This window comes from Lathyrus oleraceus, chromosome 4 (genome assembly GCF_024323335.1).
Source record: "Lathyrus oleraceus cultivar Zhongwan6 chromosome 4, CAAS_Psat_ZW6_1.0, whole genome shotgun sequence".
Taxonomy (NCBI): Eukaryota; Viridiplantae; Streptophyta; class Magnoliopsida; order Fabales; family Fabaceae; genus Lathyrus; species Lathyrus oleraceus.
In genome coordinates, this window is record NC_066582.1 from 498,451,989 (window position 1) to 498,524,077 (window position 72,089).

At 38.5% G+C, this 72,089-nt stretch overlaps 2 protein-coding genes and 1 long non-coding RNA gene across 7 annotated transcripts; 1 reads left to right on the forward strand and 2 right to left on the reverse strand.

The window, feature by feature from the left end:
* Window positions 1–20,868: 20,868 nt before the first annotated feature.
* Window positions 20,869–23,156, reverse strand: LOC127138210 (subtilisin-like protease SBT4.8). Its single transcript, XM_051064601.1, has 2 exons — window positions 22,832–23,156; window positions 20,869–21,113 (listed from the first exon to the last, which is right to left on the reverse strand). The coding sequence occupies exons 1-2, from the start codon at window positions 23,154–23,156 to the stop codon at window positions 20,869–20,871; spliced, it is 570 nt and encodes a 189-aa protein (XP_050920558.1).
* Window positions 23,157–26,725: 3,569 nt separating this feature from the next.
* LOC127076791 (subtilisin-like protease SBT4.3) lies at window positions 26,726–29,425 on the reverse strand. The gene is made up of 2 exons (XM_051018581.1): window positions 28,950–29,425; window positions 26,726–28,596 (listed from the first exon to the last, which is right to left on the reverse strand). The coding sequence occupies exons 1-2, from the start codon at window positions 29,395–29,397 to the stop codon at window positions 26,900–26,902; spliced, it is 2,145 nt and encodes a 714-aa protein (XP_050874538.1). The 5' UTR covers window positions 29,398–29,425; the 3' UTR covers window positions 26,726–26,899.
* An 11,068-nt stretch (window positions 29,426–40,493) lies between these two features.
* LOC127076792 (uncharacterized) lies at window positions 40,494–43,695 on the forward strand. 5 transcript variants are annotated; one of them, XR_007786882.1, is made up of 5 exons: window positions 40,494–42,501; window positions 42,579–42,671; window positions 42,895–43,072; window positions 43,194–43,270; window positions 43,394–43,695. It is a non-coding gene; the product is annotated as an uncharacterized LOC127076792 (long non-coding RNA). The 5 variants fall into 5 exon arrangements; XR_007786881.1 differs by having other exon boundaries at window positions 40,495–42,501; window positions 43,194–43,236; XR_007786880.1 differs by having other exon boundaries at window positions 40,496–42,501; window positions 43,194–43,241.
* Window positions 43,696–72,089: the final 28,394 nt, after the last annotated feature.

The window sequence follows — 72,089 nt, forward strand, 5'->3', positions numbered from 1 at the left end:
GGGCTCAGAAGTAAATAAACAAAAGAAAACAAATGCCTCCTATCGAGGTCTTCCAGCTAAGAAAGCGATAAAATGCGGAAAAGAGGTAAAAGTACCACACGGATGAAGATCCGAAGTAACATCAATTAAAGGAGTAAGAAACCCAGGGATCTCCCAAGCTAATGCCATCAAAGAAAGGTGAGTCAGTACAGGTAATCGGAATGAACCTCCAGGGGGTATCCCACAAATAAAGTGGAAAAAACACGCAAACCATCTCTGCAAGAGTCTATGAGCCCTCACAAAAACTCAACAAAAGGGTTAGTGAAACACGATAAGCATTTTTTTCATGGATAACAATATGGTTTCAGAAACCACAAACCCTGTGGCATACATTTCAGAAATCATGTGATTAAACATTCAAGGCATAGGTTTCACCCATTCATGCATAATTAAACCCGTGGGCAAAAACATAATGAAATTCATCCATCATACCTCATACATTCAGATGATCCAAATTAAGAGCATAAAATTATGGGAATGAGGCAAACCTGATGGGAGAGACCGGTTGAAATCAAATGGCACGGCTGGGTTTGCAAACCAATGTCAGGGTTTGCTTGAGCTGAAAGTCTGTGAGTCAGAATGAACCTTTCAGAGTTGCCTGGAGGTTGTTGCAGATTAATTCTCACAATCTCTGTCTAGGTTTCTCTCCAGGTTTTGTCCAGGGTTTTGTTCCAAGGAAACCTCAGAGTGTTTTTGCTTCTCTTCCTTTTTCTGTCTGATCTCCCTCTTTTATAACTTGATTTTCATGGCTTTGTGGGCTCAAATTAGAGAGGTCCAAGTCCAAGTTTTTTATATTTTATTTATTTTTTATTATTATTTTCATTTATTTATTTATTTATTATTTATTTTTCATTTTTTTTTTCGTTTTTTTTTCATTTTTTTTTAAATAAAGTTTCTTGGATCTAATTCTGATTGACATGATGAAATGCAATATGAAATGCTAAATGAATGCATGAATGAGGAGGGCAAATTTGGGGGTGTTACAAGCATGTCACATTTGCATACATTTCCCAATAAGCAAACACATTCCAAATTCCAGAAATGATAAAATCATGAAATCACAACCACAAAATAATAGACATCCATATGAACATGTGAAAAAAATTGGAAGTGATTTGGATTAATTTTCAATTTTTAATGATTTTTCAAAGTTGGATAAAAAAATGAATTAATGAAGAAGTCACATGATGAAATGGAGGGAAATAGAAATGTTGTGATTAATTTGAAAAAAGTGCATGCTGCAGGGATCGAACCACATCCATGTTAAAATTGAGGCGCTGAGCAAAATAAATCCACAAATGTTATGGCTGGGGATCGAAGGGAGTATGTGCTAAAACGTTGCACTTCACTAATTGAAGTGGCAGCCTAGTCAGCGAGTCCAGGGACATGTGGAAGCGGTCAAAGGAACCTAGGCCAGTCAATTGGACAACAAGGACGCGTATGTGGCGCACACAGGGATAAGCCCTAGCGCTGAACCAGGCGACGACACAAGTGGTGGTTTCCACCGTCTTCTTCGTGAAGACGGTGGCGCTACAGTAGCTCCACTTTTTTTTTTCCAGAATTTTCAAAGGCATCTATGGTTGGACTCGTCTTGAAGCCAGGAACACAAATCTACTATTATTTATGCCTAATTCTTCATGAATCAAGAGAATTGAACCAAAACAAATTTGACATTCAAACTTTAATTTCACATAACTCAGCCAATTCTCAACCAAATTTCATGAAATTTATATCAGTGCAACCAGCATTCAAAGATCTACAACTCTATATGCATAAAAAAGAGAATTAAGAGGTTCAAAATTCACACCTCTTGAAGATCAATCAATGGCAGCAGTGGATTCAAAGGCCTAGCAGTGTCCAAATCAACTCTATCAACCTTGTTATGAAGTCTGATGTAGAAATTGAAGCTTGAAACGAACTAGATCTTGATTAATTTGCCACTTCCATCTTCATGTTCTTGAGCTTGCACACCTTGATTCTTCACCAAATTCTTCAATCAAGAGCTTGATCTGCACTCAATGATGATCAGAGAACCAGAATATCCAATAAAATCAATGGCTTATGTGAAGAAAATTGGAGTTTCAATTTGGAGAGAATTTGGAGGGAAAAGAAAATTTGGATCTAGAATGTTCAAAAAACTGAAAAATTCTGTTATGATTAGCCTTTTATATGCTTCCCTAATCACTTTGCTAATTACACTTAGGCATGGCTAATGAAAGATTAGTGAGAAATAAGGTGTTATGCACAATTGGAATTTTCACCCTATGCATGGCTATCATGAACGTGAACAGTAGCATGCATGGTGTTTTTCCACTTAAAATGAGTTTATGAACATGATGGAATGGTTAAAACACTTGTAGCATGCACCAAATTTAAATTGATGATTTTCCCTCCAAAATACACATGCATGGCCAAATGATCATGTGAATAAATTTCATGCAATGTAATGAGGGTTTTGGAAAATATAAGTCATGACATGCATTATGCAAAAAAAAGGCACTCAAATTGGAGTTTTGAATCAAAAGTTATGGCATTTTGAAGTTTCATGCACACTTGGTGATCATTTGCTCATATCTCCTCAACCATTCATCAGATGCTCATGATCTTGGACTTTTTGGAAATGGGAGAGAAAGATCTTCAAATTTCATGTTGGGAAAATTTTCATTTGAAGCTTCTTTGATGTTGGAAAGTCAAGTTGAATTTGGTCCAAAAACTTGCCATTTTTGGAAACTTGAAATTACAGGTCACTTTCCATTTTGGGAAACTTCTGATCTGACTTCAAAATCTTCAAGGTAGACGTTTGTCATGATGAATAAACCTCTTTTGGACATGAATGAAATGTCTCAAACCATTTCTCCACCTCCTAGACCTCAGTTGACTTTCAGTTGACTTTCATGGGTCCCAGATGACCTTAAACTGCACTATGGACTTTTGAGCCTTTAGCACTTGGTACAATGGCTTCAAAATGAACCTTGATTCATATAAGCTCTCTAGAATACTCATGTGGCCTTCATCTCAAGGAAATGCTTGGTCTCTTGCAGAGATGAATTCTCTTGATGCCAGGGTTGACTGATATGATGCAATGCAACATGCAATGTTAATGTATTGTTAATGTAATGTTAATGACCTAACAATGAAATGAATGCATGAATTGGGGGGTGAAAATTTGAGGTGCTACACCATGCAATGCAAACGGAAACATCTTGTGCCAATCCTCATATGTCACGACCATTTTCTGCACAATCTTCTTAATATTCTTATTAGCCGCCTCGACCGCCCCATTCATCTTTGGACGATAAGGAGAAGAATTGTGATGCTTGATCTTGAACTCCCGACACAGTTATGCCATCATCTTGTTGTTGAGATTAGAACCATTATCAGTAATGATTCTTTCGGGAACCCCATATCTGCAAATGATGTCTCTCTTCAGGAACCTGGCAACAAACTGTTTCGTCACATTTGCATAAGAGGCTGCTTCCACCCACTTGGTGAAGTAATCAATAGCCACTAATATGAACTGGTGCCCATTCGAAGCCGTAGGCTCAATCTTTCATATCATATCAATGCCCCACATAGCAAACGGCCACGGAGACGACATCAAGCTCAACGGATTCGGAGGTACGTGCACCTTGTCAGCATAAATCTGGAATTTATGACACTTCCGCACGAAGTTGAAACACTGGGCCTCCATTGTCATCCAATAATAACCGGCTTTTAACAACTTTTTCACCATTGCATTCCCACTGGCATGGGTACCGAACGACCCCTCGTGCACTTCTTTCATCAATTGGTTTGCTTCTCTGTCATCGACACATCTGAGCAAAACCCAAACAAAATTCCTCTTATACAAAACCCCATCCTTATTTAGATAGAACGCCATGGCCAACCTCCTCAGATTCTTTCGATCCTTCTTAGACGCTCCCTCGGGATACTCTTGGGTCTCCAAATAATGCTTGATGTCATAATACCAGGGCTTTTCATCATCAAGCGCTGTTTCGACAGCAAACACATAAGCCGGTCTATCCAGTCATCCCACCTCAACACTAGGGAACTGATTCCACCACTGCACCTTAATCAAGGTGGCCAGAGTAGCCAAAGCATCTGCCAAAGGATTTTCTTCTCTCGGCACATGGTGCAATTCCATCTTGGTGAAGAACGTCAACAATTTCCTCGTATAGTCCCGATATGGAATTAAATGAGATTGATGAGTATACCACTTCCTGTTAACCTGGTTCATAACCAAAGCTGAATCTCCATAGATAACAAGGTTCTTAACCCGCAAATCAATCGCCTCTTCGATACCCAAGATACAAGCTTCGTATTCAGCCACGTTGTTGGTGCATTCAAATGTCAGCCGGGCGGAAAAAGGAATGTGGGATCCCTTCGGCGTAACCAAAACAACACCGACTCCGCTACCATTCACGTTAATGGCCCCATAAAACATCAGAATCCATTCGGACTCAGGGCCAGGCCCCTCCTCCGGGATCGGTTCCTCACAATCTTTCGATTTGAGAAACATGATGTCCTCATCAGGGAACTCAAACTTCATCGGTTGATAATCCTCAATGGGTTGCTGGGCGAGGTAATCAGACAATACACTCCCCTTGATTGCTTTCTGAGAGGTATACTGTATATCATATTCAGTCAAAATCATTTGCCATCTCGCAACCCGTCCGGTCAATGCTGGCTTCTCAAAGATATACTTGATCGGATCCACCTTGGAAATCAATAAAGTGGTATAAACCAGCATATACTGTCTCAGTCGGCGAGCAGCCCATGCCAAAGCACATCAAGTTTTCTCGAGCAGTGAATATCTTGTTTCACAGTCGGTAAACTTTTTGCTAAGGTAGTAAATTGCATGCTCTTTTCGACCAGACTCGTCATGCTGCCCCAGTACACACCCCATAGACCCCTCGAGGACTGTCAAGTACAGAATTAACGGTCGTCCCTCCACAGGAGGCATCAGAATTGGAGGCTCCTGCAAATATTCTTTTATTTTTTCAAATGCTGCTTGACAATCATCATTCCACCTGACCGTTTGATCTTTTCTTAACAACTTGAATATGGGTTCACACGTGGCCGTTAGATGAGAAATGAACCATGAAATGTAGTTCAATCTACCTAAGAAACCACGAACCTTTTTTTCTGTTCTCGGTTCAGGCATTTCTTGTATTGCTTTTACTTTAGCAGGATCAACCTCGATTCCTCTTTCACTCACAATAAACCCCAGCAACTTACCGGATCGCACCCCGAAAGTGCACTTATTCGGATTCAACCTCAGCTTGAATTGTCTCAAACGGTCAAACAACTTGGCCAAGTCTACCAAATGCCCCTCTTCTGTTTGGGACTTTTCTATCATGTCATCAACATAGCATTCAATTTCATGATGAATCATATCATGAAACAAAGTCACCATAGCTCTCTGATACGTGGCACCGGCGTTCTTGAGACCGAATGACATCACCTTATAACAAAAAGTGCCCCATGGTATGATGAACGTTGTTTTCTCCATATCATCTGGTGACATTTTAATTTGATTATAGCCAGAAAATCCATCCATGAAGGAAAACACCGAGAATTGAGCTGTATTATCTACCAACACATCGATGTGAGGTAGTGGGAAATCATCTTTCGGGCTAACTCTGTTCAAATCCCGGTAGTCCACACACATCCTCACCTTTCCATCCTTCTTCGGCACCAGCATAATATTCGCGACCCAAGGCGGATAATTAGTGACAGCTAGGAAACCAGCATCCAACTGCTTCTGTACTTCCTCTTTAATTTTCATGGCCATCTCGGGTCGAGTTCTGCGCAACTTCTGTTTCACTGGAGGGCAATCTACTCTCAATGGTAACCTGTGCACAAAAATATCGGTATCCAACCCTGGCATATCTTGATACGACCAGGCAAAGCTATCAACATACTCTTTCAACAGTGCTACCATTCTGCTCTTGACATTCACCTCCAAAGCGGCCCCAACTTTTACTTCCTTCCTGACCTCCTCGATACCCAGATTAACAATCTCAATTTGCTCTTCGTGCGGTTGAATCACCTTCTCCTCTTGTTTCAACAACCTGGCTAATTCCTCCGGCAGTTCACAATCTTCTTCGCCTTCTTCTTCGGCATGATAGATCGGATTGTCGAAGTCATACGAGGGTGTAACAGGATTGTTATCAATGAGATCCGGAGAATGATCGCATCTGCATGAATGTTGATTCATCCATTGCTTTAGAGTAGGGATGAGACACATCAAAAAGGAAAAAAAATGAAAATAAACATTGCCGTTTTTATTTTTGTTTTTATTAAACTGCAAAAATAAATGAAAAACAGGAAACACCGCTTTTAATGAAAAAAACATCCTTTTATTGATGATGCAAATCATGCAAAATGAAACGCATTGGGTGGCCCTTACAATGAACCATTACGTTTCGGGCAAAACGTATGGCTTCCATGCAAACAGTATTGAAAAACAGAAATATTACTCTTCACGTAGAGTGACAGTGATGATCTTTTCGGCCTTCCAGTTCTGGATCTCCATCCCTGGTACGTACGGTTTTATCCACGAGTTGAGCTCGCAGTCACTGTCGATCTCTTCACCCACAGCCAATGGGGTCTTCAACTGATCCACATCCGTCACCCATATTTTACCTTCATCCTCAGAAATTACACCCACCATCATCTGACCATGCGCCGACATGGGATTAGCATTAACATTCAGTGACAGTGTAAAATTGATGGCTTTGAAATCCACCAAGTCTTGGACGGCATGCTTAAAAGCTTTACAAACCCTCCACATTATGCCCGGGAGCACCAGAATGGAACTCACACTTCGCATTCTCATCATAGTTTACGGGCCTCTGATCTGGTCTCAGCGGACCTAACGTCCTCAACTGTACCATCCCGAGATCCTTCAACTTCTTCAACAGAAGAGCATACGTCATGGGTGGCCTATCAAACTGACGATTTGCCATCCTTCCTCCCACTTGGTACCCAACTCTCTGTGTTCTCTATTGAGGGGGTTGATGCTGCTGTTGTACCGATTGATTACCAACAGGAATCGTTACCGCAACAGTATGCTGGTAGTAATGATCCCTACCGTGTCCTCTCTGGGCATACACAACACTCGTGTCACCCTCCTTCTTACGCTGACCATTTCCAAAGGGCTTCTTCGATCCAGACGACGAAGCATTTCCCTATATCTTCCCCATTTTCAACCAGCTTTCAATCCTCCCCACCTTCTCGGCGATTGCTTTCTGCTCCAAGGCGAACCCTTGCATGGCGTTGACCAACTCACTCATCTTCTCTTTCAGCTCGAGATGTCAGCGTTGGATGGATCCATCAGTTTGGGTCTGTTGCGTCTGGTAGGGTATCTGTGCGGACGGGCTACGTGCAAAGGAATGACTCGGTGTGTGCGAGCAATGATTCCTGAGTCAATCAAACATGTTAGATACTGATACCTGCAAAACAGAAGACAAGTTATTATGACTCACACATGAATGCAATGTCTATCCGTATGAGGAACATTCTGTCCTTCGATTCTGGCTTCATCGAGACGGATAATAATTTGACAATAACATTATGCCATCATGATGTCTCTCAACCAGAATCTCAATCGAGAGTGTACCCTGAGTATGGATAGATATGAGTTAGATGCGGATGAATGCGAAATGGGAATGATGTTGATGCATGAATGCAATGCACTGTGCCATCCTCCAAGTCATCTGAACATCAACTACACTGGATTCCGGTCTCTGAATTGATCACAACCATCTGAGGGACCGAATAACCACAAATCCAACTTGGGGTTCCGAAATAAACGGAACGAAGGATATATCACCATCATCACCAGACAATCACTGAGCGGATAACACCAAGATCCTCTGAACCAGCACCTTCCAATTCAACCCGGGGATCCGAAATAAACGGAACCCGCTGATAAATACCACAGACAGAACTCCGGCGTGTCATAAATAAATATCCATAAATCCAACTCATAAATAGGACCCTGGTCAAGAACTAAACCATTAGTCACCATCAGAAAGTCACCACCAGAACATGCATCTGTAGGAATCAAACCCTCCCGTCACAGGTGAATTCTAATAAGGTCATCCTAAGGCGGATAATGGTCTTGACAATCGGACAAGATACTCAACGGGTTTTCCCTTTCGGCTGTGCCGTTGCAGCTCTTATAAGATCATCTAAACCAAAGATCCGAGAAAGAACGGTCACCGAAGTCAACAGCTCAGAGGAGGCAACCCAACCAAAGTGGAATACTCCACCCGAAAGGGCTTTCTCCAAAGAACCTCTTCCGGCTTGTGGTATGTCACGTCGCCAAAAACATGTTGACCTAACATGAGAGGCAACATGAGACCACGCTAATCCTAGGTGTATACTCGGGCCTGGGTTTTAGCCCCACTCAGAACACCCACCCCAAATTAGAGGAACCAACCTGTACAGAATCCAACACAGTGATAATATGATGCATGCAAACACATATGCAAATAAATACAATCACAGTATAATAATCATAAATGCCATAAATAGGGCAGTAAAAGCAACCAAAACTACTCTAAAGAGCGCTAGGATTGACTCGCTTAGGGAAGATGGACCAGCAAGAGGTCAACTTTTATCCCCAGCAGAGTCGCCAGCTGTCGCAACGCGAAAAACAACCGGCGGGAAAATACAGAGCCGCCACCGACGCTATTCATCCTATGACGGAAAGGAAGCGTAGGACTAACCTAAGAAAGGGAAAGGAACGGTCTTACGACCAGAGATTGCAAGGTATGGGAGTCGGTTACGCAAGGGGAAAGTATTAGCACCCCTCACGTCCGCCGTACTCGACGGGATCCACGCTCAAAAGAATAGAATAAGGTTGCTAATAAACTGCTCAAAGAATCTGCACCAAACTGGAATGATAAACAGGTGAAAGACGGAGGAAGTGGACTCGGCAGGATGTCGCATCCTGGGCGTACGTAGTTTGTCAGAAACAAACATCAGAGTCAACGTAGGTCAGGGAAATGGGAAACATGCTCGCTAGGATATCGCATCCTATGCCTACGTATCTTCTCTATCCAGAGAAAGAATCAGAGGACTCGTAGCTCGGCTAACGCACGCCGAAACAAAACACTGAAAAGAGACGCTGAGACGTCGAAAGAAATACTCAAACGAAAATAGACTGCCAATAGCTGGTCTTACATCCGACTCCAAACACACACAAAAAGGTTATCAACTTGACAAGCTAATAGGGAGTCTGGCACTCGAGCCTAATAGATGTCACACAAACACAAAGAGACGCTGAGACGTTAAAAGAAACACAAAGGTTGAACAAATAAGCTAATAGAGAGTCTGGAACTCGAGCCTAATAGCTGTCAAGCAAACACACACAAAAAGAAAAAAGGTTGCCCGGAGAGATCTCGCTCGATCTCCTGCCTACGTATCTCATCTGGTATGAGAATCAGGGCAACGTAGTGTCGCATACGCGAAAAACAACCGGCGGGAAAAGACACAGAGCCACCATCGTGCGTTATTTATCCCAAAGGAGGGAAAGGAAACGCTCGAAGTAAACCTAAGAAAGGTAAAGGAATGGTCTTACGACCAGAGATTGCAAGGTACGAGAGTCGGTTACGCAAGGGGAAGGTATTAGCACCCCCTCACGTCCGTCGTACTCGACGGGATCCACGCTTAAAAGAATAGAATAAGGTTGCTAACAAACTGCTCCAAAACTGCACAAACTGGAATAAAACACAGGTGAAAGACGGAAGAAGGGGACTCGGCAGGATGTCGCATCCTGGGCCTACGTAGTCTGTCAGAAACAAACATCAGAGTCGACGTAGTTCGGGGAAATGGGAGACATGCTCGCTAGGATATCGCATCCTATGCATACGTATCTTCTCTATCCAGAGTAAGAGTCAGAGCACTCGTAGCTCGGCTAACACACGCCGAAACAAACGCTGAAAAGAGACGCTGAGACGTTACAAGAAAATACACAACAGGAAACGGAATGCCAATCGATGGTCTTACATCCAACTCCGAACAAACAAACGCAAACAGGAAACGGAATGCCAATAAATGGTCTTACATCCAACTCTTGACAAACAACAAACAACGGGAAACCGAATGCCAATAGATGGACTCACATCAGACTCCGAACAAACAACCAACAAACGGGAAACCGAATGCCAATGGCTGGACTTACATCAGACTCCGAACAAACAACAAACAAACGGGTGAAAAAAGAAAAGAGTGCCCGGAGAGATCTGCTCAATCTCCTGCCTACGTATCTCATCTGGTATGAGAATCAGGGCGACGTAGTTCCCCTTAACATGGGAGAAACTTTCTCCTAACCAGAGACTAGGGAGATAACAAGCTAATAGGGAGACTACGACTCGAGCCTAAAAGTTGTCATGCAAACGATCCCTAAGTTGAGGTCTCTAATCAGAACCTAACTCGCATAGGAAGCAAGCTAGCTCAAACAGCAAATAACATCAATCACAGGTGAACAAGTATCACACTCTATACGCAAACAAGCGGCTCATACAAGGTTGGGCTTTAGTCAAGGGGTCATATCAACCTCGACAAACAAGCCAACACTGTAGGGGTGTGCTGAGGAGCTCTTAACCACTGACATTGACCGTCAAGGTGAGCAGATGAAAGACAATGAGGATAAGACCTCATAGCTCTTAACCCTGGCCTGGGTAAGCTTCAATCAATGAAAACATGGGGATCCAGAATGAGGGACCCTACTCCACTTGACTGACTCTATATACAAGGATCTTGGGTTAGGGTCAAGAGCATCAGCACGTAGTGCGAGCATAATGAACGACTCAACGATTAACAGGGGACTGATTGCTAGTCCCTTCTATCTGTCAATTGCCTCTTCACTTAGGAGGACTTAACAAGTAACATGCCTCGACAAGGAGGACTTTAGCACAAACATAAACATACACAGTCATTGCCTCTTAAGGAGGACTTCAGTCAAATGCCTGCCAAAAGAAACGACAGAGCTTCCAGACTACATGGAGTTAGAGAATGATTACCTAGGTGGTATACCAACCACAACCCGAAGCAAAGCTCAAGCAAGAGCTAAAAGCGACTAATGTACCTGTACAAAAGTCAAACAAGTCAATATTATATTCAGACAAACCAAACAGACAATCAACAGTGGTGCTTATTCATCATCTACACAAGGCAAGTCAAGTGTAAGCAACTCAAGTGAGTTCATCACCAATGGACCTACAACACACCAAAGGTTAGTGGACAAAGTAATTTGCATCTCAAGAAGTGAGATCACATCAACCACTAGAGCTAGATGCTTGAACCTGAAATACAAAGCTCAAAAGGTGAGTACAAACCACTAGTACCAAGACTAGGGTCAAAGGCAAAGCAAATAGTCAAAACAGAAGCTAATATTCCACATGAAGCACATTTAATCAAACAAGAACATGTCCTAAAAAGGATCAAATCCAAATCATAAAGCAAGGGCTTCAAATGAACAAGATAAGGCAAAGGCAAGCAAAGGTGCACACAATTGGACATACAAAGGAGAAAATGCAAATTAAAACAGAAAAGCATCAAATGATCATGAATTTTTTTATGTGATATCAACATGTTAAACACAAGCCTCGTGCAAAAAATTAGGACCAGGAGATATCAAATGACATGTGAATGAAAATGAACAAAGGCAGCATCCAAATGTGTGACACAAATTGTCACACCAGGTATTCATGTGTCCCAAACAGTGATGGAATGCGCTAAAAATGTCAAACAAAATATCAAAAATCATGTAACATGTTATGATCAGGCATGTAAAATTTCAAGTTAATTGGACAAACAATGAGCATTTCACAAATCAATTGGTACAACATGTCACATTTGCATCATGTTCAATCATACAAACACATTTAAAAATCCAGCCACAATAAAATCAGACAAATGTCATCAAAAAATAATAGACATCACAACAATCATGTGGAAAAAAGTTGCATTCAATTTGGACAAGTTTTCTATTTGTTATGATTTTTCAAAGTTGGTGAAAAATATTGAAATAATATGAACATCATGTAAAAAAAATAAAATGAAATGTGAAAAAAAACTAAATGGAATGGAAAATGCTTCCACCAGGGATTGAACTCAGGTCTCTATGGTCCTAAGCGCACTTCAATGAAAATTAAAAGCAAAAATGCCAGGCGCCTGAATCGAACCAAGGACATGCTGGTCATAGGCGCGTTCAAAATGAAAAAACAATTGGAAATTGCAAGCGTGAGGTTTCGAACCCTGGACATGAAGGTCACAAGCAACGCTAATAAAATGAACTGGAATATTAAAAATGCTACAAGCTGGATTCGAACAGAGGAGGCGAAGGCTCATGCAGCGCCAAACAGTAAAACCCTAAGCACGCACCAGATGGCCGGAATAGTAATTCCGGTCATCTTCTCCGGTCACTCACGACGGAGGTGCATCAATTTTTTTTCCAGAAACGTTCATATTATATACCATTGGAACCGTCTCGCCATGAGGAACACGAATCTAACAATCATTTAGCCTAAAGCTCCATGGATTTGGAAAATCGAAGGAAAACATATTGAATGTCAAAACTTAAAGTCAGCATATCTCACTCGATTCTCATCCATTTCAAATTCTACTTATATCAGCATCATCAGTGAATCAAGATCTAGCTAATCATGGCAATAAAATGAAGAAATATGAGATTCGAATTCCAACCTTTTTGGAGAGCAGTGAGTTTAAACAGTGTCCTCAGGTGCTTAAATGATCCATATCCACTCCTTTCCTTGTGTATTGAAGCTTTGTGCACGAAATAGCAGCTGAATCCACTTGAATGAAGCTTAATTTTCAAGATCCATCTTCATGAGTTTGTGCATGATCTGCTTGATTCTTGGCCAAATTCTACAAACCAACCCTCGATTCTTCATCAATCATCCATGCTAAACACGATTATGCAATAATATTGATGAGTTATGTGAAGAAAATTCAAGTTTCAATTGAGAGAATTTTTGGAGGGAAATGAAATTTCAGATCTAGAATCTGTTATCTGAGCCAAAACAGTTGTGATTAAGCTTATATATGATTCACTAATCATGCTGTAATTGAGATTAGGCAATGGCTAATGAAAAATTAATGAGAAATGAGGTGTATGACCAAAAATGCAAATGTGAGGTGGCATGAGCAATGTGCACGTGAACAGTTCCATATTATGGTTCAATTCCACTTAAAATCAACTCATGAACATGATAGGATTGGAATTTAGCTCATGTAATGCACCAAATTTGAATTATCCAATTTCCCTCCAAAATGAACTTGTGTAAGCCAATGATCATGTATGCTTCTTTCATGCAAGGCAATGATGGATTTGAAAAATATTGGTCATGACAAGCATTTTGCAAAAAGAGTGGTTCAATTTGGAGTTTTGTAGCCAAAGTTATGTCCCTTTGAACTTCCATGTACACTTGGTGATCATTTGGCCATAACTTCTCAACCCTTCATCAGATGGACATGATCTTGGACTTTTTGAAAAGGGGAGAGAAAGATCTTCAACTTTCATGTTCACCAAAATTTCATTTGAAGCTTCTTTGATGTTAGAAAGTCAAGTTGAATATGGTCCAAAAACTTGCCATTTTTGGAAACTTGAAATTATAGGTCACTTTCCATTTTTGGAAACTTTTGATTTGACTTCAAATTCTTCAAGGTATGTGTTTGACATGATGAACAAGCCTATTTTGAACATGAATGAAGTGTCTCAAACCATTTCTCCACCTCACAGCCCTCAGTTGACTGCACAGTTGACTTGTATGGGCCTCAGATGACCTGGAAATGCACTGATGAATCTGGGCCTCTACCACCTGGTAAAGTTGCTTCAAAATGAACCTTGGCTCCTATAAGCTCTTTATAATAGTCATGTGGCCTTTATCTCAAGGGAAGACTTTCTCTTTTGCACAGAGGATTCTCTTGATGAAATGTGGTAATGCCAAGATGCAATGCAATATGAAATGATATATGACCTAAAAAAATGAAATGAATGCATGAATGAGGGGTGCAAATTTGAGGTGCTACACGTAGTTCCCCTTAACAGGGGAGAAACTCTCTCCTAACCAGAGACCAGGGAAACAACAAACTAAAAGGGAGACTGACTCGAGCCTAATAGTTGTCATGCAATCCATAATAGCCCTAGGTTGAGGTATCTAATCAGAACCTAACTCGCACCGGAAGCAAGTCAAAACAGCAAATCAACATGTATGAAAAGCAAACACACAAGCAATCATCACACTCTATATACAAACAAGAGACTCAGACAAATGGTTGGGCTTTAGTCAAGGGGTCATATCAACCTCGACAAACAAGCGAAAACTGTAGGGGTATGCTGAAGCTCTTAACCACTGATATTGACCGTCAGGGTGAGCAGATGAAAGGTAATGAGGGTTAGACCTCATGGCTCTTACCCTGGCCTGGGTGAGCTTAAATCAAAGAAAGCGTGGGGGTCCAGAAAGAGGGACCCTATTCCACTTGACTGACACTGTACAAGATCTTGGGTTAGGTTCAAGAGCATCAACACGTAGTGCAAGCATAATGAACGACTCAACGACTAACAGGGGACTGGCTACTAGTCCCTTCTATATGTCAATTGCCTCTTCACTTAGGAGGAGTTAACAAGTAACATGCCTCAACAAGGAGGTCTTCAGCACAAATACAAACAATCACAGTCATTGCCTCTTAAGGAGGACTTCAGCCAAAACGCCTGCCAAAAAAGTGGCAGGACTTCCAGACTACATGGAGTTAGAAGGCTAAGCTACCTCAGTGGTGTACCAACCACACTCCAAAGCAAAGCTCAAGCAAGAGCTAAAAGCGGCTAATGTACCTGTACAAAAGCTAACCAGTCAGTATTGTATTCAGAGAAACAAACAGACAACAACAGGACTTTCCAATATGTACACAATGCAAGTCATAAGTGCAATCACTCAAGTGAGTTCATCACACCAATGGATCTACAACACAATAAGAGTTAGTAACCAAAGCAACTTGCATCTCAAGTAATGAGATCACACCAAACATTAGTGTCAAATGCTCAAGCCTGAAACACAAAACACAATTGGTGAGTACAAACCACTAGTACAAAGACTAGGGTCAAAGGCAAGTCAAACAACCAAAACAGAAGTCAATACTTCACATGAATCACATTCAATCAAACAATAACACGTCCTAAAAAGGACCAAAGCTAATTCATAAGGCCAAACCATCAAACGATCAAAGTAAAGCAAAGGCAAGCAAAGTGCACACAATTGGACATTCAAATGAGAAAAACCATATTAAAACAGAAAAGCATCCAATGATCATGAAATTTTTTATACAGGCTCCTCAAGTTAAGAACAAACATCATACCACAAACCAAGTCCAGAAGAGATCACATGGTATGTAAATGAAAATGTACAAATGCATCATACAAATTGTGACACAAATTGTCACACCACATGTCCATATGTCCAAAACAGAGATGGAACATGGTAAAAATGCCAATCCAAAGCCAAAAAATCAGATCCTGAGAGTAGAATAAGCACACCAAATTTCAGACCAAATGGATCAAACATGAGCATTTCACGAAGCATATAGCACAACATGTCAATTTGGCATCATGTTCAATCAACAAATCACCATTAAAAATCCAGAAATACAAAAATCATGAAATAAACATCAAAAATTAATAGACATCAACACAAGCATGTGGAAAAAAGTTTGAATTAATTTGGACATGTTTTCCATTTTTTATGATTTTTGGAAGTTGCATGAAATAAAATGAAATAAAGTGAAATAATGTGGAAAATGTTATTTGAATAAAATTTGGAATGTGCATCTACTGGAATCGAACTCAGGCACTTATGGACCAAGAAGCGCTCAAGAAATAAATCACAAACATGCAAAGCCAGGATTCGAACTCGAGCCATGGAGGTTCACAAAAGCTTCACATTAAATCAACAAAAGCAACACAAGGAGGGATCGAACACAGAAGCTTACAGTCCACAACGCCTAGCCAAAACGCAACGTTCTACTAATACGCGTGGCGCATACTCAGCGTGGTCAATACACGCGTGGAACGGTCAAGGTGATGGTAACCAAACAAACTCACACATAGGCGCTCATGTGGACGCGAACTAGGACAAACCCAAAGTAAAAACCAGACGGCGGAGCAGCCGTCTTCTCCGGCGAGACAGGCGGAGCTCCGCCACGAAAATTTGCAGAATTCAATAAACCATATACCGTTGGAAAGGTCTCGCTACGAGGATCATGAATATCATGTTATCTAAGCCTAATTCCTCATGGATCAAACGGATAGAGGCAAAACAAAATCAACATCCAAGCTTTAAATCATCATATCTTCATCAATACTTAACCAAATTTAAATCTACTTATATCAGCATGTTCAGCATCAAGAGATCTAATAATCATGGCAATAAAAAGGCAAATAGTGAAGGTCGAAAATCCACCTACTTGGAATGGCAGTGATGGAATCGTGTCTTTCAAGCCTCCACAAGCTCCAGATCAGCTTCAATAACCTTCTAAATAAGCTTTGTGCAAGAATTGGCAGTGGAAACAACCTAGATCCAACTCAATTTGAAGCTTCCATGGACATGTTCACGCATTCAATTGCCACGAATAATGGATGAATCTTGCTTAAAATTCCATAAGGATCAAGGATCTATGAAGAAATCTTGTGGTTGTGTGAAGAATTTTGAGATTCAAGGAGAGAGAGTTTTGGAGGGAAAAATGAATTTGAGATCTAGAATTGTGGTTATGGCAAATTCTGTTAGGATTTAGCTTTTATATGATTCACTAATGATGCTGTTAATCAAAATTAGGCATGGCTAAACAAGATTAATAAAATATGGAGTATTTTGCAAAAATGACAAAGTGAGGTTGCATGGGGTCATGTGCACGTGAACAGTGCCATGCAAGTATCCAATTTCACTTAAAATCATCTAATAAACATAATGGAAGTGTTAATTTGTTTGTAGCATCAACCAATTTTGAATTCTCCATTTTCCCTCCAAAATGCACCTGAATGAACAAGTTATCACATTAGCTTTTTCCATGCAAGGCAATGGTTGATTTGGAAAGTATTGGTCAAGACAAGCATTTTGCAAAAAGAGTGGACCAATTTGGAGTTTTGGATCAAAAGTTATGCCATTTTGAAATTCCATGTATACTTTGTGATCATTTGGCCATAACTTCTCACCCAATCATCAGATGATCATGATCTTGGACTTTTTGAAAAGAGGGGAGGAAGATCTTCAACTTTCATGTTCACTAAAAATCCATTTGAAGCTCCTTTGATGTTGAAAAGTCAAGTTGAATATGGACCAAAAACTTGCCATTTTTGGAAACTTGAAATTACATGCCACTTTCCATTTTTGGAAATTTTTGATTTGACTTCAAATTCTTCAAGATAGGTGTTTGTAATGACAAATGAACCTCTCTTGAACATGAATGAGGTGTCTCAACTCATCTCCCCACCTCATAGTCCTCAGCTCTTGCACAATTTGACTGTATAGGTCCTCAGATGACCTTGACATGCTCTGATCAGCTTGAACCTCCACCACTTGATAAAATGGCTCAGAAATGAAACCCTAGCTCAAATAAGCTCAATATAATGATCATGTGATCTCCATCTCAATAGAATTCCTCTTCTCCTTGAAAATCCCTGGCTGGAAGACTGTCATTGATTAGGGTTGACCAGAGGTCAAAACCCTAATCTAAAGGAACTTGAGAATGCCATGAAACCCTTGATGAGGATAGAACCATGATGATGGTGATATACCCTTGCAATCAAGACAATGCTCAAGGCCTCTAAAGGATCAGGAAACCCTACTTGAAGTGCAAACCCTCAGATGGTTGACAACCAATCCATAGAAACCCTCAGGCTTGAATCATGCAGCTTCTCCATCTCTGAAAAGTCTTTGGAGGATGACTCTCTTATTTTCAGATGATATGCAAAATGCAAATGCCTGATGTCCTAAAACATGAAATGCAATATGCTAAACTAGTCCCAAGAAGAGGAGGGCAAATTTTGAGGTGTTACACCAAGCATGGAATGGATAATGGACTTAGAGATTGTTGTTAGGACCCCTTGCAAAAGGCCTCAGACAAATATTCAACCCGAACATGGAAGGAGCCTTCAAGACTCAAGAATTATAATCTTTTAGGCGCTTTCTAGTTTATGACACAATTGCACACACAAGGCTTTCTCTTGGGCTACCTGACAATGAGACCTTTTTTATTTCCTGCACTCCCTTGTACTTTACTTGTACCCCCCTCCCTTTTCCTATGTATGCTTTTACTTGCTTTCTTTTATTGCTTTATAGCTACTCCTTAGGCATTAGGAGCGATCACTCTTTCACAATCGATAAGCAAACCCTTGATCCAACGCCAAGCGGTCCTTTTCCTAAATCAAACTCAATAAGCAAGCCCTTGATCCAACGTCAAGCGGTCTTTTTTTCCAAATCAAATTCAAAAACACAATAAATGGCAATTAGGATTGTATGTCACGAGCCTTAAGTGGTAATGAAGGGATGAGACTGGAGCTTTCCTACACTCATTTTGAATGCTTCGAACACAAGACGTTTGGCTTGGTAGTTCGAGGTGATCACCTTTATCCATAATCTTTAGTACAATCCGAAATCAATAATACTTTCTCAAAACCTAAAAGCAATCCAACTCATTTAAACCATTTTTTTGAGCCTTAGGGCGACACAATCGAAAACCCTTATTCAAGGTAATAAAATCAACAAAACACACGAACATTTTAAACCCACGAACTACGGGGCTCTGATTTCTCACTTCAACATGTGGGCATACGTAGCCACGAGGATCCAATCCTTGGCGAGCACACTAATTTAAAATCTACCTCCATTCCGTAAAACCTTTGGCAAGCAAACATTTGATAAACAATATCCACATAAGCGCAAACATCCTAGATGGTTCCCATGGAGTACCATGGATGTGAGGGATGTTAATACCTTCCCCTTGCATAACCAACTTTCGAACCTGTTCGTGGTTGCGATGACCATTATTTGGGGTTTTCTCGATATTTTCCTTTTCCTTTGGAATAAATAAAAACCTCCGGCGACTTTTTATTTTTCGCGTAGCGACAATTATGCATTTTAGAAGTTGAGGAAAATCACTTGTTCAATGATAATGGTCCAAAGTGACCTATAATGTTTCCTCTTCGCACATGAATTTTCAAGTTGAATTTGAACTTCCTCCCAAGTTCAAATTTGTATTAGACATATTAAATTTGATCATGGAATTTTAATGGCTTTCATCTCATAATAATTGAGCAAGTTATGGTCTTGGGAAGTTGACCTCCAAACTAGGGTTCAGACAAAATGACCTATACTATTTTACCATAAAAAAATGACTTTCCAAGCAAAACTAGCTCTTGACTTCAACATGAAATTTGTTTGGAATGTCATTTTAAGTAACCTTTCTCTTGGAATCATTATCATATGACAAAAATCGTAGGAAATAGCGTCCAGGGAACCCCAGTTTTGACTAGTTGACTTTCTCTAGTTAACCACCATGAACCACCTTGCTAGCTTGACATTCTCCTGACTTTTGGGACTCATGGAGGATCATATATGTGTAGGATGATGTAATATGAAGTATTCGTTGAAATATTTTATCAATTATTGAAGAAACTTGTTGAAGAAGTTACACAAGATACTCAAATGAATTAGGGTTTCTAAGGTAAACAATCTCCAAACTCTTGATGAATTCTTGACCAAAAATTATATGTGAAGAACATGGGGATCCATATATGATGCTTAGAGCCAACGTGAACCATTTCTTTATTGAACTCCTTGGGTTGAGGGTCTCAAACCCTAGATATGAGCTTGATGGAACATAGGTGAGCATACACACTACCTACAAAAGCAACAAACTATACATTGACATATTTTTGGTATTTTCGTTAGTAAATAACGAAAAACAAATTATGATACAATCAAAAGTGCTTGGTGATCTCTCCCAATGCAAACTCAATGAATGAGGGGTAAGGAGGATGCTAAGGTGTGATTTCAAAGCTAATGCATATGATGAGATAACATGAGGGATCTTAGGATCAAAATTTGGGGTCAATATCGATCACGAATCCAACCTCTAAACTCCCTAATTTTTATCCTAGATCCACAAATGAAACCAATCCCTCAAGAATCCTAAAAAAACATATCTAAAATACACCTCCATGAACAAGATTCGAGGTTCCTCATGATGGAGTTTTGCAACAACGTGGTGTAAGGTTCAACATAACAACCAAAATGCAATGAAATGATGTAAGTGGACCTACCTCCGAAGCTGAGACTTGCTCTGGCAAGTGTTAATCGGAGAAGTTGAAGAAGAAAAACCAGTTGTTCAAACAGGTACAATATTGCCTTTATCTTCTTCTGATTTGCTTATTTTCCAAATCTTCTTCTTCCAAAATTATGTAGTGTGATGAGGTTAAGCTTTCTCTTATTGAAGCTTCAATGTGAATCTTCAATGGAGTTTTAGAAACTGAGCTTTGAGTGTGAGAGGGAGAGGATTCAGAGAGAATTCATGAGCTTGAGAGTGATGGTTGCCAAGGGTTCCAAAGGGATGGTGAAGATGTAGATTTATAGTGATTAGGCTTGGGATTAATGTGGCTTGGAGTTAGTTATTGTCAGGTTAGGAGTCAGCTTAGGAGTTAGTTGCGGTAAATTCAGTGAGTTTAATTGGTTAACTCACTTAGTTGGAAGTTAGTTGGTTGGATTAGTTAATTAGTTGGTTTTGAGTGATTCCAATAGTGAATGGTTATAGCAGGTTGACCTTCACTGGATTTGGCTTTGAAGTTTTGTTTATGACATGTTCTTCATTTGGCTTAGGTGCAAGGTAACTTGCAGTTGTAGGTAAATGGCAGTTCAAGTGTGATACCATGACATGTTGAACCTTTTGTGATCCAAACTCTGCTATGGGTTCTGTTATTCCCTTGTTTTGCCATGCGTTGCCAACTGATAGTTGTTTGTGAATGTTGTTGCACTTGTTTTGCTGCATATTCACTGTGTTCACAATGTGTTTGGTTGAATCTTAATTAGGTACTTAACTTGTTATTTGAAGTTTCGTCGAGTGCTTGTACCGAGACCTATTGTGACATGGATGAGGTTCTGCAGGATGCTTCAGCTAACTCATGGTTTTCTAGTGTTTATGCAGGTGTGCATTTGTTTTGGATGATTGACCTGTGATTACACCTGTGGGCACACTTTTGGATTTCAGTTTGGTTCACTTGAAAGCCTTGGCTATCTTCGATGATAGTGGTTCATGTTCAACCTATAGCAGTGTAACCAAGCCTCATGTGCAACTCACCCAAGTGTTAAGCCTGATTTATCTATTTTCAAAAAATCATGTAAAACAAGCAATGAGTCAACTCAAATAGGGGATGAGTCGACTCAAATAGAGTTTATTCCAGGGTTGAGTCGACCTACGACTTGACCTGTTCGGACCCGTGGAGAAATGATTCAAAGGAAAACGGGAAATGAGTCGATGTAAGGAGTGGATGAGTTGACTCAAATAGAGTTTCCCATAATTGGGTTGACCAGTGACTCAACCTGTTCGGACCCGTGACAACATGGTTCAAATGAAAATGGTAGATGAGTCGATGCAAGAATTGGATGAGTCGGCTCAACCAAAATTTCCAGAATTAGGTCGACCTGTGACTCGACCTGTTCGGACCCGAAGGTTTTGCTTCGAGTCATGAGTCGACTTACAGGGCAAAAACTTCCAAAAATGAGTTTTGCAATGTATTATACCACTTGTTGCACCTTTTTCGTATGTAATGAATATTTTAAGGATGAAAATGAATGGAATTGGCCGATTGAATGAAAATGAATTGACTTAATACATGAATATGTCACTTGAAATGGATTGAATTTTGGGCTTCTATGATCATGATTTGAAATTGGGTATGGCTTGCATAAACTCAAACCCAAAATCCACAACTGACTCATGAATGCGAGAAATGTGAACCTTAGTAAGACCTATGGACCAAGCAATAGTGGCATAACAATGATCAGATGAATGATGGAAGTAGATGAAAGTTATGAGACCAAGTACTTGGGTTATGTTTAATAGGCTCAAGCACCTATTATGGAACCACAACCAAGGAGACAAAATGAATGGACCAAGCACTGAAAACTGAGTGCAACACACAAAGTGAAAGATCACATGAGCTTAGGGTTAGGAGCCACCATTAGGGTTTTCTTACCCTGAGGAATGCCATAATGAGGTCTTCAAGAATGTATGTCCCATGGATCATTATTACATCCCCTCGAAGCAAGCCATATGATTCATGACCTTCAAAGATCAACGGTTAGGGCTTTGATGAATCCCAAATCCAAAAGACAATCGGGCAAGGCACTTGAACACTAATTATCCCTGATTAGAGTTTCAAACCAATCACAATGCTCTACCAACAATATCTCAAACCACGGGCCCACAACTAGGTTTTAGAAGCCCAGTTCATGCACGGAGGTCGAGCAACAAGATTCCTCAAGACTAAGAATTAGGATTGCAACCCACATGATAAGCAATACCAAAATTTCCAATCCAAATCTTCTTTATTATCCTGAAACCTCGAATCTATGATGTTTGTTAGTTAAGGTTAACCATGAATGAATGATGATGAATATGCATGAGACATGGATGATGTTAGATGGGTCTCAGGTTGTGGGTTAGATGAAAAAACAAAAATGGGGGGCAAATTTTGGGGTACTACACATACCAGACACAAAAGCCATGTCATTTAGAGACACATTTGAGACTATACCATATGCACCACTTATAATCTTCTTACCTTTAACCAATGTTTTATCTAAGTCGTCTGAGAAAATACCCTCAGCTATTGGAATTTTTGTGTCATTTGAAGGGAAAGTACTAACTGAACTACCAATGAAATTTTTTCCATTTCCAAGAAGGAGATTACTAATGAACTTGCGATCTATGGTAGTTGGTGCAACACTAAATAACCAAGGTGCTACACTCGAAGTAGTACTCACGTCAGAACCAGAGTTTCCTGCAGAATGTGACATGAGTATTCCCTTCTTCATTGCATTAAAATAAGCAATGGAAATATGATCATTCAAAGAATCTAGTGCATCTCAACCCCCCAATTGAGAGTGAAATGATGTCAACGCCATCCGCAATGGCATATTCAAATGCACATAATATACTAGCACTACTACATGCACCATCTGAACCACATACTTTAAATTGCTCATAACTTCATCTCTTGCTTCATCTAGAAACCTTCTTGCATCATCATACATGATTAGCTAAAAAATCTTATTCATCTAATTCTTGTTACAAGTGTTTGTACACAAAGTTGTGTGAGAATATTATGATATTCATTTGTCTCCATATTGATTATATGATTGATCATTAGCAATTAGATGAACGGGATTTTAGAAACAAAGAGGTTTCTAACTTCCTCATTCAAGGTAAATGATCTTAGACTAGTTGGCACACTCTTGGGTATCAAAGTAAAGCGAAATAGTGGGGGTTATAAATTTAGTCAAACACATTATATTGAGAAAATACTTGATTAGTTCAAACACTTATATTTCAAGAAAATGAGTACTCTATTTGATCCTAGTATCAAACTTCAAAAGAATGATGGAAGAATTGTGGTTCAATTTGAATATGTAAGTGCATACAATGTACTAGACCCTACATAGCATTTATAATTAGTAAAATGAGTAAATTTTACTAGAAATCCAAATGGTGAGCACTGGAAGGTCATCATTAGGATTTTTGGCAAAACTGAAAATCTCGGTCTCCATTATAGTAGATTTCCTTCCATATTATAAGGATATACTTATGTGGTTTAGATATTTAGTGTTGAATATCACAAATCTGAATTTAGGTGCATATTTACACTAGTAGGGGTGCAATTTCTTGGAAGAGCAAGAATTAAATATGGATCATTCTCTCAACCATATAATTAGACTTCGAGACTCTTGCTTCCGCTAGTGAAAAAGTTGAACGGTTGAGGGACATTTTGTTGGAAGTTCCATTGGCTAAAGGCAATGTTTCAAAGGTGTTGATACATTGCGATAGTCAAGTCACTTTACCTAGAGCATAAAAAAAGTGTATAACAAAAAGTCTAGGAAAGTATGACTTATACATTCTTTTGTGAGAAAATTGATTAAAGATGTAATCATTTCACTCACATACATACGATCGATCTATAATTTGGATGATCCAAATACTAAGCCACTGGCCAGAGACTTAGTAAAGACTATCTTAAAAGGTATGGGATTGAAACTCCTTGAATAAGTATCCTGACGATGATAGCAACCCAATCTGAAGTTAATACACCTTAACCTAAGATGCAATGGGCAACAACAAATCATTGATTTGGATGTTTGCGCAATATTCTGTGAAAATATTGGCTATTATTACATATTGATGGTTGATTTATTTCAAAATCTTAATGAAGTTCTATATCAAGGATATGTATCTCAAAAATCAAATACAAAATGAACTTCACCTATATGAATTTCGAGATGGTGTCGTCTCAAAGTGAGAGTTGAAGTTTCTCTCATGAAAAATTCACGAAAACAGGAAAAACACATGACCATAAATAATGTTAAGCGAGAGATGTAGGCGAAGAACCATTAAATAATGAGTGTAAATAACACCGGTATGATTACAAGGGATAACGGTTCAAAGCATAGATAACTAACATTCCGATTAAACTTTATGTTATCCTTACTAAGATTAAGTTCAAGTCGAAAGATACTTAATTATATTAATATTTTTTCTTTCTCTTTTTCTAGATTTGTTCATGTCATTGTTAGAACAAGTGGGGGATTATTGTAAATTATTAACAATTAATAATCTTGAGTAAGTTTCAAAATAACAAGAAATTATGCAAGTGAAGGTTAACTTTTTTAATTCAGAAATAGGAAACACTAATGAAGTGTTGCAGTATGCCGTTTGTATTTTGAATTAAGAAATAGGTAACACTTGTGTAGTGTTGCAGTATGTGGTTTATATTTTGAATTCAGAAATAGAAAACACTTCGTGAAGTGTTGCAGAATGCAAAACAGTACAACCTTTAAAAACTGTTGTTGTAAGCGAAATAATGCAACATATGGTAAAAGTGTTGCTCTATGCGAAATAATACAATGTTTGAAAAGTGTTGTTGTAGGGGAAACAATGCAATATTTAGCAAAACTATTGCTGAAAGTGTGTGTTTCATCAAGGGTCGTAACCTTATGAAATAACACTAGTTTGACCTATAAATTGAGCATTTCAGATTCAGAAAAATACATTGATAAAAGTTTATCCTTTTCACATAAAATTCTAAATTTCATCTTTTCTACATTCGAGTTTTCATCAGTCTTATGCAAACTCAAGTATAGGTTGAATTATCCTAATTATTCATGAGTACAAACTCTAAGACGATTTAAGAGTGTTTGAAATACTAAAATCGAATTGAATTGAACTGTGATTATTAACCATTAATAAGATATGATATTAGTGTCACTCAATTGGTATTACTGCACTGCATTATGCATATAAGTTGGTATGATTTAATATAACTTATCTGCTTCACTATTTTAAACATAACTTTAACATGAATTTTATTTAAACAATAAAAATTACTATCATACAAAAATCAAATTTTATTTAACAATTAACAAGTAAATTTAAATTCTAAATTTTGTATTACGTAAACTATATTTAAATAGTAGAATATAAATTACTTATTTTGATTTAAGTATAATTTGTTTCATTTTTTTTTTAATTTTTTTATATTTTATTATAATTGTGTGTAAAATACTTTAAAAATTAATTTTTATTTTAAAAATAGAATAACTGTTTTTATTAATATTAAATTATCATTTTATTATATAATTCTATATCTAGTTATATAAAAAAATGTGTATAGAAAAATATAGAAATGAAAAGTCAAAAAGGATTTTTTATTAAAAAAATTTGAAAACGAATAATGATCTAATTCACGTTTTTTTATATAAAAAAATTAGTAATAATTCGATACGGTTTAAAATTTAAAACTGGTGCATCGAACCAATAATTTAGTTCAGTTTGATTCCCTTTTGTATTGGGTTAGCACCCCTTGTGTTTTATCAATACAAGTATTTATTGAAAAAAATATCAAGTGAACTTTTGTTATAGTTCGGTTAGGTTAGATTTGTTTTTTTTTGACAAAATTGTACATGAACGTTTCTAATTTACATCGTCAATGTTTTTATTTATCAATTATCTTTCCCAAAACATGTATCTTGTGTCTCTTTGAATCGGAGAATATTGGTTAAACAATATTAATAATTCATGATTATATTGAAAAATATATTCATTTAATATTTCAAACAAGAAAAAACAAGAAATAAAGTAAACTAAAGATTAAATATCTTTATGTATATATGTTTAGAATGATAAGTAACCCCCGCCCCGATAAAAAAAACAAGAACCTTGTCAGAGTTAGAACCTTACCAACACACACATTCTATTCATGACCAATTAAGAGATTCTATCGACATTAATCTCAATTTCACATTGGTTTACATTCATCACATTCAAATACTAATATCAATTACATCAACAAAATGTGGAATTTTGAAGTGGGACTAGAATTTCTATGAAGAAATGAACAATTTCAATGCGGAACTTTTTTTATTTCTTAAAGGATTTTTTTGCAGCCATATAAGTTTTTATTTTTTTATGAAGGCACCAAACTAAAAAATAAGAAAGAGCCCTTGATGGTTATATGGTTTAATTACAAAAGAATCACATGTTTATTTTTCCATAACAATAACATGGTTTAAGATGTTAATTGTACGATGATTGGACTCTTGACATTGTGGGTGCCATCTGACCAAACAAGTGACGAAGAAAACTCAGTTTGACTTGATCCTACACTCCCAACAACTGTGACGACAAATGATTGTTTCTCATTCAATGATTTGAATGAGAGAAGACTTGGCGCTACAGTAATCTTGACATTTGGAATTGGAGTGACAATAGCCTTGTAGGTTGCAGTAGGAGAACCAACATTGGTAACAGTTCTAGGAAACTTGATATTGAATTGTTTTTGAGGCACAACATTAATCACTAGTGCAGGATAATTTAGATCTTTTACTAATGATGGGTTAGAAGTTCCACGACATCTTGAGTTTTCGCCACTAATTTGTTTAATTTTTTCATCATCGTAACCATAATTGCAAAGCATTTGCACATAATCATCCTTTGTGATGTTATAAATAAGTCCTGGGTTAACGGCTAGTGGTGGATTGGCATTCCCTGATCCATAAGAAAACTCCCCGGCCAAATCATTATAAGTACCATTCACAGGTTTTGCTGTGGTCATGATAGCAGATTTGATAGCAGCGGGTGACCAATCTGGATGAAATGATTTCACATATGCAGCGATTCCGGCAATGTGGGGACACGACATGGAGGTTCCAGATTCTATGCTATAACTAACCTTTCTGGTGTCACCAACATTAGAAGAAGGTGGGGCTAGGGGTGAATAAGCAGCCAAGATATCCACTCCTGGGGCACTTATATCCGGTTTCAATATATCTGGAACAATTAGATTTGGACCACGAGAAGAGAAAGAAGCAACTCTAGGCGCAGTTGTGTCATGTAAGATCTCACTCTTCAAAATTTCAGCTTCAGGGGATCTAGTGGAATCCGCGTAAGACTGAACAAATTTAAAGTCTTTTGAGTTCAAGTTAGTTGAAGGCATACCAGAGACAAAAGCCACGTCATTTAGAGACTCTTCAACATTTGATACTATACCATATGCACCACGTTGAGAAACTGAACCTTCAAATCCCCGTGATTCGCACAAAACAATTTTACCTTTCACCGATGTTCTACCTAAGCCATCTGAGCAAGTACCCTCAGCTATTGGAATTTTTGTGCCATTTGAGGGGAAAGTATTAACTGAACTACCAATGAAACTTTTTCCATTTCCAAGAATGAGCTTACTAATGAATTTGCGATCTATAGTAGTTGCTGCAACACTAAATAACCAAGGTGCTACACTCGAAGTAGTACTCACGCCAGGACCAGAGTTTCCTGCAGAATGTGATGTGAGTACTCCATTCTCCATGGCATGAAAAGAAGCAATGGCAATAGGATCGTTCAAAAAATCTAGTGCATCTTGACCCCCAACTGAGAGCGAAATGATGTCAACACCATCCGCAATGGCATCATCAAATGCACCTAATATACTAGCACTACTGCATTTACCGTCTGAACCACATATTTTATACATAGCAATCCTTGAAGATGGGACTCCACCTCTTGCAGTGCCTTTTGCAAGATCAAAAAAGCTCACACCTTGCACCTCTCTTCCACCTGCAGTTGATGATGTGTGAGTTCCATGACCACCCTCATCTCTTGCACTATCCGTGTTACCATAAAATCGTGCTCCGATGAGTTTATTATTGCAAGTGAAGTTAGCACCGCCTTTACAAACTCCCTTCCATTTTTTGGGAATGGGACCAAGACCTAATCAATCATAAAATTCAATGGCTTTGATAAATAAATACACTCAAATGTATAAATATTGTTAGTCATCTAATCATTTATTATTTCTTCCTACCATATAAACAATAATTTTACTCAATGTTCTAAGTTACAAACACAATTTATAAATATGGTGATGAAAAATTGGCTTAATAATTGAAACAGATCAATGTTATGGAAGAGTGATAAAGAAGTTAAAGGTTTAATCTTCGTTTTATATATATATATATATATATATATATATATATATATATATATATATATATATATATATATATATATATATATATATATATATATATACCACTAATAAAGTTAACATATAAAATATATACCTTTGTCATTGAAACTTTGAGACTCTGGCCATATTCCGCTATCTATGACTCCAACTATCAAATCACTCTCAACAATCGGATCTCTTTTGATTGTTTGAGGTAATCCAATAAAATTCCAGGATCCCGTCGTTTGTATGTGAAAGTTTTGATTTGGAAAAACGGAGACAACACCATTCATACTAACAATTTTTTCTCTTTGTTGATCATTGAGGATCGCAGCAAAACCATTGAAACTTCTCTTATAACTTCTAATTAAGAAATTTTGTATGTTACCACCATCAAAGACTTGTTGCAACATATTCAAATGATGAGAGGTCGGAGAATATGAGTCTTCTTTAGGAAGTGAGCCCATGTATACAATGTATTCATTATCACTTTGAGTGGCATCACAAACCAAAAATATTATAGACACACAGAAAAAGAATAGAAAAATATTATGCTTAGCCATTGTTTCTAGTTTTGAAATGATGAATAGTTAGCTCTAAACCAAATTATTATATACACATAGGAAAAAGACAAAATTATATCTTATAATAATAATTTATTTAAAATTTTATCTTTAATATAAAATCACCAATTAAAGAGACCAAATCTGATTTATAATAGAAATGGAATTTTGTTCAATTTGTTAAAAATAAAATTTTAATAAGTATTTTTCATTTAATGAAATAATACTAAAACAAAATATTATAAAATAGTTATAATAGCTATTTATGGTATCCTAATTTTTATTGACAGCTGTATCATAGATCTGTTAAATATGATTTAATAAATAAACAAATATTTAAAGTCTAGGAAAAAAAATAAAAACTTCCTGTGAGGTATATTTAGTAAAATCTATTTTTTGAGACATATAGTTGTTAAACTCTTTATATATTTTCGAAAAATACTAAAAAATAATTTATTACCTAGTATATAACAATTGAGTTTTAAAAAAATTGTGATTATTTATTTTTTAAAACCACGAATATAAAATTCACTCCCAAATCGTACCATTATGTAACAAGATCCAAAAATATATATTTTTTAATTTCAAATTCATTACATGCTATAACTTTATGAACATAAAATCTTTTTAGAATCTTAAATATCTAACTTTTAATCCAAAGATATTTTGTTCTAATATCACACTACATTTTGAATTCTCACGTCACAAATTATTAAAATAGATATCTTTGAAAAATTATCTTGTCAGTTAAATCAGATTTTCTTACCTGTTAAAAGAAAAAGCTTTGAATTACAGTCAAACCTTTGAATGTCATTATTTGCGTTAATTTTTTTAATGTCACAAATATTTTATTTAGTCTAAAGTAAAGAAATCTTTAATTAATTGAGGTTTATTTTAATTACTTTTGTATTTAAATGACTTTTTATTAAAAAAATCAATTTTTCTTTATCCGTAAATAAATAATGTGATTATATTAACAAATTTAAATTATTTTTCCATTTTGCTGTAACCTTTTGTCTTTTATCTATATATATAAACATAATACAATCATATAAAATAAATGTTTTTAGTGTGTATATATATGATTTGATCCATAGTATCCAGATTTTTTATCAAGACTCATAAACACCCATTATTTTTCTCTAAAAGTAATCAAACATTATATGACCATATTTTTGACGTAAATAAAGAATAAATTTATTATTTATATCACTACCATGGGTTATAAATATATTCATTTACACTATAAAAATATAAATGGAATATCTAAAATAATTCTGTCGTTACCATGTCAAAAGAGATTTTATTTTTGATATAACATTTTAAGATCTTTAATGACATGTCCTAAAAGATGTCACTTGAATATACAAGATTAAAAACTGATTATTAAATTTTTTAAAATGTAGCAATTTTTAAAGATTATTTTGTTTTATCTTTGTATTCTCTTTCTGGTTGTATGTGATTTTTTTTATTCAGATAGTTTATTTCACCTATTTTTAAATATGTTATTTTTATTTTAAAAAATATATAGACAAGATAAAATGTATATTTGGTCTTTATATTAATTTTTTTTACTGATTCTATCATAATCACAAGTTCTAGATTCGAATTCAATCCAAGAAGTGATATGATATAATCCAAGTTAGTCAATTAGTTACGTGGATTGAGATAGACATCGAGAGAGAATGAAAATTAATTATATTGATCGATTGATTCTGAATTACAATATATATATATATATATATATATATATATATATATATATATATATATATATATATATATATATATGTGTGTGTGTATATATATAAGTAGGTTATTGGTATCTCAACTTATAAGTTGAGAATATATTGTGGAAGTTGTTTCTTTCATTAAATTAAGATTTCCTACTTATACACAGTAAATATGACGGTTTCAGAGATTTGCTAAAATCTCTCCATAAAGCCACTAACATAACTTACTGGCCACGTATTCAGCACAAACTAAGGAACAACATTGACTGAGTTTATTTAAATAAATAACATTAAAAGAAAAAGGTAAATACTATTAATTTGATTCTCTAACACGCCCCCGCAAGCCGGACGGCCGTTGGGAAAGTCCGAGCTTGTTGATGATGGACTCAAACTGTGGACGGTGGAGAGGCTTCGTCAAAATATCGGCGAGCTGGTCGCCTGTGGACACATGGGTTACCCGGAAAACACCGTGTTGCACATTCTCTCGAACAAAGTGATAGGCGATGGCGATGTGTTTCATTCGGGAGTGGAATACAGGATTGGAGGAGAGAAAGGTGGCACCCATATTATCACAATATATGGCAGGTTGGTGGATCCGGTGGCGGAGTAACCTACAAAAACACAAACAACAGATCTGGATTCCAATTTATGAGCAGTGTATGGTTTTAACCACGGAAAACACAAACAACCAAAACTTTTTAACTTAGCATAATCTGCATTTTGTTTAAAAATAATAGAAAAAGGTGATTGGTTTTGAAGGGTTGGGGTAGGAAGACGGTTGATGAGATATACCGCGGTGAGAAGTGCGTGAGGCCAAAACTCAAGTGGCATACCAGAGTGTGTTAGTAGGGCCAAACCAGTTTCGACTATGTGACGATGTTTACGTTCAGATATACCGTTGTGTTCGGGAGTATGGGGTGGTGAAGTAAAGTGACTTATTCCGTTTTGACTTAGGAAATTTTGGAGAGCAATAAACTCACCGCCATTATCAGAATAGAAGATTTTGATTTTTGTTTTGAAGTAATTTTCGACAAGTGATCGAAATTTAATAAATGTGTGTTGGACATCGGATTTGCGTTTGAGGGGATAAATCCAAGAATACCGTGTAAAGTGATCAACAAAAACTACATAATATTTGAATCCATCATACGACAATATTGGAGAGGTCCATACATCAGAGAAAATAACTTCTAGAAAATAGTTTGAACAAAGACTGGAATTGTAAAATGGGAGCTTATGACTCTTATTTAATTGACAAGAGGTGCAATAAGATTGCTCGAACGTGGGAGAGCGAATTCGAAGTTGTTGTTGAATTAATTTAAATGTAGCAGTAGATGGATGACCTAAGGCATGGTGCCATAATGGGCTGGAGATGCGGGACGAAGACAGAACTGTAGGAGAGGAGGGCCACACGTACAAGCCGTCTCTGCAAGGCCCATTAAGAAGAATCCTGCCTGTTTTGAGACACTTAACATGAAAAGAATGGGGTAAGAAAACAATAGCACAGTTATGTTGATTTGAAAGTTGAGAAACAGAAATGATATTTTTGGTCATTTGTGGAACACAAAGAGTATCGGGTAAATTAAACAAAGATGCAGAAGTGCTAAGTGAAAGAGTTCCAGAGTTAGTGATTCGCAAAATAGTTCGTCCGGGCCATTGTAGGGATAATGGAGGGAGAGTTGGTCGAGGTCAGTGACAACGTGGTGCGTTGCTCCGCTGTCGACGATGTAGTTTTGAGATGTGGATGCAGCGTTGACAGTGTGAGCCTGGGGTGGGGGTGGAGGTGCAGGAGTTCTGGGAAGTGTTGGAGGACGAGCATTTGGATGCTGTTGGCGGAAGAGAGGACAGTAGGCAACGACGTGGCCCGTTTCACGGCACCATTGGCATTTACCAAGAAATGGCCGAGCTTGTGGCGGGGGAACCATGGGAGGAGGGCGAAAATGAGTGGAGGGTGAGCGGTTGGATGGCGGCTGGTGGCGTTGCCGATTGGTGCGTGGACGAGACTGTGCGTTCAGGGCTGTTGCCGGTGCGGCCAAGTTGGTTGCTGCAGAGCGGAGTTCGAGTTCCTTGACAAGGAGCTTTTCGTGAAGATCGTCAATATGGATGGTGGTATCTCGGGCCTTGATCGCATCAACAATGGACTGATAGTTACCGTCGAGACCTTGGAGGACAAATGAGACAAGGTCGTCAGCGTCAACCGGTTTTCCGAGCGAAGCGAGCAGGTCGGCAGTCGAAGTGATCGATTGAATGTATTCAGTGATCGACATAGAGCCTTTTGTGGACGAGCGTAGCTTGGCTTTGAGTTGATTAATGTGGCCCTTTGATGGGTTGGCGTAGGTGCGGGCGAGAATATCCCATGCTTCTTTGGAGGTGGTGGCTCGAGTGACTAACGGAGCGACAGAGGCGTCGAGGGTGCCGACCAGAGCGCCATAAAGGAGTTTATCCTGACGCATCCAGGAAGTAAACGCCAGGTTGGAGGTGGTGACGTTGTCGGCAGTAAGAGTTTTAGGCGGAGCAGGGTGGTCGCCGTTGAGAAACTTGAAAAGGTCATAACCTGTGAGAGTCGCCTGAATTTGCGACTTCCAGGTTATGTAGTTGGAAGGGGTAAGTTTTATGGCGTTGGTGAGGTGCACAATGACGAACGGACGAGCGCCGTCGTTTGGGTTAGTAATGGTTGTGGAAAACTCAGCAGCCATGGTATAGGATTTTGGAGAAGGGATAGGTTTCCAAGATCAGCGGCTGATACCATATAAGTTGAGAATATATTGTGGAAGTTGTTTCTTTCATTAAATTAAGATTTCCTACTTATACACAGTAAATATGACGGTTTCAGAGATTTGCTAAAATCTCTCCATAAAGCCACTAACATAACTTACTGGCCACGTATTCAGCACAAACTAAGGAACAACATTGACTGAGTTTATTTAAATAAATAACATTAAAAGAAAAAGGTAAATACTATTAATTTGATTCTCTAACACAACTAACTACCATAACAAACTAACTTGTTAACCAAGTAACATATTAACTTAGATTATATCACAACATACCCATTTATAATCAAAGTTGTAGAACACAAACTAATCATAATCGATTTGGATTATTTTTAATTTCTTTCTCAAAGTCAGGATTTTGTCGATCTTCAATCCTTTGGTGAAAATATCGGTCAATTATGCTCCATTGAGCAATATCTCACTTCAAGTTAACATTGATTTACCTTCTCCCTTAGGAAGCGAAATTTAGCTTCAATGTGCTTACTCCTTCTATGTGGAACTGGATTATTTGCAAGATTGATGGGTGACTTGTTATCGATCTACAACACTAGATGTTTCTTTACTTCGACCTCCATCTCATCCAGCACAGATATGATCCAGATTGCTTGACAAACATCATAGGATCTTGGTATATATTCATCCTCACATGTTGATAAAGCCACCACAAGTTTCTTTCTTAAGCACCATGAGATTGGGGCATCAAATATTTGAAAGAAATAACCAGTTGTGCTTTTTCGATCTTCCTTATCCCCACACTAATCAACATATGAATAATAATTAATCACAACTTCGTTGCTTTCAAATACTCGTGGAAACAAGATTCCATGGTTTATCGATCATTTTAGGTATCTCGAGATTCTTCTTGCAACCTTCATGTGTGACACCTTTGGTTCATCCATGTATCTTCTTACCAATTCGACTGAGAAACCTATTTCATGTCTACTATTGCACACATACCCTAGAAATCCTACAATTTTTTTGAACAATGTGACATCGACTTTGTCCTCCTCTCCATGTTTCTCCAGTTTCATATTAGGTTCGACAGGTGAGGATGCAGGATTCGAAGCATCCATCATGAATCTCTTGAGGATTTCTTTGACATACTTCATTTGATGCAACACCATACCTTTCTTGGTAATTTAAAATTCCATGCCTAGAAAATACGACAAGTTTCCCAGATCCGACATTTCAAATTCCCTCTTCATCAACTCTTTAAACTTCGATAAGTTCTCCATGTTATTTCCAATTACTAGCAAGTCATCGACATATAAGCAGATAGTGGTTATATCTTGTGACATGACATATACATAGACACCATACTCAGACCTGCATTTGATGAATCTCAATTTGACTAAGTATGAGTCGATCTTCTTGTTCCATGATGTAGGTGCATGTTTGAGACCATAGAGAGCTTTGTGAAACTTGTACACTTTCCTTGCTTCCTCCTATATCGCAAACCCAGGAGGTTGTGTGACATACATGACTTCATCTAAGGGACCATTTAAGGATGTTGATTTCACATCTAAGTGAAATGTCTACCAACCTTACTTGCATGCCAAGGAAACCACCAATATGACAGTCCAATCTTGCTACTGGTGCATACACCTTAAAGTATTTGAGTCCTGCTCTCTAAAGAAATCCTCGAACTATTACTCTTTCCTTATGTCTTTCGATCGACCCATTAGAATTACTTCAGCTTGAACAACCACTTTACTTTGATAACTTTCATGTGTGTTGGCAATTTGACTAACTCCCATGTATTGTTTCTTTCGATCAATGTAACTCTTCGATCATAGTTTCCTTCCATTTCTTATCATTTAAGGCCTCACCGTACTTGATTAGTTCAACTCTTGCAAGTAAATCTAAATGAACCAAATCTCCACCTGGTGCGACTTCATCATCACAAACCACTTCACAGTCTTGCAGCCTTCCTGTGAGAACTCTAGTTCTTTGAGATCTTTAGCTTGTGCTATCCATACCCTCTCTATTGTCTACTTCGACTTTGATTGTGACTAGAACATCATTAGCTGGAATTTCTTCGTGCTCCCTACTTTCTTCATCAAAGCCATAACTCATCAATGACTTGTTAGTTGCGTCACATGAATTCAAATCCCAGGCAGAGTTCTCATTAATCACAATGTCTCAACTCATCACGATTTTATCATTGATTGGATTGAATAACTTGTATGCTTGAGTCTTATGATATCCTACCAGGACCATCAATTAACTTTTATCATCAAGTTTCCTTCTTCTTGCATCTGGAACATCCTTGTTATAAATAGATTCAAATACCTTCAGATGAGTCACTGTTGGTTGTTTATCATTAAATACTTCTTCAGGAACCATGTTCTTCAGTTGCTTGGTAGGACACTTGTTCAGAATATAAACAACAGTGGTGATTGCTTCACCCTGTAAGGATTTTGGCAAGTTCTTCTTCTTTAACATCCATTTACCCATATCCAATATGATCATGCTCCTTTTTTCTTCTATTCTATTATCTTGAGGCGTGTAAGGAGTAGTTACCTCATCATCAATACCATGTTCGACACATAACTCTTCAAATAAGATGGATGTGTATTCGCCACCACCATCTGTACGCATAACTTTGATCTTCTTTTCACTCTTGTTTTTGACAAACATTTTGAATCTCTTAAAGATTGAAAATAATTCGTCCATGCGCCTGATCAGGTAGATCCAAAGCTTTCGACTATACTCATCGACAAATGAGACAAAAAACATGTTTATACCAATGGTATGATCCTCAAATGGGCCATATAGATTTGAATTTACTACTTCTAGTATGCAGGAGGATCTCATTGGCATAGTCAAAACAAAGAACTTCCTAGTCTACTTCCCTACTAAGCAACTTTCACAGAGTTTTTTTGGCATCACAAGACTTGGTATACCAATTACCATATCTTAAGTACTCATTTGATTGAGTGACCTAAAATTCAAATGGTCAAACCTCAAATGCCACAACAAACTATGCTTTTGGTCGACAACTGTTTTTAGGCATTGTATCTCAGTCGAACTGATCATGGTCTTAAATGTTCTATTATTCGACAAAGGAGATTTTAAGACCAAATTATTCTGGGTGTCGAACAATTATAAGGCTCCATCTTTCATAACCACTGAGAAACCTTTTTTGAAAAATTGTCTAACACTTAGTAGATTGTACTTTACTCCAAGTACATAGAGTACATCTTTGATCATAAATTTTGCTCCACTGCGCCTTTGAGTAACTATGTTACCAGTAACTTATGCTTGCAACAAGCTATTGTCTGCAAGCTTGACCTTCCTCTTCTTCGACTCGTCAAGATATGCTAACCACACTCTTCGACCAGTCATATGATTCTAGTAACCTGTGTCGAGGAACCATATCTTAGAGTAAACATGCTTATCTGCTACTGCAACCATAGACACCATACCGTCAGAATCATCTGAATCTTGACGTGCAAGGTTTTCTCTTTCAGGAAGCATTGTTAAATTTTTTGAAGGAGAATTTGATCGTCTATTATGATCCTTTTCAACCCGAGAGTTAATCTTTTCAATTGTATGTCATACTCGATTTATATTTAAAAAACATAAAACAAAAAAGTCAAATAGAGCCAAATTTAGAAAAATGATATTCTTACACTCAAAACATACACTTCACCATATTTACTATTCACCAATACGGTGAACAATGTTTTATTATAAGTAAATAAAAATATATAAAAAATAATATTTTCCACTTCATTAACCAACTTTGTGTGTTTATTAACCAACTTCATCACTTTCTAACCAACATTTTACACTTCATTAACCAACTTTATCTTGCTATTGAAAATTATTTTTAATATCTGAGCGTTTATTAACCAAACTATAATAACCAATTTTTTTACACGCAATTAACCAATTTTGTTTACTATTGTTCATGCATTGTTCATGTCATTATTCACGGTCATTGTTCACATTTATGTCATCGTTCATAGTAATGTTCATAGTATGTATGAAAAGTGATTACGATGTAGGTGTAAGAAATGGTATAGAAATAACATAGGTGTTAAATTTATTGTTTATTGGAAATATATATGTTACATACACCACACTTTCTTCAATAAACGGTTGGTGACATTCTCATAAGTTATACTTGTGGCTTCAATTTTTAATTGGTGACATTTTATTTGAATCTCTTCAGTTGAAAAAATTATAAAAGAGAAAAGGAAATAAACTCCATCAATTATGAATTTAGGGTTAAATTGTTGACTGAATGATTTCATAATATAACTAAATATATAGTATATATTTGGCCATGCGGGGATAAAATTAATTTTAAATTAGTTGATTATGTAAAATTATTTTTATTAAAAATGAATTTAATGAAAAAAATTATGTTTGAATATAATATTTAAAAATGAATTGAATAATAAGTTTTAATAAAAAATATATTTGAATTATCTTAAATTCAAATTAAAATCAATTCAACTCGAGAATAACTAAATATATTTAATTTAATTTTACATATTTAAAATTAGTTTTTTTTTTCATTTCAATTTTGTTCTGTTATGGAACCACAATTGTTTAAGGAAGCCTTGGTGTGGTGGATCAACCTTTTGGTACAACGGAGAACGAACGGACCTGCAAAGTTATCACTTCAACACTCAAATCAGTTACTGATTGAAAAGTAGTGTGAGAGTACATTATGGTTAGAACATACCATAGATCTTGGGTGGGATCCATTATATATGATGAACGGTTAAAGATCTCATTGCTTTTCAGCATGGTATGTTGGGAACCATTGGATGATATTCAACGACGAATAAACGTCTGTGGTATGGATCAAGTACGAGTTTCTAGATAGTGGGTACATTCTTTCTCTAATACCTTATCCCTTTGGATTGATGAATGGGCCTTTGCGCTAGTGAGCCTCTAGCCGGCCCATAACAATTTACATAACATAGTAATGGGAACTAAATCAGTGTCACCCTAGGTTGTGATACTTAAGACATGTCATTTGTTTTTATAAGTGAAAAAGATATACAAAGTCAGAGTGAGTGACAATGAGAATAGAAACACTAAATGCTAATGTCATCATTGTGAAACTTCTTAGGATTGGACTTACACGTGACCCATATGTTCTAAGTTACGATGTGTCTCTCCCGTCTAGGAAGCTCATGTGCGTTGGAGTACTGTGGTAATTTCAAGGCAAAATTGACAGTTGTTTTGCATCTTACCGTTTTACTTCATTTTGGATTGTTGCTTACCTATCTCGTTCCATTATATAAATGTTATTTCACTTTTTAAGGAACATTTACATTCTTCGTGTAAATTGTAACCTCTCTCTTCTCTTTATAAACTCTTATTCTTCTTCCCTAAACTTCAGTGAATCCAATTTTGCATGTTACTGTCTTTATTTTGATTTCACACGCCTTTACATGGAGGGATCTTCAAGGGGAAACACGACTTGTGTCATGGGACACAACCAGACCGTGTTGTCATCAAACATTTTGCATTGTAAGTGTTTTGTTTTGTGCAATCTTCTCCTCTTTTTGTCCTATTCGCTCCACTAGCTTCTTATTTCCCGAAAACAAGCATAGGAGACAAAATGCATAAAAACGAACTAGAATGACAAAAACACACATGAATTCAAAGGGAAAACAAGCAAGAAACATGACGTTTTAATCGCCTATTAAATACCCCCAAACTTGAATCGTTGCTTTTCCTCAAGCAACAAGCTTGCTTAGAAAGAATTAGGATCAAGAAGTTTTTCGGTCCATTAAAAACTCAAAAATATGAAAGCTTTGTCATTACTCATATGTGGTATGTCACTTCAAACGACTAAGGTTCAAGTTCCCTTGTACTCACCAACACTATAGGCATTACAGGAACACAAAACCATAAAACAAATACAATCAATAGTCTATTACTTTGGTCACCTCTCTAGCTACACTTTAGGCTTAAGTCTCTTATCAATTTTCTTCCATTTCATTTTGAAAATCAATTTAAAGCACTTTTAATTATGATAATCATCACAAGCACAAGTTTGATTTAGATTTTTATTTTGTTTAGACACCAGAGAAGCAACAATTGCTATCTTTATTTACTGATGAAATTACACACTTATGTATGTTTATTTATTGTCCAATTTGGGACGATGTTTGAGATTCAATCACTGTTGGGATGAATAAGCATGCGAGGGTTACCCAACTTAGAAGGTGCAATTGCCTTTTATGGTCTTTTTCATCATTTTTGGTGCTAAGATTTTGTTTTCTCAACCAAGCATACATACATGTGAGTCTAAAGTGTGTCGTACTATGATAAAAAATTACTCAGGAAATACTTCTCAAATTTTGAATACTAGGTACAAAATATGTTCTAAACTCGTGACACTTTTAGGATACTAAGGGTATTCAAGTAATATTGATTTTATCGATTTTCCACGGGCCTATAAACTTAGACAATCTTCCTAACAGTCCTATATACTTTCTCAACAAGTTATTAAAATCATGAGTCTTTTTAGAGAAATTTTTTATATGGTTCAATTTTTGGATGTTTTAACAATGGTATATGCAAATTTGTTCAAACAAAAATAAAAAACACGCAACAACCAGAAATGCAGAGAAATAATTAAGTAACAAAATATCCCCTAAACTTAAACCGGACATTGTCACCAATTTTCCAATCCAAGTAAGGAGGAGATAAGAGAAACTCAAAACATGCCTCATTGAGGAGGTGGGAAGCGAAAATAGGTCTTGTAGTGACCTTTGAATGTCTTCCACCATAGCACCTTGTCGTGCTTGTTCGACCCCTTGTCTCCTCTGTTCCTCTCCTTGCCTTTATTGTTCTGCTTACAAATTTTCCATTTTGGAGTGCATCCCTCCCCACTAATCCTGATATTTACTTGATTGCTCGGTTTCCTGATAGGTATGGGGCTTGGGTCTCACCTTTGTCCTTAACACCACCTTCATGGTTAGTTTCATATCTAGGAAAACCATCCTCCACTGATTCCTCTTCGGAGGGGTTTCCAACAGTATACAACCAATTTTTCTTAGATCTTATTCTTATTTTCATGCTTGGGAGGTAAAGTCCATCCCTCATGTGTACATTTGGCCATATGATTCACTATCGTGGTAAAGCATCCCCATGTTCAAAAGGGACTCTAAATCACAACGTGAGCGTCCCAAAATAGGGAGCTTGATGTCCTCAGAAAAAACAACATCCACATGTTCTGCTATGCGGGAAATTAACCCGCTATCACTATAACTCTCGTGGTGGAGTTAGCGACACGACTAAGGTGGTTGACCAGAAAAGTAGGAATATTAACATAATATCCATTAATCATGGCATGAAGGAGATAAAACTCTCTTAGGGAAGCATTCCATATGCTATCTCATATATCAAATAGGGTGTGTGCAAGAACATTGTGAATCTATTTAAAAACAGATTTTAAACGCGATAGGCATTGGCACTCTTTGTAATGTAGGGGGTCTCACCAGCAATCTCGGCCCATAATTGATTTGAGTTAAAACACTTGAGGACACCGCCTTCTCCATCAGTAAGGACGTGAAAGATATCCTCCAGAGTCTCAATCAAGATTTCATAATTAGAATTGTGCAACCGAAAACTCACTGTGCCAGTGGTTTTCAGTTTTATAGCTTCATCGGTGGGGTCATCCGATACCCTATATATGTTAACTTCTAAAGTACAAAGAAACTCTAGGGTAAGGTTTGCAAACACCGAGAAATCAGAATGCACAAGATAGTGCATCCCCACATTATTCAACAACATATTAACATCATTTTTCAAGCCTAAGGTTGTAAGCAATATTTTAAAAACCGAATTGAACCGTCTGGTTCAACCGATTAGACCGGGAATCGGAAATGAATCTGACTGGATTAACCTTTCAAAATTGTTAGTGGGTCAAAACCAGAGTAATCATTAACCCTTCTAGAAACTCTCTTCCACACTTACACTTACACATGCATATTTGATGAGCTTTATTGGTATTTTATACATTTGCTTATACTACACATTATCGTTTGATTCTTTGGGCTTGTATTTCTAATTAGTTTGCTGGCATACCCATACTGTTTGCTTGTGTAACTTGATGCTTAACATTTTTGATACCTTGCCACTTGGGATTTCAAGTTGCCCATGCTTATATGGTTGCTGAATCAATACATCATCTACCTTGAGCTGCATTATTGCATTACAGGGTTTATGCTTTAGGTTTGTTACAATTTTGTGCATGTATTTTTGGTTTGTGCATATGCTCCATAGTGCATGATCTGCCTAGGTCTACAGGTTAGTCTTCAGGGTTGCAGGCTTGACGTTTGGCAAGGTTTTGTTCTGCAGATGGTCCATTTACAGGTTTGGGCAATGTTTGTAGCAGATTCATGAAGCTTGATGGCATGTTCAACTTGGTTCCAAGCTTTTGTTGTTTATGCAGATTCATGTTCATGGTCTGAGTTGGTTTGCTGGAAGTTTTTGCAGGTTGTGTAATGATCTTGGTCAAGTGGTGATGGTGGAAAGACTACAAGCCAAGTCAGATCATGGATTACTATAACAAGGTTCTCATGATGATGGTTAGGGGTTCAAGTGTTCGTTTGCAGCAGGTAATCTTGTAGTTCTGCAGTAGGATGTTTTGCTTATTGGCCTTGGTTTATGATACTTCATTTTTCATTGTTGCCAGCTTGCTCATGAAGGGTGGTGGTGTTTTAGGAATTCATACAAATGCATATCATACTGAAACATGTTGCTGCATCATGGTGATGGACTTACTCTGGTAATGACTCCTTGGTCCCATGTTGTAGTAGATGTTTAATGCTGCAAAATTATGGTATTGCATGGATTGTGAGGTCTGGCTTTGTTCTGTATTGTGTATGTTGTGTAATGCTCCTTGCTCTGACTTAACTCTGCAAGTGGATTGCTTGGTTATACTGTATTGCAACATGGTTTTGCTTGAAGTTTTGCAATGCTTCATGGCATGCTTGGATGTGGTTCTGCAGGTTTTACAACAGGATGTTGCTGTAACCTTCTACGTTGGTGCAAGCTGGAACATGGCTTCCCAACTGGACTGGACCACAACATGAATACACATTGGCTTGGTTGCACTCAGGGATTGGTTTCAGGCCTTTTGATTTTTTCTTGGTGCAACTGTTGGATTCACCTGGTTCTGCACAGTAGGTTAGTTCCCTGTCCTGACCTAGATTTTGTAGCATTGATGTTCTAGGTTTGTGAAATGTTCTGAATGGATTTATGTATCAATGGAATGCATTGTGATTTGTGGATTATGTTTCTATTACAGGATGACTTGGTGAAGGGTTCATTGTTATGGTTTTTCATTGCAAGTAAGGTGCAGCCACATGGTCATGAAATTAGCAAGTTCTGGTTCAGTTCAAACATGTTTCAATTCTGACTTGCTTTATCATGCCTTCATTCATTATGGACTGTGATGGTATCATGGTGTTATGACTTTATTCATGTCTTGCTTTTTATCATTTATAGGTCATGGTTGGATGGGTGAACAAACCTAGTTAAGCAATAGCTTGGAGTATGACATTAAAATGGGATCTTGAAGTCACATGTACAAAAGCAAACTGAAGATCAAAATAGGATTTGAAACTTAGGATTATGATCAGGGATTGGGAATTTAGGTTTTCTGGGATGGGGTTGACTTTGGTCAAAGTTGACCAAAAAGTCAACCGTTGATCAAGGTCAACACTTCAAATTTTATGTATATTTTGTTCTTCTCTCTTTTTTTGGTGTAATGAACATTTTATTCTTTGTAATGGTAATTGATATTCATAAATGAAGTAAGTTTGGATATTAAATTGAATCTTGCATGAGAATTATTGTATGAACATGTTTGAGAAAAAGATTGAAATGGATGAGTTGGTGGATTTGAACATGAATCTTGCATACACTTGAACTGTTAAATGAATGGATTTGACATGGACTTAAATGATAGCTCGAACCTGAATGGAAAAGGATAACATGTATTGAAATGGCATTGAATGGAATAACATGAATGATGATCAAGGCTATGACTTGAATGATCGATGACAGCATGGAACAAGGATCTTAGCAAGGATTTATATGCATAATGAACTAGGACCTAACCAGATATTCATGGACCAAGAATCAATGGCAATGACAATGGCATGAAAGATTAAATCAGGGTTTAAAGACAACCTGATCAAGTGGGGATCCCCAAACTAGGGTTTTGCTTCCTCAAGAAGCCACAGTTTACACACAAAGTATAGGCACAGTACCCAAGCATCTAGGGACATCTCCAAGTTTTTGGGAAACCCTAGTTTCCAGTAGGTGTCAGCATAAAGCCATGAACTCATGTCACTTGTCTTCTTGTGTTGAATCATGCTTATGCAGATGAATTCTTATGATGATATGAAAATGTTTAGGGTTAGTGACCTAGATGACCATTGTGAATGGTAGGGCAAATTTTGGGGTATGCGGTAACACCCCTTTTTCTACCCCAGAATACTTAATATATAATCACAGTAAATAAGCACGCATATAAATAAAAGGGCGTCACATCGACGTTTTCAAAAACTAAAAGCTTTCAAAAACCAAACATCATTCATCATCAACATACAATACACCTGGTCATTTAAAATAACACATTTCAATTATCATGAATATTCAAGAATATGCGTTCGCAGCGGAAAATAATGAATATCCATGTGTCATACCCCAAAATTTGCCCGTTAACCGTGCAAGACATTTTTCAAGACACTCCAACTCATTTTTCAAGACATTGATATTAAAGGAACAAAGGCCCAGCACACAGGTGGCCAAATCCAGAAAATGACTTAAAATGGCTTGCTCGCTAGGCGAGCAAAATCCTTCGCCTAGCGAAGCTTGCGAGTACCAGAAATTTTGGGCTTTATTCTGAGCCCACCAGGTCAAAAAAAAACTATTATAAATACCAAGACCTCATTCAGAAAAGGGAACAGACAGAGAGGAAGGAAAACCCTAGCAAGCAAACCCTAACAGAGGCAATCGGAGCAAACCCTGGAGGCTAACCAAGAGAATTCAGAGCAACCCTAAGGGAAACCCTGAAGGAAACTCATCTGCACAAAGGTTACCTCCGCCCAACTCAATCCGACGCCAACCCTAAGAGTGATCTGCCAATTCAACATTGCAATTCAATTGCAAACAGGTTTGCACTACCACCACTGCTTTATGCTCCCAATTTACATGTGACATTAGGCTTGAATTTATAAATGTATCTTAGGGTTTGCATGTGGATTTAAGTATGCATGGATGTCTTGAATGTTTAACCATGTAATTGCTGTAATGGATGCCATAGGGTTTGGAGCTTGCTGAAATCGTACTGTTATTAAACTCAAAACCCGCAGCCGTTCGCTAGCACATCGCTAAGCGAATATGTAGCGAGTGTTCGCCAAGCCTTCGTTAGGCGAGGCAGTAGCGAACATGACAGTCGCTGATTTTTTATTCTGTTTTGTGCTTATCTGACATGTTCTATCATAGCTGTGTAGTATTTGCCTGACATTATAACTGCTGCGATTCCTTTGTTCGGTGCAACTATTGACCGCACCCCATTTGGTATTCTGACCTGTTTGCTGAATTTTGTGAGGGCTCACATACTCCCGAAGAAGGTAGCTTGCTAGGTATTCCACTTTATTTGTGGGATACCCTTGTGGAGATTCATCATAATTACCTAACTGATTACAAATGTTGCCTTCGAATATATGATCTTGGCCCTCTCTTAGTTGCCTTACGGTATTACGGTCATGTCCCGCGAAGGTGAGGATACCCTTAGTAAAGACCCTTCGGTCAAATCATCATAGTCCCTCGAATGTTGCCTTCGAATACATGACTTTGTCCCTCAATGACCCTTCGTGGTAGCCTACGGTTAAAATGATGATCGTCCCTTCGAATGCTAAGGTATCCTTACAAATGTTGCCTTCAATGACCAATCGACGACCCTACGATGTCCCTTTACATCCAAAGGATAAGACTACTTACTTCTCAATAGTAAGGACAATTTTACCCTCATAAGGATAGGAAATACCCATAAAGACCTTGGGTAGGTACAACTCTTAAATGCTGACTCACAACTAAAAATACCTTTCACACCTCATACTTTACAAAACATCTATTAGAAAATCACCACTTGGTATACATTCGTACTAGAATCATTACCCAGTTATATTTTTCTAAACAACTTTCAAAATTAAACGAGATAAATACTTTGTATACATTCGTACAAGAATCATTGCAAAGTTAAACTCTCTTTTCAAAACATTTTCTAAGTAATTCTCAAACACTTTTTCAGACAAGAAAAACATAAGTGATTCAGCAGTTAAGAGCCCATGGATAACCATGGATACAAAGGGTGCTAACACCTTCCCTTTGTATAATGTACCTCCGAACCCAAAATCTAATCAAGGTCTTTCCTGTTCTTTTCCGCCTTTCCTTATTGGATAAAAGAAAAGTCGGTGGCGACTCTTGCTATCCGCGACATTGCGTTTCAAAGCAAAACACAAAAGTCCAGTTCACCGTATGACAGAACTGGAGACTCTGCTGGGGATAAAGGATCAGAATGGATCATACGCTAGATCGTATCTGAATAGCAGAATGAGTTGTCCCTTAGGCGGGTGACTTCACTGAGGATGAAAGATCAGAATGGATCGTACGCTAGATCGTATCCGAGTTGCAGAATGAGCCGTCCATCAGGCTGTATCGGAGGATGAAAGGGTAGTCGTACGCTATACCACGTTTCAGAATGTACCGTACGCTAGTTTTTTTGAAAATTTCGTCCGAATCAAAATCTGTTACGGGAGGTGTGCTTTCAAATTCCCAAATTCATCATTTTTCTATTTTTTATGATTTATTTACTGTTTTCATCTAGTCGTAAAAAATCAAAAAAATTCTCAAAATTCTATTTTTAAGCCATTAGATCAATTTCGGTGTCGTTTTATTTTTCTGAAGTTTTTTTGATCGATTTCCTTCTTTGTGCTTGTTTTTTAAATTTTAGGGACATTGTTGGCATTTTGAACATTGTTGCTGCATTGTTGTGCATTAGTCCTGGAAACTAGGTCATCTTGTTCTGAACTTGTTGCTTTTGATCCTGAAGTAGAGAGAACTTTGCACACACGACGTAGAGCAGTCCAGGTTTCCACTAGCTCACTTGAAATGGCTGATAATAGAACATTAAGGCAGTTAGCTGCACCTGATGTGAATTACAACGGTTTGTGTATTGAGTATGCTGCTGATGCTGTTCCTTTTGAGTTAAAATCAGGTTTAATCCATTTGTTGCCCAAGTTTAGTGGTCTTGCAGGTGAAGATCCTCACAAACATCTGAAAGAATTTCAAGTGGTGTGTTCTATGCCACTTAAGCCTGAAGGGATCATTGAAGATCATATCAAACTTCGAGCTTTTCCTTTTTCATTGCAGGGTGCAGCAATGGATTGGATATATTCCCTCGAGCCAAATTCAATTGCAAACTGGAATGCTCTGAAAAAAGTGTTCCTTGAGAGATACTTTCCTGCCTCCAGAGCTGCCTCGATAAGAAAAGAGATATGTGGTATTAGACAGGGTAATGAATCTTTGACCGAATATTGGGAGAGGTTTAAACAGTTGGTATCCAGCTGCCCTCAGCACCAGATCACCGAGCAGCTACTCATCCACTACTTTTATGAGGGGTTGTTACCGATGGATAGGAACATTCTTGATGCTGCTAGTGGTGGAGCACTTGTCGATAAAACTCCGGCTGCTGCCAAGGCTCTAATTGAGAATATGTCACTAAATTCCCAACAGTTCACAACAAGAAATAATTCTGTCCAAATAAAGGGTGTGAACGAAATTCATGTATCCTCTCATGTTTCTCACTCCGACAAAGCCTTCGAAAATAAAATGAATGAGCTGAAGGATTTAGTGCAGCAGATGATAGTCGTAGGTAAGGCTCAAGCAACCCAACAACTTCAAACACCACCAAGGTTATGTCGCATTTGTACCTCTTCTGATCATCCTACTGATACATGTCCTATTTTGCAAGATGATAAGCCTACTGAATTACCTCCAGCTTATGCTGCAGCCCTTTACAACCAAAGTAACAACCAGAACCGGTACAACATTCCCGACCTGTCCACTAATAAGTACCACCCGAGTTGGAGGAACCATCCAAACCTTCGATATGGAAACTCACAAACGAGCCAACAACCTAACCCACCTCAAGCGGCTGCCCCTACACCTTCCGGACCTTCTTTAGAGGAACTTGTTAAACAAATGGCCGTCAACAACCTTCAGTTCCAACAAAGGACCGATGCTAGCATCCAGAACTTGAACACGCAGATGGGACAACTTGCTACTCAAATGAATAACATGTAAGCCCAAGGGTCGAACCAACTTCCAGCCCAAACAGTTATCAATCCAAATGGTCCTAATGCTAATGTGAGTGCAATTTCTTTGAGATCCGGAAAAGTTACAGAATCAGCCCCTGAAAAAAATAAAAAAATCATTGAGGTAACTTCTGAGCTTCCTACTTCTGAACTGTCTGCTGAACCTCCTTCTCCTTCTTCTGTTGTGGTCGAAACTGAAAAAATTAAAGAAAAAGAGCACGTACCACCAGTCCCCTTCCCACATAGAATTCTGAAAAATAAGAGAATTGAGGAGGGAGACAAAGAAAGAGAGATATTAGATGTTTTCCGAAAAGTTGCGGTAAACATCCCGTTACTTGATGTGATTAAGCAGGTTCCTAAGTATGCTAAGTTTCTGAAGGATTTGTGCACCAACAAGAGGAGGATGAAGGGAAGTGAGAGAGTCAATTTGGGAAGGAATATTTCTTTCTTTATTCAGCCCCGACCTTCATCTGAAAAATTTACGGGCGAAGGGAATGTTTCAGCCCTCACTATTCCGGTCTTGCCACAAAAGTGCAAGGACCCGGGAACTTTTGCTATCCCTTGTACCATCGGAAATAGTAAATTCGATGACTGCATGCTTGATTTAGGAGTGAGCATTAATGTTATGCCTACTTCTGTTTATAATAACCTTTGTCTTGGTCCTTTGCAGCCTACAGGTTTAATCATTCAGTTGGCGAACAGGAGTAACACCCGCCCTGCCGGCATAGTCGAAGATGTCCTTGTTCAAGTTAACGATTTAATTTTTCCTGCAGATTTTTACATTCTTGACATGGAGGGAGAAACAAGGTCCAGCAAAGCTCCAATCATTTTAGGAAGACCATTCATGAAAACGGCAAAAACTAAAATTGATGTTGATGATGGAAGCATGTCCATGGAGTTTGGCGACATTATCGCAAAATTTAACATTTTTGATGCCATGAAACATCCTTTGGAGGAACACTCTGTTTTTCGCATTGAGTTGATTTCTGAATTAGTTGATGACACTTTTTCTGATTTATTTTCTCTTGATTTTTCATCTGGTTTTGATGATGTTTATTCATGTTCTGATTGTACTAACACTAACCTTTGTGTTGTGTGTGCTGAGATTGATGCTGCCCTGCAGGCTGACGTATTTCCTACAGGTGAAGCTGTCGCCGATGAATCTGTTTTTGTAGTTGATGCTCTTGATGTTCCTGCTGCCCCAAGCGCCCCATCCATCGAGCAGCCCCCGTCCTTAGAGCTAAAGGAGCTCCCTGAAAACCTGAAATACGCTTACTTGGAGAGTAATGAAAAACTCCCTGTTATTATTTCTTCTAACCTTGATTTCGATCAAGAAAACAAACTTTTGCAGGTTCTGAAGAAGCACAAAAAGGCAATCGGGTGGACATTAGCCGACCTTCCAGGAATTAGTCCTTCCATGTGTATGCACAGAATTTTCCTTGAGGATGGTGCGAAAACAGTAAGGCAGCCCCAAAGGAGGCTTAATCCTTTGATTCTCGATGTCGTGAAGAAAGAGGTAACCAAACTCTTGCAAGCAGGTATCATTTACCCTATCTCTGACAGTAAGTGGGTAAGCCCAGTGCAGGTTGTGTAACACCCCGATAATAATAAAATAATTATTTGAATTGAGTTAATAATTTAATTATTAATTTAATTTAATAATTGGAAATTTTATTATTATTATTAAATTTGGAAAATATATATAAGTTGGAATTAAGGAAAAAGTCCCATGGGGAGTAAAAACATTTCACGTGAAAACAGAGAAATCGTGAAAAGGGAAAAGGGCAGAGAAGAGGAGAAAGGAGCTGAAGAGCAAAGGTTGAAGAACGGAAAGGCTTGAAGCTCAAAGATTCGCCGGATTGTTAAGGTAAGGGGGGTTTATCGTCGATTAATGGGTATTTTGGGATAATATGTCATGGGTAGTGATAAGCCGTTAATTTGACCCTAATTGGGATTTGTAAATGTTGAAATGTTGTTGGATGAACTGTGCTGAAAGTTGAAATTAAATCGGTATTTGTGTGAGTAATGATTTCCCGATCGTATAGCTTTTTACGGAATCGGAATCGGAGGTCCGGAAGTCCTCCAACGGCGGAATTCTGCATTCTGCCGTGTGTTAGCGCAGGAATTGTTGTTTGGTCTGCGTTAACCGGTTAACCCAGGGTGTTAACCGGTTAACACTGTATTGAAATGTGAAAATATTGAGTTTTTCCTGCGTTAACCGGTTAACCCAGGGCGTTAACCGGTTAACGCTGTTGCGTTTTGCCAGAAAGTGAGTTTTGCCTGCGTTAACCGGTTAACCCAGGGCGTTAACCGGTTAACACTGTTGCAGAGTGAAAAATTATTGTTTTTAAATGTGGTGTACCTAATTGAGGGTTGGCCTATGTTGCCTATGGTGTAATAGGGATAAATTCCCGCTGTTTTGAGCAGTATATGCAATATTGAAATGTACTAATATTGTGGTTGTTGTTTGGCATAATCTGACATGCTTATGTGATGAAAGATTGATGATGTATAATGATGTACATGATGCTGTGAATGTATATATTATGCATGTATGTGTGAATGGACTGTTGTATGGCTCAGAGTGTGAGCATATGTTTATTCTTGAATTACTGTTGATGTTGCATTGCTAGATGATTAGCATGCATGGCATAGCCTTCGGGGCTGTAGCTAATTCCCATAGTGAGGAATTAGTGAGTGAACCATTGTGGGTTTGTTGTTGATGTTTGCATACTAGATGATTAGTGTGCATAGTCTAGCCTTCGGGGCTGTAGCTAATTCCCATGGTGAGGAATTAGTGAGTGAGTCACTAGGTCTCAAATGAGTGGGACTAGTGAGCTTAGTAGCCGTATCTGGAGGGATCGGTGAGCTTGAACTATATGTTCAAGAATAGTCGGTACCGCATGTGTAGAGTCTCATTGCATAAAAATATGTATGGCGTATAATATGAATGGATGTGTTCCAATATTATACGTGTGTTGTGTTGTTGTTAAGTATGACTTGAGATTATACTGGTATTGTATATTGATGTTGAGTATGATGTTTAAGCCAATGAGCTATTACTGAATGTGTATTGCAATTAGGGTGATTGATGTGTTAATTACTTGGCATTACATGTTGTTTTATAATGCTTATTATATTGATTGAGGAACTCACCCTTACAACTATTTTTCAGGTAACGAGAAATGAGTTGAGTAGAAGCAAATGCTTGGAGTCTAGTGTAGTCTCCCTAGTGGGTCATGCTCTGATAGATGTAACATCGGGCGGGAACACTTTGATTATTATTGTTGTTGTTGTTGAACTAAATTACATGTGATGTTACATGTTTTGCATGATTGAGTTGATCTCTATCCGCTGCGTAATTGTGCAAATACTTTATATTTAAATTAAATAAAAGAGCATGATTGTTATATTGTTTAAATGGTGTGGAATGTTTGTGTGACACCCTTGGTGCACTATTACTCTGATTATATGTTTATTATTTTAAAAAAAATTTGGGGTATTTTAGAAGGGTGTTACATTAGTGGTATCAGAGCATAGTCGGTCGTGTCGAGTCGTAATTATTCTGTTTTCCCTGTACGGGATAGGTGTTGTGTAACCCTATCAGTACTTATTGTTTTAGTTTGTTGGGTTTTCAGAATAGAGATGGCTGGAAGAGGTAGAGATGATGTTGCGATTGCTGAGGCTCTGGGTATGCTGGCTGGAGTACTTGGAGGGAATCCAAATGTTGTAGGAATGGGAGCTGCTCGTCAACTGAGTGAGTTCCAGAAGAACAATCCTCCAATGTTCAAGGGAGCATACGATCCAGATGGTGCTCAGAAGTGGTTGAAGGAGATCGAGAGGATCTTCAGAGTAACTGAGTGTGCTGATAACCAGAAGGTCAGGTTCGGTACACATATGCTGTCAGAGGAAGCTGATGATTGGTGGGTTGCTACCCGCACTGAGTTGGAATCTGCTGGGAATACTGAGATCACTTGGGCTGTGTTCAGGGAAAGGTTCCTGAGAAAGTATTTTCCAGAAGATGTCAGAGGAAAGAAAGAGATAGAGTTTTTGGAATTGAAGCAGGGTAACAGGTCGGTTACTGAGTATGCTGCGAAGTTCACCGAGCTGTCAAAGTACTATACTCCCTATAATGAGGCTGCTGGAGAATTTTCGAAATGTGTGAAGTTTGAGAACGGGTTGCGTCCTGAGATCAAACAAGCTATTGGATATCAGAGGATCAGGGTGTTTTCTGACTTGGTTGACTGTTGCAGAATTTTTGAACAGGATTCCAAGGCTAGAGCAGAGAGCTATCAGCAGAGGGTTGATAGGAAGGGTAAGAATCAGATGGATCGTGGAAAACCGTATGCAGCTGGCAAAGGTTTTCAGAAGCAGAGTGGGATGAAGAGGCCTAGTGGGGGAGACTCTAGTGCTCCTGCTAAGTGTTATAGATGTGGTCGGGCTGGACATCGTGTTCATGAGTGTACCAGTGCTGAGATGAAGTGTTTCAAGTGTGGGAAAGGTGGTCACTTGGCTGCAGAGTGCCGATTGAAGACTGTAACTTGTTTCAACTGTGGAGAGTTGGGTCATATCAGTCCCCAGTGTCCGAAGCCGAAGAAGGAGAATCAGTCAGGAGGCAAGGTTTTTGCTCTATCAGGTTCTGAGACTTCTGCAGATGATCGTTTGATCAGAGGTACGTGTTATATTAATGGCTTTCCTCTTATAGCTATTATTGACACAGGTGCTACTCATTCTTTTATATCTGTGGATTGTGCTGTGAAGCTTAAGTTAGAGATATCTGAGATGCGTGGAAGTATGGTGATTGATACTCCTGCAAAGGGTTCAGTGACTACTACTTCGGTTTGTTGGAGTTGTCCTTTGAATATTTTTGGTAGAGATTTTGGGATAGACCTTGTGTGTCTTCCATTAGTGCAGATTGACGTTATCTTGGGTATGAACTGGTTGGTGTTTAACCGAGTTTATATCAACTGTTTTGATAAGACGGTGGTATTTCCTGAGATTGAGGAAGGGCAGAGTCTGTTTCTATCAGCCAGGCAGGTGAATGAGGAAGTGGCAGATGGGGCAGAGTTGTTTATGCTGTTGGCAACTTTAGAGGCTAAAGATAAACTGGTGATTCGTGATCTAGCAGTGGTGTGTGACTTTCCTGATGTGTTTCCGGAAGAAGTGAATGAGTTACCGCCAGAGCGTGAAGTTGAGTTCTCGATTGAATTGGTACCTGGTACTAGACCGATATCGATGGCTCCGTACCGTATGTCTGCTGTTGAGTTAGCTGAATTGAAAAGTCAGTTGGAAGATTTGTTGGATAAGAAGTTTATTCGTCCAAGTGTGTCACCGTGGGGTGCACCAGTGTTGTTGGTTAAGAAGAAGGAAGGTACTATGAGGTTGTGTGTGGACTACAGGCAACTGAATAAAGTGACGATCAAGAATCGGTATCCTTTGCCGAGGATTGATGATTTGATGGATCAGTTGGTTGGTGCGAGTGTGTTCAGCAAGATAGATTTGAGATCTGGGTATCATCAGATACGTGTGAAAACTGAGGATATTCAGAAGACTGCTTTCAGAACGAGGTATGGACATTATGAGTATTCTGTAATGCCTTTTGGTGTGACTAATGCGCCTGGAGTATTTATGGAGTACATGAATAGGATTTTCCATCCGTACTTGGATCAGTTTGTTGTGGTGTTTATTGATGACATTTTGGTGTATTCGAAATCTGAAGAAGAGCATGCTGAGCATTTGAGAGTGGTTTTAGGAGTGCTGCGAGAAAAGCAGTTATTTGCTAAACTGTCTAAGTGTGAATTTTGGTTAGAAGAAGTTAGTTTTCTTGGTCATGTGATTTCAAGAGGTGGTGTTGCTGTTGATCCTTCTAAGATAGAAGCGGTATCTAAGTGGGAAGCTCCGAAGTCTGTTGCCGAGATTCGAAGTTTCCTTGGTTTGGCTGGTTATTATAGGAAGTTCATTGAGGGATTTTCTAAGTTGGCGTTACCGTTGACGATGTTGACTAGAAAGGGGCAAGCGTTTGTTTGGGACTCAAAATGTGAGGAAGGTTTCCAAGAGTTAAAGAGAAGGTTGACTACTGCTCCTATTTTGACGTTACCGAGTTCGTCGGAACCATTTGAAGTTTACTGTGATGCTTCATTGTTGGGTTTGGGTGGTGTGTTGATGCAGAATAAGCAGGTTATAGCTTATGCTTCGAGACAGCTGAGGGTTCATGAAAGGAACTATCCGACGCACGATTTAGAGTTGGCAGCTGTAGTGTTTGTTTTGAAGTTGTGGAGGCATTACTTGTATGGATCAAGATTTGAGGTTTTTAGTGACCATAAGAGTTTAAAGTATTTGTTTGATCAGAAAGAGCTGAATATGAGACAGAGGAGATGGTTAGAGTTTCTGAAGGATTATGATTTTGGTTTGAATTACCATCCGGGTAAAGCAAATGTAGTGGCTGATGCATTGAGTCGGAAATCATTACATATGTCTATGTTAATGGTTAAGGAATTGGATTTAATTGAGCAGTTTAGAGACTTGAGTTTGGTGTGTGAGAGTACTCACAACAGTGTTAAATTGGGAATGTTGAAGTTAACGAGTGGTATTCTGGAGGAGATCAGAGAGGGTCAGAAATCCGATATGCTTTTGGTTGATAAGTTGACTTTAGTGAATCAAGGTCGAGGTGGTGAATTCAGAGTTGATGAGAATGGTGTTTTGAAATTTGGTAGTCGGGTGTGTATTCCGAATGTTATTGAGCTTAAGAAGAGTATTCTTGAGGAGGGACATCGTAGTGGCTTAAGTATTCATCCTGGAGCTACGAAGATGTATCATGATTTGAAGAAGTTATTTTGGTGGCCGGGAATGAAAAGAGAAATTGCGAGTTTTGTTTATTCTTGTTTGACTTGTCAGAAGTCAAAAATTGAGCATCAGAAGCCGTCTGGACTAATGCAACCGTTGGCTATTCCAGAGTGGAAGTGGGATAGTATCAGTATGGATTTTGTTTCGGGTTTACCGAGGACAAGTAGGAATTTTGAAGCTATTTGGGTGATTGTTGACAGGTTGACAAAATCGGCTCATTTCATTCCGATCAGAATGGATTATCCGTTAGAGAGATTAGCCGAGTTGTATATTGAGAAGATTGTAAGTTTGCATGGTATTCCGTCTAGTATTGTTTCGGACAGGGATCCTAGATTTACATCAAAGTTCTGGGAAGGTTTGCAGAAGGCTTTGGGAACTAAGCTGAGATTGAGTTCTGCATATCATCCGCAGACTGATGGTCAGACTGAGAGGACGATTCAGTCACTAGAGGATCTTTTGAGAGCTTGTGTTTTGGAAAAGGGAGGTGCTTGGGATTGTTATTTGCCTTTGATTGAGTTTACCTACAACAATAGTTTTCATTCGAGCATTGGTATGGCACCGTTTGAAGCTTTGTATGGTAGGAGATGTCGGACACCTTTATGTTGGTATGAGTCCGGTGAGAGTGCTGTGGTTGGACCGGAGATTGTTCAACAAACTACGGAAAAGATTAAGATGATTCAGGAGAAGATGAGAATTGCTCAGAGTCGTCAGAAGAGTTATCACGATAAGAGGAGGAAGTCACTTGAGTTCCAAGAGGGAGATCATGTGTTTCTTCGCGTCACTCCGATAACTGGTGTTGGTCGAGCTTTGAAGTCGAAGAAGTTGACACCTCGATTTATTGGTCCTTATCAGATTTTGGAGAGGATAGGAGAAGTAGCCTATCGTATCGCCTTACCGCCGTCGCTTGCGAATTTGCATGAAGTTTTTCATGTGTCTCAGTTGAGGAGGTACATTCATGATCCGTCGCATGTAGTCCAAATAGATGATGTACAGGTGAGAGATAACCTGACTGTTGAAACATCACCTATGAGGATCGAGGATCGAGAGTTGAAGCAGTTGCGGGGTAAAGAGATTGCCTTGGTGAAGGTAGCTTGGGGAGGACCAGCAGGTGGCAACGTGACTTGGGAACTGGAGAGTAAGATGAAGGAGTCTTATCCAGAGTTGTTCGCTTGAGGTATGTTTTCGAGGACGAAAACTCTTTTAGTGGGGGAGAGTTGTAACACCCCGATAATAATAAAATAATTATTTGAATTGAGTTAATAATTTAATTATTAATTTAATTTAATAATTGGAAATTTTATTATTATTATTAAATTTGGAAAATATATATAAGTTGGAATTAAGGAAAAAGTCCCATGGGGAGTAAAAACATTTCACGTGAAAACAGAGAAATCGTGAAAAGGGAAAAGGGCAGAGAAGAGGAGAAAGGAGCTGAAGAGCAAAGGTTGAAGAACGGAAAGGCTTGAAGCTCAAAGATTCGCCGGATTGTTAAGGTAAGGGGGGTTTATCGTCGATTAATGGGTATTTTGGGATAATATGTCATGGGTAGTGATAAGCCGTTAATTTGACCCTAATTGGGATTTGTAAATGTTGAAATGTTGTTGGATGAACTGTGCTGAAAGTTGAAATTAAATCGGTATTTGTGTGAGTAATGATTTCCCGATCGTATAGCTTTTTACGGAATCGGAATCGGAGGTCCGGAAGTCCTCCAACGGCGGAATTCTGCATTCTGCCGTGTGTTAGCGCAGGAATTGTTGTTTGGTCTGCGTTAACCGGTTAACCCAGGGTGTTAACCGGTTAACACTGTATTGAAATGTGAAAATATTGAGTTTTTCCTGCGTTAACCGGTTAACCCAGGGCGTTAACCGGTTAACGCTGTTGCGTTTTGCCAGAAAGTGAGTTTTGCCTGCGTTAACCGGTTAACCCAGGGCGTTAACCGGTTAACACTGTTGCAGAGTGAAAAATTATTGTTTTTAAATGTGGTGTACCTAATTGAGGGTTGGCCTATGTTGCCTATGGTGTAATAGGGATAAATTCCCGCTGTTTTGAGCAGTATATGCAATATTGAAATGTACTAATATTGTGGTTGTTGTTTGGCATAATCTGACATGCTTATGTGATGAAAGATTGATGATGTATAATGATGTACATGATGCTGTGAATGTATATATTATGCATGTATGTGTGAATGGACTGTTGTATGGCTCAGAGTGTGAGCATATGTTTATTCTTGAATTACTGTTGATGTTGCATTGCTAGATGATTAGCATGCATGGCATAGCCTTCGGGGCTGTAGCTAATTCCCATAGTGAGGAATTAGTGAGTGAACCATTGTGGGTTTGTTGTTGATGTTTGCATACTAGATGATTAGTGTGCATAGTCTAGCCTTCGGGGCTGTAGCTAATTCCCATGGTGAGGAATTAGTGAGTGAGTCACTAGGTCTCAAATGAGTGGGACTAGTGAGCTTAGTAGCCGTATCTGGAGGGATCGGTGAGCTTGAACTATATGTTCAAGAATAGTCGGTACCGCATGTGTAGAGTCTCATTGCATAAAAATATGTATGGCGTATAATATGAATGGATGTGTTCCAATATTATACGTGTGTTGTGTTGTTGTTAAGTATGACTTGAGATTATACTGGTATTGTATATTGATGTTGAGTATGATGTTTAAGCCAATGAGCTATTACTGAATGTGTATTGCAATTAGGGTGATTGATGTGTTAATTACTTGGCATTACATGTTGTTTTATAATGCTTATTATATTGATTGAGGAACTCACCCTTACAACTATTTTTCAGGTAACGAGAAATGAGTTGAGTAGAAGCAAATGCTTGGAGTCTAGTGTAGTCTCCCTAGTGGGTCATGCTCTGATAGATGTAACATCGGGCGGGAACACTTTGATTATTATTGTTGTTGTTGTTGAACTAAATTACATGTGATGTTACATGTTTTGCATGATTGAGTTGATCTCTATCCGCTGCGTAATTGTGCAAATACTTTATATTTAAATTAAATAAAAGAGCATGATTGTTATATTGTTTAAATGGTGTGGAATGTTTGTGTGACACCCTTGGTGCACTATTACTCTGATTATATGTTTATTATTTTAAAAAAATTTTGGGGTATTTTAGAAGGGTGTTACATTAGTGGTATCAGAGCATAGTCGGTCGTGTCGAGTCGTAATTATTCTGTTTTCCCTGTACGGGATAGGTGTTGTGTAACCCTATCAGTACTTATTGTTTTAGTTTGTTGGGTTTTCAGAATAGAGATGGCTGGAAGAGGTAGAGATGATGCTGCGATTGCTGAGGCTCTGGGTATGCTGGCTGGAGTACTTGGAGGGAATCCAAATGTTGTAGGAATGGGAGCTGCTCGTCAACTGAGTGAGTTCCAGAAGAACAATCCTCCAATGTTCAAGGGAGCATACGATCCAGATGGTGCTCAGAAGTGGTTGAAGGAGATCGAGAGGATCTTCAGAGTAACTGAGTGTGCTGATAACCAGAAGGTCAGGTTCGGTACACATATGCTGTCAGAGGAAGCTGATGATTGGTGGGTTGCTACCCGCACTGAGTTGGAATCTGCTGGGAATACTGAGATCACTTGGGCTGTGTTCAGGGAAAGGTTCCTGAGAAAGTATTTTCCAGAAGATGTCAGAGGAAAGAAAGAGATAGAGTTTTTGGAATTGAAGCAGGGTAACAGGTCGGTTACTGAGTATGCTGCGAAGTTCACCGAGCTGTCAAAGTACTATACTCCCTATAATGAGGCTGCTGGAGAATTTTCGAAATGTGTGAAGTTTGAGAACGGGTTGCGTCCTGAGATCAAACAAGCTATTGGATATCAGAGGATCAGGGTGTTTTCTGACTTGGTTGACTGTTGCAGAATTTTTGAACAGGATTCCAAGGCTAGAGCAGAGAGCTATCAGTAGAGGGTTGATAGGAAGGGTAAGAATCAGATGGATCGTGGAAAACCGTATGCAGCTGGCAAAGGTTTTCAGAAGCAGAGTGGGATGAAGAGGCCTAGTGGGGGAGACTCTAGTGCTCCTGCTAAGTGTTATAGATGTGGTCGGGCTGGACATCGTGTTCATGAGTGTACCAGTGCTGAGATGAAGTGTTTCAAGTGTGGGAAAGGTGGTCACTTGGCTGCAGAGTGCCGATTGAAGACTGTAACTTGTTTCAACTGTGGAGAGTTGGGTCATATCAGTCCCCAGTGTCCGAAGCCGAAGAAGGAGAATCAGTCAGGAGGTAAGGTTTTTGCTCTATCAGGTTCTGAGACTTCTGCAGATGATCGTTTGATCAGAGGTACGTGTTATATTAATGGCTTTCCTCTTATAGCTATTATTGACACAGGTGCTACTCATTCTTTTATATCTGTGGATTGTGCTGTGAAGCTTAAGTTAGAGATATCTGAGATGCGTGGAAGTATGGTGATTGATACTCCTGCAAAGGGTTCAGTGACTACTACTTCGGTTTGTTGGAGTTGTCCTTTGAATATTTTTGGTAGAGATTTTGGGATAGACCTTGTGTGTCTTCCATTAGTGCAGATTGACGTTATCTTGGGTATGAACTGGTTGGTGTTTAACCGAGTTTATATCAACTGTTTTGATAAGACGGTGGTATTTCCTGAGATTGAGGAAGGGCAGAGTCTGTTTCTATCAGCCAGGCAGGTGAATGAGGAAGTGGCAGATGGGGCAGAGTTGTTTATGCTGTTGGCAACTTTAGAGGCTAAAGATAAACTGGTGATTCGTGATCTAGCAGTGGTGTGTGACTTTCCTGATGTGTTTCCGGAAGAAGTGAATGAGTTACCGCCAGAGCGTGAAGTTGAGTTCTCGATTGAATTGGTACCTGGTACTAGACCGATATCGATGGCTCCGTACCGTATGTCTGCTGTTGAGTTAGCTGAATTGAAAAGTCAGTTGGAAGATTTGTTGGATAAGAAGTTTATTCGTCCAAGTGTGTCACCGTGGGGTGCACCAGTGTTGTTGGTTAAGAAGAAGGAAGGTACTATGAGGTTGTGTGTGGACTACAGGCAACTGAATAAAGTGACGATCAAGAATCGGTATCCTTTGCCGAGGATTGATGATTTGATGGATCAGTTGGTTGGTGCGAGTGTGTTCAGCAAGATAGATTTGAGATCTGGGTATCATCAGATACGTGTGAAAACTGAGGATATTCAGAAGACTGCTTTCAGAACGAGGTATGGACATTATGAGTATTCTGTAATGCCTTTTGGTGTGACTAATGCGCCTGGAGTATTTATGGAGTACATGAATAGGATTTTCCATCCGTACTTGGATCAGTTTGTTGTGGTGTTTATTGATGACATTTTGGTGTATTCGAAATCTGAAGAAGAGCATGCTGAGCATTTGAGAGTGGTTTTAGGAGTGCTGCGAGAAAAGCAGTTATTTGCTAAACTGTCTAAGTGTGAATTTTGGTTAGAAGAAGTTAGTTTTCTTGGTCATGTGATTTCAAGAGGTGGTGTTGCTGTTGATCCTTCTAAGATAGAAGCGGTATCTAAGTGGGAAGCTCCGAAGTCTGTTGCCGAGATTCGAAGTTTCCTTGGTTTGGCTGGTTATTATAGGAAGTTCATTGAGGGATTTTCTAAGTTGGCGTTACCGTTGACGATGTTGACTAGAAAGGGGCAAGCGTTTGTTTGGGACTCAAAATGTGAGGAAGGTTTCCAAGAGTTAAAGAGAAGGTTGACTACTGCTCCTATTTTGACGTTACCGAGTTCGTCGGAACCATTTGAAGTTTACTGTGATGCTTCATTGTTGGGTTTGGGTGGTGTGTTGATGCAGAATAAGCAGGTTATAGCTTATGCTTCGAGACAGCTGAGGGTTCATGAAAGGAACTATCCGACGCACGATTTAGAGTTGGCAGCTGTAGTGTTTGTTTTGAAGTTGTGGAGGCATTACTTGTATGGATCAAGATTTGAGGTTTTTAGTGACCATAAGAGTTTAAAGTATTTGTTTGATCAGAAAGAGCTGAATATGAGACAGAGGAGATGGTTAGAGTTTCTGAAGGATTATGATTTTGGTTTGAATTACCATCCGGGTAAAGCAAATGTAGTGGCTGATGCATTGAGTCGGAAATCATTACATATGTCTATGTTAATGGTTAAGGAATTGGATTTAATTGAGCAGTTTAGAGACTTGAGTTTGGTGTGTGAGAGTACTCACAACAGTGTTAAATTGGGAATGTTGAAGTTAACGAGTGGTATTCTGGAGGAGATCAGAGAGGGTCAGAAATCCGATATGCTTTTGGTTGATAAGTTGACTTTAGTGAATCAAGGTCGAGGTGGTGAATTCAGAGTTGATGAGAATGGTGTTTTGAAATTTGGTAGTCGGGTGTGTATTCCGAATGTTATTGAGCTTAAGAAGAGTATTCTTGAGGAGGGACATCGTAGTGGCTTAAGTATTCATCCTGGAGCTACGAAGATGTATCATGATTTGAAGAAGTTATTTTGGTGGCCGGGAATGAAAAGAGAAATTGCGAGTTTTGTTTATTCTTGTTTGACTTGTCAGAAGTCAAAAATTGAGCATCAGAAGCCGTCTGGACTAATGCAACCGTTGGCTATTCCAGAGTGGAAGTGGGATAGTATCAGTATGGATTTTGTTTCGGGTTTACCGAGGACAAGTAGGAATTTTGAAGCTATTTGGGTGATTGTTGACAGGTTGACAAAATCGGCTCATTTCATTCCGATCAGAATGGATTATCCGTTAGAGAGATTAGCCGAGTTGTATATTGAGAAGATTGTAAGTTTGCATGGTATTCCGTCTAGTATTGTTTCGGACAGGGATCCTAGATTTACATCAAAGTTCTGGGAAGGTTTGCAGAAGGCTTTGGGAACTAAGCTGAGATTGAGTTCTGCATATCATCCGCAGACTGATGGTCAGACTGAGAGGACGATTCAGTCACTAGAGGATCTTTTGAGAGCTTGTGTTTTGGAAAAGGGAGGTGCTTGGGATTGTTATTTGCCTTTGATTGAGTTTACCTACAACAATAGTTTTCATTCGAGCATTGGTATGGCACCGTTTGAAGCTTTGTATGGTAGGAGATGTCGGACACCTTTATGTTGGTATGAGTCCGGTGAGAGTGCTGTGGTTGGACCGGAGATTGTTCAACAAACTACGGAAAAGATTAAGATGATTCAGGAGAAGATGAGAATTGCTCAGAGTCGTCAGAAGAGTTATCACGATAAGAGGAGGAAGTCACTTGAGTTCCAAGAGGGAGATCATGTGTTTCTTCGCGTCACTCCGATAACTGGTGTTGGTCGAGCTTTGAAGTCGAAGAAGTTGACACCTCGATTTATTGGTCCTTATCAGATTTTGGAGAGGATAGGAGAAGTAGCCTATCGTATCGCCTTACCGCCGTCGCTTGCGAATTTGCATGAAGTTTTTCATGTGTCTCAGTTGAGGAGGTACATTCATGATCCGTCGCATGTAGTCCAAATAGATGATGTACAGGTGAGAGATAACCTGACTGTTGAAACATCACCTATGAGGATCGAGGATCGAGAGTTGAAGCAGTTGCGGGGTAAAGAGATTGCCTTGGTGAAGGTAGCTTGGGGAGGACCAGCAGGTGGCAACGTGACTTGGGAACTGGAGAGTAAGATGAAGGAGTCTTATCCAGAGTTGTTCGCTTGAGGTATGTTTTCGAGGACGAAAACTCTTTTAGTGGGGGAGAGTTGTAACACCCCGATAATAATAAAATAATTATTTGAATTGAGTTAATAATTTAATTATTAATTTAATTTAATAATTGGAAATTTTATTATTATTATTAAATTTGGAAAATATATATAAGTTGGAATTAAGGAAAAAGTCCCATGGGGAGTAAAAACATTTCACGTGAAAACAGAGAAATCGTGAAAAGGGAAAAGGGCAGAGAAGAGGAGAAAGGAGCTGAAGAGCAAAGGTTGAAGAACGGAAAGGCTTGAAGCTCAAAGATTCGCCGGATTGTTAAGGTAAGGGGGGTTTATCGTCGATTAATGGGTATTTTGGGATAATATGTCATGGGTAGTGATAAGCCGTTAATTTGACCCTAATTGGGATTTGTAAATGTTGAAATGTTGTTGGATGAACTGTGCTGAAAGTTGAAATTAAATCGGTATTTGTGTGAGTAATGATTTCCCGATCGTATAGCTTTTTACGGAATCGGAATCGGAGGTCCGGAAGTCCTCCAACGGCGGAATTCTGCATTCTGCCGTGTGTTAGCGCAGGAATTGTTGTTTGGTCTGCGTTAACCGGTTAACCCAGGGTGTTAACCGGTTAACACTGTATTGAAATGTGAAAATATTGAGTTTTTCCTGCGTTAACCGGTTAACCCAGGGCGTTAACCGGTTAACGCTGTTGCGTTTTGCCAGAAAGTGAGTTTTGCCTGCGTTAACCGGTTAACCCAGGGCGTTAACCGGTTAACACTGTTGCAGAGTGAAAAATTATTGTTTTTAAATGTGGTGTACCTAATTGAGGGTTGGCCTATGTTGCCTATGGTGTAATAGGGATAAATTCCCGCTGTTTTGAGCAGTATATGCAATATTGAAATGTACTAATATTGTGGTTGTTGTTTGGCATAATCTGACATGCTTATGTGATGAAAGATTGATGATGTATAATGATGTACATGATGCTGTGAATGTATATATTATGCATGTATGTGTGAATGGACTGTTGTATGGCTCAGAGTGTGAGCATATGTTTATTCTTGAATTACTGTTGATGTTGCATTGCTAGATGATTAGCATGCATGGCATAGCCTTCGGGGCTGTAGCTAATTCCCATAGTGAGGAATTAGTGAGTGAACCATTGTGGGTTTGTTGTTGATGTTTGCATACTAGATGATTAGTGTGCATAGTCTAGCCTTCGGGGCTGTAGCTAATTCCCATGGTGAGGAATTAGTGAGTGAGTCACTAGGTCTCAAATGAGTGGGACTAGTGAGCTTAGTAGCCGTATCTGGAGGGATCGGTGAGCTTGAACTATATGTTCAAGAATAGTCGGTACCGCATGTGTAGAGTCTCATTGCATAAAAATATGTATGGCGTATAATATGAATGGATGTGTTCCAATATTATACGTGTGTTGTGTTGTTGTTAAGTATGACTTGAGATTATACTGGTATTGTATATTGATGTTGAGTATGATGTTTAAGCCAATGAGCTATTACTGAATGTGTATTGCAATTAGGGTGATTGATGTGTTAATTACTTGGCATTACATGTTGTTTTATAATGCTTATTATATTGATTGAGGAACTCACCCTTACAACTATTTTTCAGGTAACGAGAAATGAGTTGAGTAGAAGCAAATGCTTGGAGTCTAGTGTAGTCTCCCTAGTGGGTCATGCTCTGATAGATGTAACATCGGGCGGGAACACTTTGATTATTATTGTTGTTGTTGTTGAACTAAATTACATGTGATGTTACATGTTTTGCATGATTGAGTTGATCTCTATCCGCTGCGTAATTGTGCAAATACTTTATATTTAAATTAAATAAAAGAGCATGATTGTTATATTGTTTAAATGGTGTGGAATGTTTGTGTGACACCCTTGGTGCACTATTACTCTGATTATATGTTTATTATTTTAAAAAAATTTTGGGGTATTTTAGAAGGGTGTTACAGGTTGTACCTAAGAAATCTGAACTTACAGTTATCAAAAATGAAAAGAATGAACTTGTTCCCACTAGAGTGCAGAATAGCTGGAGAGTTTGTATCGATTACAGGAGACTAAACCAGGCTACTAGAAAGGATCACTTTCCTTTACCGTTCATCGACCAAATGCTTGAACGGCTAGTTGGTAAATCACATTATTGTTTTCTTGATGGCTTTTCAGGTTACTTTCAGATTCATATTGCACCGGAAGATCAAGAGAAGACCACTTTTACTTGTCCTTTCGGTACTTTTGCTTATAGGCGAATGCCTTTTGGTCTTTGCAATGCTCCTGGCACTTTCCAGCGTTGCATGCTTAGTATTTTTTCTGATTTTATTGAAAATTGCATGGAAGTCTTTATGGACGACTTCACTGTCTATGGTTCTTCTTTTGATGCATGCTTGAGCAGTTTAAGCTTGATTTTAGAAAGATGCATCGAAACTAACCTTGTTTTAAATTATGAAAAATGTCATTTTATGGTTGAGCAGGGAATTGTTCTTGGTCACATAATTTCTGAAAAAGGAATTTCTGTTGACCCTGCTAAGATTGATGTGATTTCTACACTACCTTACCCATCTTGCATTCGCGAGATTCGCTCTTTTCTTGGTCATGCAGGTTTTTACAGGCGTTTCATCAAAGATTTCAGCAAGATAGCTCTTCCGCTGTGAAACTTGTTGAAGAATGACGTCACTTTCCACTTCGATGACAAATGCAAACAGGCGTTTGACTTCTTGAAGAAAGCATTGACCTCCGCTCCCATAATCCAGCCGCCTGACTGGACCCTCCCTTTTGAGCTTATGTGTGACGCTTTGAATTATGCTGTTGGGGCTGTCCTTGCACAAAGAGTTAACAAGGCTGTCCATGTTATTTACTATGCTTCTAGGACTTTAGACTCTGCACAGTCAAATTACACTACCACTGAAAAAGAACTTCTAGCTATTGTTTTTGCTCTTGATAAATTCAGATCTTATTTGCTAGGTTCCAAGGTTGTTGTTTTTACTGACCATGCAGCTTTAAAATATTTGTTGAAGAAGCCGGATGCAAAACCGAGATTGATTCGGTGGATGTTGTTGCTCCAAGAGTTTAATGTAGAGATTAAAGACAAAAGTGGAGCTGAGAACTTAGTGGCTGACCATTTGAGCAGGATAGAGAGAGATGAAGATCTTTTTCCTATTCAGGATGACTTTCCTGATGAGCATCTTTTAGTTTTACATGGTATTACACCTTGGTTTGCTGATATTGTTAATTATCTTGTTGCTGGTGTTTTTCCTACAGGTGCATCCAGATCACAGATTCATAAACTCAAAAGTGATGCCAAATATTATGTTTGGGATGATCCATATCTTTGGAAGTTTGGTAGTGATCAAGTTATTAGAAGATGTGTCCCCGGCTATGAGATTGAATCCATTTTAAATTTCTCTCATGCGTCTCAAGTCGGAGGACATTTTGGCCCGCAAAGAACTGCAAGAAAAGTCCTCGACTCAGGCTTCTATTGGCCAACTGTTTTTAAAGATGCTTATGAGACTTACCGCACTTGTAAAGAGTGCCAGATAGCAAGTACGAACATCACTCGCAAGAGTGAAATGCCTCAGCAACCTATGCTTTTCTGTGAGGTATTCGATGTATGGGGAATTGACTTCATGGGTCCCTTTCCTGTATCGTTTGGTTTCCTTTATATTCTGCTTGCTGTTGATTATGTCTCAAAGTGGGTAGAAGCTATCCCCACTCGGACTAACGATTCTAGAGTTGTTGTAGATTTTATCAGGTCTAATATCTTTTGCAGGTTTGGAATACCGCGAGCTATCATCAGTGACCAAGGCACTCATTTCTGTAACCGCACCATGGAAGCTTTGCTCCGAAAGTATGGAGTTGTGCACAGAGTCTCTACTGCATATCACCCACAAACTAATGGGCAAGCTGAGATCTCAAACAGGGAGATCAAACAGATTTTAGAGAAAATGGTGCAACCAAACAGGAAGGACTGGAGCCGTCGTCTAGAAGACGCACTTTGGGCTCAGAGAACAGCTTTCAAGACACCCATTGGGATGTCTCCTTATCGACTTGTTTTTGGTAAGGCATGTCATCTTCCTGTTGAGATAGAACACCGTGCCTATTGGGCGGTGAAAAGTTGTAATTTGGAGATGCAACAAGCAGGTATTGAAAGAAAACTCCAATTACAACAGTTGGAAGAGCTTAGATTAGAGGCTTATGAAAGCTCTAGAATTTATAAAGAAAAAACTAAGCACTTCCATGATAAAATGATTTCTAGGAAAGAGTTTTCTGTGGGCCAACAGGTTTTATTGTTTAATTCCCGCCTTAAGCTTATGGCTGGGAAACTTCGATCCAAATGGATTGGCCCTTTCGTTGTTACTAATGTTTTCCCTCATGGTGCAGTAGAAATTAAAAGTACAGGTACTGACAAAGTCTTTAAGGTTAACGGGCAGCGTCTGAAGTTATTCTATGGAGGTTCGGTGCCTGAAGATGTCGGTATAGAGGAGCTTTCTTTGGAAGCGCCTAACTACACTGCAACTTGATCAGGGAGTTGTTCTTTCCTTCTCTTTACTTTAATAATTATGTCCTTTCATTGAGGACAATGCTTGTTTTAAGTCTGGGGGAGGGAGACCTTTGTTTTATTTTGTTTTTTTTGTTTTTTGTTTTTTTCAGTTATTATAATAAAAATAAAAATAAAATAATTTTTTTTTGCATCTTTTTGAAAGTTCTGGGCTATAGTCTAATTTGGGGTTAGTTTGCAGAGACTTGGGAACAGTTCATAAGATCGATATCGTTTTAACACCTTGAGTCTCCCAAATATGGAAGTCGAGTCAGATACTTGTTATGGAATAGTCTTGAGTTCTCGTCCTCTAATAGCTTTTAAGTAGTTTATCTAGCAGTCAGCACCATCTAGAAATCACATGCTAAGTAGTTGAGCTGATGCAAATAAGTGAATGATCCTGTGCTTAATAAAAAAAAAAAAGACAAAAAGTGAAAAAGAAAAAAAGAAAAAGACAAAAAGTGAAAAAGAAAAAAAGAAAAGAAAAAAAAAATGTTTAATTCTAAATTGTTGAGAAAAAAAATGGATCATAGTCACTAACAAGCTCAGTTACCATGTGTGTGAATAGATAAAGGGCTTAATGTGATTGCACTAGAATGAAAAAGAGTGAAAAAAGAGGATGAGTAAGTTAGACTTAGGCATAACAACAGGATTTGGATTGGTTTGTATAGGAGGGAGCCTTATGACCGCACAATTCTGGATTGGTGTTCCTACGATATCCTTAGTGTGTAAGATTAGTACCTATCGATGAAAACTTAACCGAAGAAGACTTGTAGCCTGGAATGAGTAGCTATTGATGTGTGTGTGCTTCCTTTGTTTTATTTCAATTTTGCTCGGAGTGCAAAAGTTCAAGTCCGGGGGAATTTGATCAGTGCATATTTATGCACAATTCTCCTACTTTTTACTTAGGCATTTCTTTATTTTATTTTGTTTATTTTTATATTTTATTATGTTTTCATATTTTATTTTATTTTTAGTTTAATTTAATATTCGCACTTATTTTTCAGCTTTATCAGTCTGCGCGGAAACGATCATAACTGGAGTTCCGGGAATCCGTTTGAGGCGTTCTAAAAATCGCCGGAAAGCTAAGAGAGAGAGCTACGACTTTCGTGTTGGAGTCGAAGTCAGATTCGGAGCTCAAAATTCCAGAATTTCGTTTCAAGTTACAGCATTAGAATTTTATTTTAGTGTTGGGTCATGTTGTGGGCCTGGGTTATATTTTCGACCCAGTTGGGTTTTGAACCGGATCCACTTTTTATCTTTTTAAGGAGAACGTGTGTACTGTTCACGGGGGACTATTCACACAAAAAAATATTGTTGAAGCTTGAAAACTCATGGAGAACTAATCCTCTTTGGACGGATTCACTGTACTCAGGTTTCAAACTTTGAGATTGTTATGATATTTACAATTTAATTTCTATTCCTTTCAATTATATCATGTGATTGTTATTTGCTTAATTCAATTATCATATAGTGTATTTGATTTAATTTGAGTGATCTGTGTTCCTAATTTTAATCGTAGATTAACTCTGCTTAACTGTTAATTTGCTCTATCATTTACCGTATGCTTAATCCGGCAATAGGAACATGTTCTCATAAAATCTTCCACGCTTGTTGACTGATTTTTTCATCAAATAGGATAGAAGTCCCGCTTGGGAAATTGTATTTTCATCGGTCGATGATTAGTAAAAACCGAGGCAGTGGATCCGTTACTTTAATCGCTTATTTCGCAACAACTTATTTCAGTAATAAATTATTTTAAGTGCTTTTTCTTTATCGGAAACCTAAACCAAACACCCCCTTATTCTATTACTGTTATTGATTTTCCCACAAGAATCCTTGAGAGACGATATTTCGAGTCATTGTCGCTATATTACATATTTACAAAAACCACTCGTTTTTGATCCGCGAGCGACCGCGGATCAATATCCTTTTCAGGTTCATTCATGATAAAACAGCATACACATCATACGCATCATACACATATCATTCTTGCATTTTCTGGCACTCTGGAAGCAGGTTTCTCATTCTGGTTCCTATTTTAGGCAGGATTGCTGATCATCGTCCGCACCGTTACGCAATAAGACTGAATCAACAGAGGAGCATGGATCAAGTTCAGGCTGAATTAGTAGAGATGAGGGCTAACATGGCCCAGTTCATGAGTATGATGCAAGGGGTTGTGCAAGGGCAAGAGGAACTTCGAGCCTTGGCCCAGAGACAGGAAGATGTGATTCCACCTGTCAGTCGGGATTCGCCGGAAGGAGTCCCTATCAATGACACTGCTGCTGCTACCTGTAAGACCCCAATTTTGGCCCTAAGATCCCTCATGGCCCATATCATCTCATATCATTGCCTCAAGGACCATTGCATGCCTTTGCTTCCCTCCTAGTGGGTAGGTTGCCTTGTGTGTGTGGTTCTTGATCACCAAGCATGTTTTGCATTTGTATATTATTGCTTTTCATATGTTTATCATCCAAAAAGTACAAAAATATTGTCAGTCTAACCTTGTTGCTTGCAGTTGAAGCAATTATCAGCAATTAGGTCAAAGACAGTCAACAGTCAGTCAAAGCAATGGATGATGGCCATTCTTGCAGAATTTGGCCACCATGACCAATAATCAAGAGTTCACACAACTTGGGACGTCATTAGAAATCAAGGTCTCAAGGAATTAGGGTCTGGAATTCATCAGAAGTGGTTCAATCATGCAAAACCCTAGAAAAGTCAACAGAAAGTCAAACTTGGTCAACTGGCCATTTAATCAGTGATTTGATGGATGGAATTGATTTGAAGGAGTTCATTCATGTCTATACAAGCCTCATATATCATGTCCAACCTCATCATGGAAGAATTTGAAGTCAAACAGAAAATTTCCAGAAATGGAAACTGGACCTGTAACTGAAACTTACCAAAAATGGAAAGTCTTGATCCTCAACTTACATCATGATACAAGCTTCAAATGAATTTTTGCCCAACATGAAAGTTGAAGATCTTGGTCTCCCATTTCCAAAAAGTCCAAGAACTCTCAATTCCCATGTGTGGTTGGCAAGTTATGATCGAATCGATTTCAGAAAATCTTGAACTTCAAAAGGCCATATCTCCCAAACCGTTTGGCCGATTTTGGTGGGGTTTTTTCCTACAAGTCACATTTGATCCCCTCTTTCCAAAAATATAAATTTCATGAGCCAAAACTTCACCAATCAAAATGGCATATTTTGACATTTCTCATTTAAATGCAAGTTTGACCAAGAGTTGACTTTTTGATATAAACATTTTTTCAACATTTGGCCAATTGGGAAAGCTCAGAAATGTCATTTTAAGTGTGTTTGCAAAGTCAAAATGTGCAGTACATAAGGCCATTGCTTGGTTGCTTGAATTATAAGAAAGGTACAATTTCACCCATGCTCTCCATGCCTACATTTGAACCATGCTTTGTACCCTTAAAACAGAAAATTAGCAGGTCATTTGCTGTCATTAGAACCACAATTTGCAGCCAAAAAATCAGCAAAACCAAGGCCATGCTTGTTTGCTTGGAATTGGAAAGAAAAAGGACAAAATGTAACAAACACATCCCATAAGCCATGCTTTTACCACAAGACAGCAAGAACTTGATTTTTTTCTGTCAAAAAAAACCAATTCTAATAGCAGCCATCAAAAAAACATACAAACCAATAGAAATCCACTCAGGCCTAAAAACTCCTTTGGTGCATTTTCATTTTCTGTCCAAGCACAATGAACAAAACCTGAGCCATTCTCTGTCATACCTAAAAAAAAAAACCTCAATATAGCAGACCAAACACTTACTCCCTCATTTTTTCCCTCAAGCCTCACTTTGCCATCTCACCATTTCAAAACCTGTTTTCCACCACCATCCACAGCAGAAAAACCTTGAGCTAAAGACTACACCATGGCATAAAATCTATCATCCAACAGCAGTAGACCAACCTTGCCTTGCAACCAACAAACACATGACCAACCATTTCTTGACTCATGCTAAAGACCTTGCTTTTGGCACACTTGCAAAGGCTGTCCAAGAAGCAACATCCAACAGCACAGGATTTTCTGTCCAAGCTCACAAGTAACCTGAGCCTGGCTTGGCAACATTTCCACCCTTTTCCTGTCATGAGCCAGCAGCAGCCCCTGCATACAACTCATTCCCTCAAACTTGACCTGTGTGCATTTTTCTAAAAGAAACCAGTCCAAACTCCCATTGAACAAAACCAAGCCTTGCATTTTGTTTTTCCAACATCCTCCATCATTTTTCCTTGTCATGAAACCACACTGTCAAGAACAAGCAAAAGGGGGAATGCAACAGAAAATCATTGATTAACCTTGCCCTCACTTTGCTATTTTTCTGTCAAAAACACAACAAACCAAGCCTGGCAGAAAAAAAAGGAACCAGCAGACAGCAGCCACACCAGAAACTCTCTCATTTTCTCTCATTTCATTTTTTCACGATTTGAATTTTTTCTGCTCAAACACCAAAAACCCTTGAACAAACCTTCATTGTTTCTTCATCTAGCAATCCTTGGAAACAGTTTTCACCATCAAATCTCATCTGCACGGCCAGCTTTTGTTCTGTTTTTCAAAGCACCTCTCCCATGGCAGCTTGGAGTTAGAGGCGAATCAAGCAAGTTTGAGCTCAATCCCTTCTGGAATACATCATCTGGGACCATCATCTTCATCTGTTTCAGGCTATATCACTCAAACAGCCACTGTCTTCATTTTTCTTTAAAAACAAGTAAGTAATCGACCTACTCCTTTTACCATGCCATGATATG

Bases quoted from the DNA above. Each gene is read 5' to 3' on its own strand.
- LOC127076791 (XM_051018581.1), bottom strand. From the start codon at position 29,397: ATGGCTAAGCATAATATTTTTCTATTCTTTTTCTGTGTGTCTATAATA. The intron at 28,597-28,949 runs GTATATATTTTA...ATGATTGATTAG, and splicing joins TCAAAGTTTCAATGACAAAG to GTCTTGGTCCCATTCCCAAA.
- LOC127138210 (XM_051064601.1), bottom strand. From the start codon at position 23,156: ATGAAGAAGGGAATACTCATGTCACATTCTGCAGGAAACTCTGGTTCT. The intron at 21,114-22,831 runs GTATGTGTAGTA...TTGTGAACACAG, and splicing joins TGACATGGCTTTTGTGTCTG to TGAATATGCAGCAAAACAAG.